General features: G+C 42.9%; 1 protein-coding gene across 1 annotated transcript; it reads right to left on the reverse strand.

Annotated features, from left to right (window-relative positions):
- Window positions 1–1,982: 1,982 nt before the first annotated feature.
- Window positions 1,983–46,945, reverse strand: LOC120020066 (protein-glutamine gamma-glutamyltransferase K-like). The gene is made up of 14 exons (XM_038963501.1): window positions 46,832–46,945; window positions 33,760–34,040; window positions 33,398–33,589; window positions 21,173–21,424; window positions 18,875–18,993; window positions 18,571–18,678; window positions 18,170–18,347; window positions 6,276–6,414; window positions 5,823–6,015; window positions 5,492–5,645; window positions 4,936–5,220; window positions 4,481–4,641; window positions 3,531–3,667; window positions 1,983–2,429 (listed from the first exon to the last, which is right to left on the reverse strand). Exons 2-14 carry the CDS (start codon window positions 34,025–34,027, stop codon window positions 2,285–2,287), a joined length of 2,331 nt encoding a protein of 776 aa, XP_038819429.1. The 5' UTR covers window positions 34,028–34,040; window positions 46,832–46,945; the 3' UTR covers window positions 1,983–2,284.
- Between the last annotated feature and the right edge of the window lie 17,396 nt (window positions 46,946–64,341).

Below are 64,341 nucleotides of genomic sequence, written 5' to 3' on the forward strand. Positions count from 1 at the left end.
AACACGTAGTTACTAAAAAAAGTGTTAAACAAATATATTTTATATTTGAGATTCTTCAAAGTAGACACCTTTTGCCTTTGCACACTCTTGGCATTCTCTCAACCAGCTTCATGAGGTAGTCACCTGAAATACTTGAAGGAGTTCCCACATATGCTGAGCACTTGTTTGCTGTTTTTCCTTCACTCTGCGGTCCGACTCATCCCAAACCATTGGTTGACTTTGGGGAATGTGGAGGCCAGGTCATCTGATTCAGCACTCCATCACTCTCCTTCTTGGTAAAATAGCCCTTAGACAGCCTGGAGGTGTGTTTTGGGTCGTTGTCCTGTTGACAAACAAATGATAGTCCCACTAAGCACAATCCAGATAGGATGGTGTATCACTGCAGAATGCTGTGGTAGCTATGCTGGTTAAGTGTACCTTGAATTCTAAATAAATCATAGATGGTGTCACCAGCAAAGCACCCCCACACCATCACACTTCCTCCATGCTTCACGGTGGGAACCACACATGCGGAGATCATCCATTCACCTACTCTGCATCACACAAAGACACAGCGGTTGGAACCAAAAATCTAAAATTTGGACTCATCAGACCAAAGGACAGATTTCCACTAGTCTAATGTCCATTGCTTGCGTTTCTTGGATTATCTTCGCATGTGGTTTCCACCGTGAAGCACAGAGGAGGAGATGTGATGTGTGGGGGTGCTTTGCTGGTGACACTGTCTGCCTTGAATTCTAAATAAATCACACACTTTACCAGCATGGCGATCACATCATTCTGCAGCGACACGCCAGTCCCACTAAGTGCAAACCATTTGTTTTTCAACAGGACAATGACCCAAAACAGACCTCCAGGCTGTGTAAGGAACAACACCGTTGTGCCCTCCACGCTCGTCACTAAGCTCAGGACCCTGGGACTGAACACCTCCCTGTGCAACTGGATCTTGGACTTCCTGATGGGCTGCTCGCAGGTGGTGAGGATAAGCAACAACACATCCGACACGGTGACCGTCAACACGGGCCCCTCGAGTGCGTGCTTAGTCCCCTCTTGTACTCCCTGTTCACCCACGACTGCGTGGCGGTGCATGACTCCAACACCATCATTAAGTTTGTTGATGACATGACGGTGGTTGGCCTGATCACCAACGATGATGAGACAGCCTATATGGAAGTCAGTGACCTGGCAGTGTGGTGCCAGGACAACAACCTCGACGTCAATGTCAGCAAGACAAAGAAGCTGATCGTGGACTACAGGAAAAGGAGGGCCGAGCACGCCCCCATCCACATCGACAGGGCTGCAGTGGACGGAGCCTAGAGCTTCAAGTTTCTGTGTCCACATCACTAAGGAATTATTATGGTCCACACACACCAACACAGTCCTGAAGAAAGCACGACAATGCCTCTTCCCCTTCAATGGCTGAAAAGATTTGTCATGGGCCCTCAGATCCTCAAAAAGTTATACAGCTGCACCATTGAGAGCATCTTGATTGGCTGCATCACCACTTGGTTTGCCAACTGTTTGGAATTTGACCGCAAGGCCCTACAGAGGGTGGTGCGTATGGCCCAGTACATCACTGGGGTCGAGCTTACCAGGCGGTGTCAGAGAAAGGCCAGCCAGCCTCCCAAATAATTGAATGTTTGTTCTGATACCACAGCAAGTGGTACCGTGGCACCAAGTCTGGGACCAACAGGACTCTGAACAACTTCTACCCCCAAGCCATAAGGTTAACTATTTAACTATGTGCATTGACCCTTTTTGCACTAACTCTTTTTATTCATCACTTACGCTACTGCTGTTTATTATCTATCCTGTTGCCTAGTCACTTTATCCCTACCTACTGTATCTACCTCAATTACCTCGTACCCCAGCACATTGACTCGGTACCCCGTGTATATAGCCAGGTTATCGTTACTCATTGTGTATTTATTCCTCAAATTATTATTTTTCTTTTTATCCTTTTTCTCTCTCTGCGTTGTTGGGAAGGGCCCGTCAGAAAGCATTTCACTGTTAGTCTACACCTGTTGTTTACGAAGCATGTGACAAATAAACTTGATTGATTTGAAAAATATGACGTGAGTATTAAAAACATTAACACTGGTAAAACAATTTAGAGTACAACTTCATCCAAAGATCAGGGTATTTCCTTAATTACATGTCAGCATGAAAAAAAAAAAATTATACTCAAATCATGGTAAAACTGAATAAAAGGCTTCCCATTTTCTTTTAGGAGACTTGAATGAAACACCAGATAAGTGGACAGGAGAGAGCAGTGGAAGGCTCCCTCTCATTGGTCCTGGACAATGATGTCAGCAACCCCGTGCACCTGTGTCAGCTGTTTACAGTCCAGAGCTGCTACCAGCTTCCTGTGTCCAGCCTGGGTGGGTATGAAGTGTTCTGTCCGAGTCACCGTAGAGTGGCTCCCAACATCACTTGAGAGAGGAGAGAGACAAGAGTTATTACTTAAAGCAGGGATGAGCAACTGATGGGGGCCCACAAAAAATCTGAACTCATCATGAGGGGCCGCAGTGGCTCAAGTGTCTGGGTAACAACATCCATACCCACACATGAAGTCAGCGCTCTAAGTGAAACATTTTAGTGGCTCGCCCTCTCGACAGCGGAGAGAGAAACATTTAGAGTTCATTTCCTGCAATTCTACACATTGTCATGGAGCGTAGAGAAAATGTTGCAGTTTTAAAGTTTGTTGCAATTCTACACATTTTGCCATGAGGCGGATAGAAGATTTAGCAATTTTATAACTAATGTTATGCAATTCTAGTCATTTTGCCTTGGGACGGAGAGAAAAATGTGCCGTTTTAAAGCTAATTTCCTGCAATTCTACACATTCTGCCATAGGATAGAGAGAAATGTTTTCAGTTTTTAATATATCTGAGTGAGAGTGACTAACAAAATCAATGGGGGGCCCCCCAGTTGTAGTAATCTTATTGTTACCATGATTACTACAAGTTTAGATAGCTGGCGTGACAGAAAATACGTATTTACCTCATTTGTTGGATATATAACAATTATTTACTTAACAAACGGTCAGGTATTTCTGTCCTACCAATGCTGTGTTAAAGAGATGGTTTCCACTCTAGCTTCCTGCAGTTAGTCTGGACGTATGGTCAAGCAAATGGGTTTTGCTAGAGATAGCTTGAGCTGACAATGACTTGGTGATTAAAAACCTAAAAACGGGCTAATTGAGTGACTGTCAGTGACTGACATAACAATAAACAAACTGCTGATGGACAAACACAAAATTGATTCTAACTCTCAACAGTAAGTTGAGTTCCCAAATATATATATTTTTAATTATTGGGGGAGGGAAATTGATCTATGTGCATGCGGCTCGTGTGCCGCCCTTTGCCCATCCCTAAGAGTAACTGGGAAAGGGACGGAGAGAAACAGAGGAGTTGATATACATACGGAGAGAGATCGAAAGGAATATCATTACTGTAATTGACAGTTATAAAGTGAAAGAGAGAGGAGAGAGCAGGGTAATAGCAAGCTAATAGAGGTGGTTAGTGTCTTACCCCACAACCACCTCTTTGAGCTCCTGCAGGCCCAGTCCCTCCACCCTGAGCACCACGCCCCTCAGTGTACGTGGCAGAGGGTTGGTGAACGTGATCTTGGCTGTCATCTTCTTACCTACCACCGCCTCCCCTACAGCCTGAGGAAACAAACACAATCATTATTTTCAGCGCTGCTGTTTATCTGTGCAGTGACATCTGTATGCAGTCTGTGCCATGGTCCTGAGTCAAGACATCAGTACTTCATTTCTGTGGCATTACATTTGTTTTGGGATACTATACTGAACAAAAATATAAAAGCAACATGGAAATGGAAAGTGTTGGTTCCATAATTTCATGAGCTGAAATAAAAGATCCCAGAAATGTTCCATATGCACAAAAAGCTTATTTCTCTCAATTGTTGTGTTTGGCAGTACGTCCAACCGGCCTCGACTGCAGGCCACGCGTAACCACGCCAGCCCAGGACCTCCACATCCGGCTTCTTCACCTGTGGGATCATCTGAGACAAGCCATCCAAACAGCTGATAAAACTGAGGAGTATTTCTGTCTGTAATAAAGACCTTTTGTGGGGAAAAACTCTCATTCTGATTAGCTGGCCTTGCCCCCCAGTGGGTGGGCCAGTTTACCAAGCGCCCCTGCCCAGTCTAATGAATTTATTTCAATTGACTGATTTCCTTATATGAACTTGAACTCTGTAAAATCGTTGAAATTGTTGCATGTTGCATTTTATATTTTTGTACAGTATATGTTAATAGAGACTGAGGGAAAAAAATATTCTGATAGAAATTAACATAACCAGCATATTGTATACCATTGATTTAAAAAAAAAAGGTCTCTACACGGTTTGAAATTCAATTTTAAACAGCTTTATTGACCATCGAATTTACAAAAGATGGAAAAGGTATATCCTGAATCCCAGTAACAGATTGTGTTAATGCTAAACTGTGTCTTACCTCGATGTTGAGGTCGGGTGTGCGTAGCCTGAAGCTGGTCTGAGTGGCCAGGACCTGTTGGGTCTCACTGACCCGTCCAGACAGAGTCAGCATTAGAGCAGCCTGGTCCACCAGCTGGTCCTGGTAGCTATGGTAGGGCAGGACCCACTCCATGGTCTTCACTGAGGAGGAACAGAGAGAGATTACTACACATTCTACAGGGACCATTTGAGAGGATGGAGGATGCACGTTGGAGACTATTTTTGATATTACGGTGACTGAGCTGAAATGGTGGCAGTGGGGCTAGCTGCTGGCTTCTGTTTGCTTGAGATTAAAGTTGCCCTTAACTCCAGATCTAGGATCAGATTACCCTACCCCAATCCTAACCTTAACCATTAGGAGTATGACAAATATCTGACCCTGTAGCAGGGGTTAAGAACACCCTCCACCTCCAGCCACTCCCTTTGCTTACTAACCTTCATTGGGCTTGAGCACCACGGGAATCTTGTCCTTCTTGACGGTGCCCTTCAGCACCCCGGTGTAGTACATGACTGCCACCTGGATGTGTAGCGTGGTCTTGCGGGTCTGGGAGCTCAAATTGGTCATCACGATGGTCAGCTGGGCGTCAGCCCCCATACGAGGTCCCTCTCCCTCCATCTTCACCTCCAAGCTCACGTCCTCCGCCATGGATGTAGAGTACACATCAGGCTTGGTGCCATAACGACTGGCCGTCTCCACGGCGATACGTTCCTCTTCTGATCCTGGTGGGGGGAGAGTGGTGAGAGAGGGAAGGGGGTGAGGAGAGAGTATTCTGCTGGAAACTTTGGTGTGTAAATATCTATCCCCGATGTCTGCACAATTAATACATTAATAGTATGTTTAATAGTATGTTTCCTCAGAGCCTCAGATGTGAACTCTGATATTACTGTCTTTGTACAGGTAACCATCCGAACCTTAGTGTTTTTCTATGTGTGTATGGTTGCCAAGCTACCCTCTGACAGTGTGTTGAAGTGTATGATGACATGACTGTACCTTCGGTGTGTTTGTACAGGTGTGTGATGTCATCGCGTTTGTCAGAGCCCACAGCCTTGGTGCTGATGCAGTGGCCCACGGCCTTCTTTTCACATTGGATCTGAGTGAAGATACCATCCAGGTTCCTCTGCCAGTAGATCTTATCACTGTTCACCTGACCAGACACACACAGAGACAGACAGGAGAAGTAGGGAAAGTGTGCAATCTTTGATCAAACCTAGGTAGTTATCCAAGGTCAGTTTTGCCATTCCCTTTCTATTTTGAGATTTGGGATGGTTAAGCTGAAAAACTGATCCTAGATCTTCGACCATCTCCTTCCCATAGTGCTCACCTCAGCAAAGATGAATGGTGTGTCGTATTTGAGGTAGACCTGGCCGGTGCGGATGGCGGTGACAGAAGCAGGGCCACAGCGGAAGGTCCCCTGGCTGGTCTCCTGCGGGGTGGCGTCTAATGCCTGCCAGCCGCCGTTACCAGGAGGAAGGTCTGGCCTGGCCATCCAACAGTCGTTCCATACATGGAAATTCCTACAGAGAGGAGGAGGGGTTGAGATTACATAGTTAGAACCAGGAGTTTGACCATAGACATCTATTTATATAAATAGAGCCTGGTGTTTTTCTTGATCCAGTCACATGGTCAGGAAAATGGCCTGGGCCTTTTTATAGAGTATGATTTGTGTGGCAAGGCAATGGGTATTTAAAGTGGCACTCTTTAAACTTGTGCCAGATTAGATGCATTTGATGTGACCAGGAAAACCAGGCCCTACTTAAAGTGGATGATAACTCACCAAACAGAGTCAGTGTTGAGTTCGTTTAACGGCTCCATATTCTCATCAAAATACATGTCTGTGGTGAGTGAGACGTCTGTGTCGTGGGCCGACTGGAAGTTTGTTACACTACGGCACGGTATACCCAAGCACCTGAGCACTGAGAAATGGAGAAATGGAGAGAAAAGGAGGGGGAGGGAGAGCGAGGAGCAGAAATGAGGCAAGGCATGAACAACATTGACACAGATATGAAAAGCAAGCAAAAGATCGTACAGAGAGCAGGGATGTAAAGTACATATATTAACCCTTGTGCAGTCTTAACATTCTGTATACTCCCCTTGTCCTACGGGTCAAAAATGACCCGCCTTCACTAAACCCCTCAAATAAAAGCAGCTTAATTGAATTTTAAACCCCAAGTCTATTTTGCATAAAGAAGCAACATGTCATTCATCACGAACTTTGTGAATATCTGGGTTTTCCCTCTGCACAATGCAGAAAGACTGCATTTAATCAGTGGACACCACTCATTTTTATTACAACATGTGCCATAATTATTTTCTTTACTAAAATAGAGGTTTATTATTATTATTATTGCTAAAGGTACTGCATAGGTGTAAACACATTTTTTTAGCTAGAGATAGCGCTTGTATAGCCTAAGAAAGTTGCAGAAATGTGTAGAAAGTAGTTTTGAATGCATTTTATTGAAGGGAAACAATAACAGTCTTGAACGTTTTTGGCAACATAGTGATATATTCTTATATACTGTACAATGAGGAATTCAACTACAAAATACTAGTCTTCTCCCATTTTTTAACCATTGCCCCCCCCCCACAAGGTGTATAAACAACAACAATATATAAGAATAAAATAAGATACTCTAATTAGCACATGTAGGATAGTATGCAAGCGTATGTGCATGGACTTTGCAGATGTATTTCTCACATGTACATCACATAGTATTTGTTTTTACAGTCCTTCTTTGGGGGGCAGAATTGGCATCTCCTCCTCTTGCCTGCCCCAACTGCAGCCTCAGGTGGATCAGGACAAGAATCAGCCCCCTGAACAGCTTTCACAAGCACTGCAGAGGCTGCAGTGCGGGGGAGGCGCTCCCTTCTTTGAATGTGTGGGGTTACAAGTCCCTTTCCCAGCTGCTCCAGGAACACACTCCTCTTGTTCCGCTTATCAGGCATCCAGGTGGGGTTGATTTTGTTCCATATCATGAAGACATTTTATGAGGACACATCAATGATGTTATGGACAACCTGGACAAGATGATGTTATGGAAGATGACCAGGGGCCAGCGGGCAGTCATCCTCCTACAGCTGTAAGTTCCAATCACCTTGTCCAGGTTGTCCACGCCTCCTTTGTTGTGGTTGTAGTCCAGGATGGCTGGCTTCCTGTCCTCACGATCACTGATCTCAGCCGTTTTGTGCAGTGTGCTTAGGAGGACCACATTCTTGTTCGTCTTTGGGAGGTAAGAAACTAGATTGGTGGTTGGGGTGAAGGCAAACTTTGATAAAGGCCTCGCTCCCCCTTGTTGCGAGGAGTGCAGGGGGGAGCTCAGGCTTGTTCTTTCTAACTGTGCCTACCATGGTGATCTTCCTCTTCAGGAGCTGCTGGCTGAGTTCAATCAGTAGCACACATAATCTCAATTTCTCATTGTGTGTGTGTGTGTGTGTGTGTGTGTGTGTGTGTGTGTGTGTGTGTGTGTGTGTGTGTGTGTGTGTGTGTGTGTGTGTGTGTGTGTGTGTGTGTGTGTGTGTGTGTCTTTGTGGTTTTTGTGGTGTGTAAATTATTTTATAACTGCCGGGTCAAAAATGACCCTAAGACAATCTTTGTACCCTGGTGGTGTACAGCTTTCATGGAAATATGAACAAAGGCGATGTTTCACTTTTTCTAATGTTGTTGAAAAAACATAATTTAGGGGGTTTTCTCTGCTGTTAAACATTTTTTACCCTTAAGACAACACAAGGGTTAAGTAAAATACTTTAAAGTACTACTTAAGTAGATTTTTGGGTATCTGTACTTTACTTAACTTTTTTGTCAACTTTTACTTTTATTTCACTACATTCCTAAAGAAAATAATGTACTTTTTACTCTACACATTTTCCCTGACACCCAAAAGTATTCGTTACATTTTGAATGCTTAGCAGGACAGGAAAATTATCAAATTCCTGCACTTATCAAGAGAACATACTAAACACAAATGCTTCATTTGTAAATATCTCTGAGTGTTGGAGCGTGCCCCTGGCTCTTCGTAAATAAATTTAAAAAAGAAAATGGTGCTGTCTGGTTTGCTTAACATAAAGAATTTGAAACTATTTATACTTTTACTTTTGATACTTAATAAAACATTTGCAATTACATTTACATTTGATACTTAAGTATATTTAAAACCAAATACTCAAGTATTATTTTACTGGGTGACTTTCACTTTTACTTGAGTCATTTTCTATTAAGGTATCTTTACTTTTACTCAAGTATGACAATTTGGTACTTTTTCCACCACTGCCAGAGAGTCAGCAGCAAATGTGCCTAACAAAGTGTTAGGAATGAAAGGAATGCTGTTGGGGTATTTTGGGTAGATATCCGTTGTGGGATCCTATCAGAGGCACTGCTATGTGCTGCTCTGGGGTCAGCTACCGAGTGAGGGCCACCCTGGCCTGCACTCAGTATGAAGGGTGTTCTGTTACAAAGAGAAACTAATTAGAAAAGCATGACAGACTAGACACATAACAGGATGTGATGGATAATGATATTGTTACTGTGTCTACCTCATTTCTACCAGCATGTCACATGTGCAACCAGAGGAAAAAGGTTCTAGACCACCTTTACTCCACACAAAAAGATGTGTACAAAGCTCTCCTTCGCCCTCCATTTGGCAAATCTGACCATAATTATAGCCTCCTGATTCCTGCTTACAAGCAAAAACTAAAGCAGGAAGTACCAGTGACTCGCTCAATACAGAAGTGGTCAGATGACAGAGATGCTAAGCTACAGGGCTGTTTTGCTAGCACAGACTGGAATATGTTCCGGGATTCATCTGATGGCATTGAGGAGTATACCACATCAGTCACCGGCTTCATCAATAAGTGCATCGATGACGTTGTTCACACATTGACCGTACGTACATATCCCAACCAGAAGCCATGGATTACAGGCAACATCATCAATGAGCTAAAGGCTAGAGCTGCTGGATTAATCCAGATGCTTATAAGAAATCCCGATATTCCCTCAGACGAACCATCAAACAGGCAAAGCGTCAGTACAGGACAAAGATTGAATCTTACTAGACCAGCTCTGACACTCGTCGGGTGTGGCAAGGCTTGCAAACTATAACAGATTACAAAGGGAAACCCAGCCACAAGGTGCCCAGTGAAGCAAGCCTACCAGATGACCTAAATGCCTTTTATGCTCGTTTCGAGGCAAGCAACACTGAAGCATGCATGAGAGCACCAGCTGTTCTGGACGACTGTCTGATCACGCTCTCCGTAGGGACCAGACGGGTTACCAGGATGTATACTCAAAGCATGTGCGGACCAAATGGAGAGTGTCTTCACTGACATTTTCAACCTTTCCCTGACCTTTCCCTGTCTGTAATACCTACATGTTTCAAGCAGACCACCATAGTCCCTGTGCCCAATAACTCCAAGGTAACCCGCTTAAATGACTACCTCCCCGTAGCACTCACGTCTGTAGCAATGAAGTGCTTTGAAAGGATGGTCATGGCTTCCATCAACACCATCAGCCCGCAAACCCTAGACTCACTCCAATTCGCATAACGCCCCAACAGATCCACAGATGACGCAATCTCAATTGCACTCCACACTACCCTTTCCCATCTGGACAAAAGGAACACACCATGTGAGAATGCTGTTTATTGACTACAGCTTAGTGTTCAACACCATAGTGCCCATAAAGCTCATCACTAAGCTAAGGACCCTGGGACTAAACACATCTGCAACTGGATCCTGGACTTCCTGACGGGCCGCCCCCAGGTGGTAAGGGTAGGCAACAACACATCTGCCACGCTGATCCGCAACATGGGGGTCCTTCAGGGGTGCATGCTTAGTCCTCTCCCGTACTCCCTGTTCACCCAAGGTGCATGGCCAAGCGTGACTCCAACACCATCATTAAGTTTGCTGACAACACAATTGTGGTAGGCCTGATCACCGACAACGAAGAGACAGCCTATAGGGAGGAAGTCAGAGACCTGGCAGTGTGGTGCCAGGACAATAACCTCTCCCTCAACGTGAGCAAGACAAAGGAGCTGATCGTGGCCCACAGGAAAAGTAGGGCCGAGAATGCCCCCATTCACATCGACGGGGCTGTACTGGAGCGGGTCGAGAGCTTCAAGTTCCTTGGTGTCCACATCACCAACAAACTATCATGGTCCGGACACAAACCACTTCCGCATTCAACAACCCGGTCGCATTCCGCTTCGCTCCACAGGTAGTATCACATTTCATTTCATTTCAGTACAACGGTTTGATTTGTTTGATCTTAGCTAGCTACATAGCCGTCTTTGTATCAAAGATAATTGTGTAGTTTAGAGCGATTTTCTAGGTTAGCTAGCCAGCTATTTTCGTCCTTTTAACGTCACGTAACGTAATCAACACTGCTAGCTAGCCAGCTAGCCACCGAATAGCAGCACTGTAGAAACTATTACATTCAACGGAACTACGGAACGACTTGATTAGTGTAGTGTTAGCTAGCTACATAGTTGTCTTTGCTGTCCTTGTATCTAAGATAACTGTGGAGTCTAGAGTAATTTTCGGTTAGCTAGCCAGCTATTTTCGTCCGCCGCGCTGCCGTTCTCCTACCTAGTCAATACTGCTAGTCAACACTGCTAACACTGCTAGCTAGCCAACTTCTACCGAATAGCAGCACTGTAGAAACTATTACATTACAACGGAACGATTTGATTAGTGTAGTGTTAGCTAGCTAGTGTTAGCTAGCTACATAGTTGTCTTTGCTGTCCTTGTATCTAAGACATTTGTGTAGTTTAGACTAATTATCTGGCCAGTTACCGAGGTTACCTAGCCAGCTATCGAGGTTACCTAGCCAGCTACACTTTCAAACAAAGTCAACAACGCAGCCACTGCTAGCCAGCCTACTTCAGCAGTACTGTATCATTTTAATCATTTTAGTCAATAAGATTTTTGCAACGTAAGCTTAACTTTCTGAACATTCGAGACGTGTAGTCCACTTGTCATTCCAATCTCCTTTGCATTAGCGTAGCCTCTTCTGTAGCCTGTCAACTATGTGTCTGTCTATCCCTGTTCTCTCCTCTCTGCACAGACCATACAAACGCTTCACACCGCGTGGCCGCGGCCACCCTAACCTGGTGGTCCCAGCGCGCACGACCCACGTGGAGTTCCAGGTCTCCGGTAGCCTCTGGAACTGCCGATCTGCGGCCAACAAGGCAGAGTTCATCTCAGCCTATGCTTCCCTCCAGTCCCTCGACTTCTTGGCACTGACGGAAACATGGATCACCACAGATAACACTGCTACTCCTACTGCTCTCTCTTCGTCTGCCCACGTGTTCTCGCACACCCCGAGAGCTTCTGGTCAGCGGGGTGGTGGCACCGGGATCCTCATCTCTCCCAAGTGGTCATTCTCTCTTTCTCCCCTTACCCATCTGTCTATCGCCTCCTTTGAATTCCATGCTGTCACAGTTACCAGCCCTTTCAAGCTTAACATCCTTATCATTTATCGCCCTCCAGGTTCCCTCGGAGAGTTCATCAATGAGCTTGATGCCTTGATAAGCTCCTTTCCTGAGGACGGCTCACCTCTCACAGTTCTGGGTGACTTTAACCTCCCCACGTCTACCTTTGACTCATTCCTCTCTGCCTCCTTCTTTCCACTCCTCTCCTCTTTTGACCTCACCCTCTCACCTTCCCCCCCTACTCACAAGGCAGGCAATACGCTTGACCTCATCTTTACTAGATGCTGTTCTTCCACTAACCTCATTGCAACTCCCCTCCAAGTCTCCGACCACTACCTTGTATCCTTTTCCCTCTCGCTCTCATCCAACACTTCCCACACTGCCCCTACTCGGATGGTATCGCGCCGTCCCAACCTCCGCTCTCTCTCCCCCGCTACTCTCTCCTCTTCCATCCTATCATCTCTTCCCTCTGCTCAAACCTTCTCCAACCTATCTCCTGATTCTGCCTCCTCAACCCTCCTCTCCTCCCTTTCTGCATCCTTTGACTCTCTATGTCCCCTATCCTCCAGGCCGGCTCGGTCCTCCCCTCCCGCTCCGTGGCTCGACGACTCATTGCGAGCTCACAGAACAGGGCTCCGGGCAGCCGAGCGGAAATGGAGGAAAACTCGCCTCCCTGCGGACCTGGCATCCTTTCACTCCCTCCTCTCTACATTTTCCTCTTCTGTCTCTGCTGCTAAAGCCACTTTCTACCACTCTAAATTCCAAGCATCTGCCTCTAACCCTAGGAAGCTCTTTGCCACCTTCTCCTCCCTCCTGAATCCTCCTCCCCCCCCCCCCCCCCCCCTCCTCCCTCTCTGCAGATGACTTCGTCAACCATTTTGAAAAGAAGGTCGACGACATCCGATCCTCGTTTGCTAAGTCAAATGACACCGCTGGTTCTGCTCACACTGCCCTACCCTGTGCTCTGACCTCTTTCTCCCCTCTCTCTCCAGATGAAATCTCGCGTCTTGTGACGGCCGGCCGCCCAACAACCTGCCCGCTTGACCCTATCCCCTCCTCTCTTCTCCAGACCATTTCCGGAGACCTTCTCCCTTACCTCACCTCGCTCATCAACTCATCCTTGACCGCTGGCTACGTCCCTTCCGTCTTCAAGAGAGCGAGAGTTGCACCCCTTCTGAAAAAACCTACACTCGATCCCTCCGATGTCAACAACTACAGACCAGTATCCCTTCTTTCTTTTCTCTCCAAAACTCTTGAACGTGCCGTCCTTGGCCAGCTCTCCTGCTATCTCTCTCAGAATGACCTTCTTGATCCAAATCAGTCAGGTTTCAAGACTAGTCATTCAACTGAGACTGCTCTTCTCTGTATCACGGAGGCGCTCCGCACTGCTAAAGCTAACTCTCTCTCCTCTGCTCTCATCCTTCTAGACCTATCGGCTGCCTTCGATACTGTGAACCATCAGATCCTCCTCTCCACCCTCTCCGAGTTGGGCATCTCCGGCGCGGCCCACGCTTGGATTGCGTCCTACCTGACAGGTCGCTCCTACCAGGTGGCGTGGCGAGAATCTGTCTCCTCACCACGTGCTCTCACCACTGGTGTCCCCCAGGGCTCTGTTCTAGGCCCTCTCCTATTCTCGCTATACACCAAGTCACTTGGCTCTGTCATAACCTCACATGGTCTCTCCTATCATTGCTATGCAGACGACACACAATTAATCTTCTCCTTTCCCCCTTCTGATGACCAGGTGGCGAATCGCATCTCTGCATGTCTGGCAGACATATCAGTGTGGATGACGGATCACCACCTCAAGCTGAACCTCGGCAAGACGGAGCTGCTCTTCCTCCCGGGGAAGGACTGCCCGTTCCATGATCTTGCCATCACGGTTGACAACTCCATTGTGTCCTCCTCCCAGAGCGCTAAGAACCTTGGCGTGATCCTGGACAACACCCTGTCGTTCTCAACTAACATCAAGGCGGTGGCCCGTTCCTGTAGGTTCATGCTCTACAACATCCGCAGAGTACGACCCTGCCTCACACAGGAAGCGGCGCAGGTCCTAATCCAGGCACTTGTCATCTCCCGTCTGGATTACTGCAACTCGCTGTTGGCTGGGCTCCCTGCCTGTGCCATTAAACCCCTACAACTCATCCAGAACGCCGCAGCCCGTCTGGTGTTCAACCTTCCCAAGTTCTCTCACGTCACCCCGCTCCTCCGCTCTCTCCACTGGCTTCCAGTTGAAGCTCGCATCCGCTACAAGACCATGGTGCTTGCCTACGGAGCTGTGAGGGGAACGGCACCTCAGTACCTTCAGGCTCTGATCAGGCCCTACACCCAAACAAGGGCACTGCGTTCATCCACCTCTGGCCTGCTCGCCTCCCTACCACTGAGGAAGTACAGTTCCCGCTCAGCCCAGTCAAAACTGTTCGCTGCTCTGGCACCCCAATGGTGGAACAAACTCCCTCACGACGCCAGGACAGCGGAGTCAATCACCACCTTCCGGAGACACCTGAAACCCCACCTCTTTAAGGAATACCTAGGATAGGATAAAGCAATCCTTCTGACCCCCCCCCCCCTTAAAAGATTTAGATGCACTATTGTAAAGTGGCTGTTCCACTGGATGTCATAAGGTGAATGCACCAATTTGTAAGTCGCTCTGGATAAGAGCGTCTGCTAAATGACTTAAATGTAAATGTAAATGTCCGAATACACCAAGACAGTCATGAAGAGGGCATGTTAACACCTATCGCCCCTCAGGAGACTGAAAATATTTGGCATGGGTCCCTAGATCCTCAAACAATTATATAGGTGCATCATTGAGAGCATCCTGACAGGTTGCATCACCGCCTGGTATGGCAACTGCTCTGCATCCGACTGCAAGGCGCTACAGAGGGTAGTGCATACGGCCCAGTACATCACTGGAGAATACTCCAGCCACCCAAGTTATAGACTGTTCTCTGCTACCGCACGGCAAGCGGCCCAGGAGACCCAAGTCTAGGTCCTAAAGGCTCCTTAAAAGCTTCTACCCCCAAGCCATAAGACATCTGAACAATTAATAAAATGGCTACCCGGACTATTTGCATTTCTTTACACTGCTGCTACTCGCTGTTTATTATCTATGCATATTCACTTTATCCCTACCTACATGTTCATATTGCCTTATTTACCTTGACTAACTTATGCCAACACACATTTACTCGGTACCAGTACCCCCTGTATATAGCCTCATTATTGTTATTCTATTGTGTTACCTTTTTTACTTTAGTTTATTTTGGGCTAGGGGCCAGCATTTTCACGTTTGGATGAAAAGCGTGCCCAGAGTAAACTGCCTGCTACTCAGTCCCAGTTGCTAATATATGCATATTATTAGTATATTTGGATAGAAAACACTCTGAAGTTTCTAAAACTGTTTGAATGATGTCTGTGAGTATAACAGAACTCATATGGCACACGAAAACCTGAGAAAAATCCAACCAGGAAGTGGGAAATCTGAGGTTTGTAGTTTTTCAACTCTTGGCCTATCAAATACAGTGTCTATGGGGTCATATTGCACTTCCCAAGGCTTCCACTAGATGTCAACAGTCTTTAGAACCTTGTTTGCTGCTTCTACTGTGAAGTGGGGGTGAATGAGAGGGGATTGAGTAAGGTCCCTCCCAGAGTGCCACGAGCTGACCATGCGCGTTCACGTGATAGTTAGCTTACGTTCCATTGCATTTCTGAAGACAAAGGAATTCTCCGGTTGGAACATTATTGAAGATTTATGTTAAAAACATCCTAAGATTGATTCTATACTTCGTTTGACATGTTTCTACGGACTGTAACTGAACTTTTTGACTTTTCGTCTGCTCCTAGTGATCGCACGTCATGAATTTGGAATACTGGGCTAAACGCGCTAACAAAAAGGAGGTATTTGGACATAAATGATGAACTTTATTGAACAAATCAAACATTTATTGTGGAACTGGGATTCCTGGGAGTGCATTCTGATGAAGATCATCAAAGGTAAGTGAATATTTATAATGCTATTTCTAACTTCTGTTGACTCCAACATGGTGGATATCTGTTTGGGTTGTGTTGGTCTCTGAGCGTCGAACTCAGATTATTGCATGGTGTGCTTTTTCCGTAAAGTTTTTTTGAAAACTGACACAGCGGTGGCATTAACTTCTTATGGCTGTAGGGGCAGTATTGAGTAGCTTGGATGAAAGGTGCACAGAGGTGCCCATAGTAAACTGCCTGCTCCTCAGTCCCAGTTGCTAATATATGCATATTATTATTCGTATTGGATAGAAAACACTCTGAAGTTTCTAAAACTGTTTGAATGATGTCTGTGAGTATAACAGAACTCATATGGCAGGCAAAAACCTGAGAAAAAATCCAAACAGGAAGTGGGAATTCTGAGGCTGGTCAATTGTCAACCAAGATCCTATTGAATTCAAAGCGAGATATGGATGAGTTTGCACTTCCTACGGCTTCCACTAGATGTCAACAGTCTGTAGAACCTTGTCGGATGCCTCTACTGTGAAGGGGGGCCGAATGAGAGGGGAATTAGTCAGGTCTGCCATGACCTGACCATGCTCTGACCATGCGCGTTCACATGAGAGGGAGCTCCGTTCCATCGCTCATCTGAAGTCAATGTAATTCTCCGGTTGGAATGTTATTCTACATTTATGTTAAAAACATTCTAAAGATTGATTCAATAAATCGTTTGACATGTTTCTACTGACTGTTACGGAACTTTTGGACATTTCGTCTGCTTTTAGTGAACGCGCTTCCTGACGTTGGATTTATTTAAAAAAAATAGCTATTTGGACATAAATGATGGATATTACCGAACAAAACAAGCATTTCTTGTGGAAGTGCACTCCCAAGTGCATTCCGACGAAGATCAGCAAAGGTAAGTGAGGATTTATAATGCTTTTTATGAGTTTTCTTGACTGCACAATTTGGCGGGTAACTGTATGGCTTGCTTTTGTGGCTGAACGCTGTTCCCAGATTATTGAATATTGTGCTTTTGGCGTAAAGCTTTTGAAATCTGACACAGCGGTTGCATTAAGAACAAGTGTATCTTTAATTCTATGTAAAACATGTATCTTTCATCAAAGTTTATGATGAGTATTTATGTTATTTGACGTGGCTCTGCAATTTCTCCTGATATTTTGGAGTCATTTCTGAACATGGCACCAATTGAGGTTTTTGGATATAAATATTAACTTTATCGAACAAAACATATATGTATTGTGTAACATGAAGTCCTATGAGTGTCATCTGATGAAGATCATCAAAGGTTAGTGATAAATTTTATCTCTATTTCTCTATTTATCTCTATTTCTTGTGACTCCTGTCTTTGGCTGGAAAAATGACTGTGTTTGTCTGTGATTTTGCGGTGACCTAACATAATCGTTTGTGGTGCTTTTGCTGAAAAGCCTATTTGAAATCGGACACTTTGGTGGGATTAACAACAAGATTACCTTCAAAATGGTATAAGATACATGTATGTTTGAGGAATTTTAATTTTGAGATTTCTGTTGTTTGAATTTGGAGCCCTGCACTTTCACTGGCTGTTGTCATATCATCCCGTTAACGGGATTGCAGCCATAAGAAGTTAAGGAGAAGTATATCTTTAATTCTGTGAATAACACTTGTATCTTTTATCAATGTTTATTATGAGTATTTCTGTAAATTGATGTGGCTCTGTGCAAATTCACGGGATGTTTTGGAGGCAAAGCCAAATGTAAACTGAGGTTTTTGGATATAAATATGAACTTGATCGAACAAAACATACATGTATTGTGTAACATGTTGTCCCGGGAGTGTCATCTGATGAAGATCATCAAAGGTTAGTGATTCATTTTATTTCTATTTCTGCTTTTTGTGACTCCTCTCTTTGGTTGGAAAATCGCTGTATGCTTTCTGTGACTAGTTGCTGACCTAACATAATGATATGTTCTGCTTTCGCCGAAAAGCCTTTTTGAAATCGGACACTGTGGTTGGAATAACAAGAATTGTATCTTTAAAATGGTGTCTAATACTTGTATGTTTGAGAAATTTGAATGAGATTTCTGTTGGTTGAATTTGGTGCCCTGCAATTTCATTGGCTGTCCGCTAGCGGAACACCAGTCCTAGACAATAATAATAATATTATATTTTCTTAAAACTGCATTGTTGGTTAAGGGCTTGTAAGTAAGCCTTTCACGGTAAGGTCTACACCTTATTGGCGCATGTGACAAATAAAATTTGATTTGATTTGACACACCTGTGGTGGTGACCCCAGAGAAGACCCAGCACTGTCCGTATTTGACAGGCAGGCCTCCATCCTTTTGGTATTTCTTCAGGATCTCCACACTGCCATTCCAGGCTGTGGGGGAAACTCCTCCTACATAGTTCCCTGACCAATTCCCTGCCAGGACCCCATTGTCATCTTGGGCGTTGATCTGGATCGCAACAAAGGGAGAGACAGTTTTGTCTTCAATAAGATAAAATACAGCAGCATGTGGTTGTTTTTATTTAACCAGGTAGGTCACTGAGTAATGGTCATGACATGAACATCAACATACCTCAACATAATTCAGATAAATAAACGGGAAAGTATGTGGAGTATGAGAAATAGGTTGTATGTTCACTACTGGAGGTCATATAAGTTGACAGGTAACTCACCATGGCAGATATGACTCTGACCACGTTGACAGGGTCCCCTCTACCAGGCGGAGGGATCTCACTCTTCTCCAGCACATAGAGACAGGCCTCCAGCATCCCCTCAAGGAACTGAACAGAACAGAGAGTGGGAAACAGACAGACAGGGAGAGATGGAAGACATGATAGGGGTCAACCAATGAATACATGACTTGTATTCTGTGGTTCATAAATGACTTAAATGACTGTGGTTTTCAGAATGACTGGAATTCGCCGAAAGACTTCATCGCGACCAGACTTGACTTTGAATTCCCTCCCTGTCTCGTACTTGTCCGTAGTTCCATGTGCGATCTCCAATTTGTTTCTCTGTGCCGTAGTAGAGTCTTCCTGTGTCATTCAGCACATACTCCTTCTTCTCCTCCTCATCATCCATGTACACTGTGTCATCTTAGGTGGAGTGGGAAGAGGGACAAAGATTAGGTATACATTTATCAGTTATGCATTGCAAAAATTATTTCTGTTTTTCTTAACATTTCTGAAATGTAATCTGGTGTAAAGTCCACAACACAGTCATATCTGCCACAAATAACTATTTTGATAAACACCGGGGGGAATCAGACAGAGGCAAGGATAGGGTTCACTGTTATTTGCTGAATATCTGGACCATACAAAGCAGGGAGAGTGAGTGTGGCCAGGAGAGGGTTAATCACTACTAGCAAAATGTCTGGACTTCACAAAGCAGGGAGAAGGTTTACTAGTACTAGAGGCCAGAATAGGTTTAAATGTTGCTCACTGAGGGGCCTTGCTCATTTAGAGGAAAAGGGCTGGATTGTGTGAAATCATCCTAAATGGATAATACAGGATGGAGTAAGGGCCCTTTGGGAATATCTGGTTCTCTCTTTTCCTTCCGTTTGTTGTCTTTACTGACCACATGGATGTGATTATCTGTGTGAGACACTGTGAAACAGGAGAAAGCTGTTGGGAGGAGGGATAAGAAGAAAGGGAGGCAGAGGAAAAAAGCGGGGGGGGGGGGGCGGAGGGAGTGAGAACTAGCAGAAGGGGCAGAGTGGTTAAACGAAATGTTTGGGAGCAGTGGTCAAGATGGGATGTGGGAAGGAAGAGGTACAAAAAGGCTACACAAACTAATGGCGGGAGAGGACGCTATAAAGAGGGAGTGGTAGAATCGCAAGGAGGGAGGGAGGAAGGGCAGAGATTGTGTAGAGGTTTTATGGGAGGAGGTACAGTATAGATTTGAGCTGTTGACAGGATCTAGCAGCTGAGATTTGGCTGGTTTTACTCCTTAATAAACATCTACAGCACGTAGAGAGAGAGAGAGAGAGAGAGAGCAAGGGAGGGAGAGAGCAAGGGAGGGAGAGCAGATTGCCTCCAGCAGCTGTATTACTGTCATATACTCCTACGGCGCAAGGCAGTTTGTACAGGAATTGCGCAGAAGTTCTCTTGTTTTAACTCCAGAAACCTCAAAATACAGGGTTGATTGAAAAGACAATATAGCAACATAAGGGAAAACAGGCCAAGCAGGCCAACATGTGAATTGGCAAAGACCAGAGCCCCAAGCAAATGTACGTGTGGTCTTGACGTGCAACCAGAGAATGAAACAAACTTTCTGGGTCACACTGGGTCAAGCTGTAACTTTATGATGGATAGCAGCACATTATTGGGCAGTGAGCTGAGTTTCCCGCCTATGTGCAAATTAGCGCTTCTCTGAGAGACCAAGAGGCTAAATAGAGCACAGTCCTAGAGCCAGCCTCTGTTAGACACTGAGGGTACAAAACATTAGGAACACCTGGTCTTTCCATGACATAGAAGGTGAATCCAGGTGAAAGCTATGATCCCTTATTAATGTCACCTGTTTAATCCACTTCAATCAGTGTAGATGAAGGGGAGGAGACAGGTTATAGAAGGATTTTTAAGCCTTGAGACAATTGAGACATGGATTGTGTGTGTGGCATTCAGAGGGTGAATGGGCAAGAAAAAATATGTAAGTGCCTTTGGTATGGCAGTAGGTGCCAGGCGCACCGGTTTGTGTCCAGAACTGCAACGCATCTGGGTTTTTCACACTCAACAGTTTCCCGTGAGTAACAAGAATGGTCCACCACCCAAAGGACATCCAGCCAACTTGACATAACCGTGGGAAGCATTAGAGTTAACATGGGCCAGCATCCCGATGGAACTCTTTCGACACCTTGTACTCCATGCCCTGACTTATTGAGGCTGTTCTCAGGGCAAAAGGGGGTGCAAGTCAATATTTGGAAGCTGTCCCTAATGTTTTGTACACTCAGTGTATAAACCCTAGCTCTTTTGAACTCTACGTCTACTATGTGATCTGTCACTTGGTCCTGGTGTTTAGATTGGGCCATAGGTCTGTTCCTATAGCGATGGAATAACAACATTGAAACATTAGACTTATATACAGCATTGAAGCTGAACTGTGATACAATGGAATACCTTTGTTTGACCCACTGTGTCAACTTTAGGTGAGCACGGGGGGTGGGGTTGGCACTTCAGTGGCAATGGTATGGTCCTTAACGTGCAGACCTTGCCCAATATTTATTTTTCTCCCCCTCTTCTCTCATTCCTTCCTCCCTCATTTCCCAACAGTCTTTACCTTCACACCAGGGGTTGAACAGCATGACAATGTCTCTCCTGGGGTCGTGTGTGGTTGCAGACTCGCCCTTTGGAGACTCCACCGTCACGGTGAGCTTGTACTGGCCAATCACAGCTTTGGCGTGTGAGTTGACGGACAGCTTGATCCTGTTGCCGTTCCGCTCCACTATCTTGGCCTCCCAGCGGTCGTCCTCCAGCTCTTCCACCAATTGAATGATGACGTGCGTGTTCTTTGACACCATGGGGAGGGGTCCTGTCAGACACATTAGTAAACGGTTTGTCAGGTTATCATTTATGGTCATCATAAGCTTGTGCCAAATGGCGCCCTTATATAGTGTAGTGCACTATAGGGAATAGAGGAGCCATTTCAGGTAAAGCTTCAGGGAGATTGAAGAAGTGTAATATTGGTGGAATATCATTGTAATAACAGTGTAGTGGTGCCTGAAACCCATCTCAACAAACTATGCAGTGTTCAGGACCATTGTGTTACTCCAAAAGATCGGCGTAAAGATTGATTGTTCTCTTATCTCTGATGGAAACCGTACCAACCCACATCGAATTCCTACTGCACCTTTCTTGGACTTAAGCTCTCACTCTTCACACAGAAAAAGTCCACAATACACACGCAATAATTGAAACCTGCTTTCAGTAAAATACACCATACGCACACACTAGTGTATGCACACACGCACACACATGGCTAACAGCTGCACTTGACTGGCACACACATTCTATTGCAGAGGCAGGAATCACATTCACCACATAACCAGAGGGATGGAAATTCCAATACCGTCACACTCCACTTGGCAAATGCCAATGCTGACTATTTATACAGAGTGAATGTGTGTGTAATTGCATGTGTGAAACAGCAAGAGAAAGCTCTGCAAACTATACCAGTTAAACACTGTCTTGAATTGAATTGACCTTAAAAGAGTTGAAATAAAGGTAAGATAGTGGAATGACAACGAGCGGCCTTTAAAGGTAAAGTGTAGTCTGCTGTGCAGGAACGTGAGAAAACCACAGTATCCACACCACTGTAACTCAGAGCCTGTTGTGCCAGAGAGTGACAGTGCCAAAACCAAATGTAAACCACAAGTGTGTCACTGTTATGCAGTTCAGTTCAGCTTAGGTAAACAGAGCTTAGTACTGTGAAAACTCCACTGAGAGCAAATACACAGAACGTCTTCACACATACAGTGGAGTCTGAAGTTATTGACACCCTTGATAAAGATGAGCCAAAATTTACCGTATCACATAAATAATTGAAATACTGAGCTATGTTGTATGCTCAAAACATATGGGAGAATATATCATTTTATACTAATACAACTGCTCAGAGAGAGATTTTGTTTATCAAGTACTCATTTTGATATTCTTCGTCTGTGGTCACCGACTGCCCTCTTCAATTCAAACCACAGGTTTTCAATGCGATTCAAGAGATGGCAATTGCAAAATGTTGATTTTGTGGTCAACCATTTCTTTGTGGATTTCGATGTGTGCTTGGTGTTATGGTCTTGCTGGAAGATCCACTTGCGGCCAAGTTTCCTGGCAGAGGCAAAGTTCACGATGCTGTTGACCTTAACAAGGGCCCCAGGACCAGTGGAAGCAAAATAGACCCATAACATCCAGTGGTGTGTATTCATGGTTGCCAAGGGAAGCCAGACTTCCCCAAAAAAATGTACCAAGAAATTAAAAAATTATTTTGTCTCTCTGTGTTTCATAATTCTCCAATTCGCAAGAGGCTGAATGTATCTCACCAGAAAAAGCATCTGAGTGAGCAAAACAGCGTCCCTCTGTATCTGTATGTGTAGCCCATCTATCTGATGCTGTCTGGTCAAAAAGAGTATGGCATTGTTGCCGCCTGTAGCATTGAATGCAGGTAAAGTCAGCGAGCATTTGGCCTCCCTTTATAAAATAAAAGCCAATCAGCGTTGAGCTAAACTGAGCTCAACTGAATGGTTCTGGCGCACCAAAAAAAGGGTCAAGGGCCCATATCTTACCAATCACATCAAAAGCCATATGTCATTGACCAAATTTGTAAAAATTATTGCAACTCGCTGTGTTGTTGTCCTTTGATGGCTAGCTAGCTAAAATTGGCCCTTTCCTAAATTAGCCATGGATGGAGATAGAGATTTGGACTTGTGGTTTTACTTAATTCTCTGTTCAGGCCAATGATTATGACGGTGATTCTGATCCAACCATAAATTCATACATTGTGACTCTGGCTTGAGAGGATGGAAGTTCAATATGTAGCTATATGTAGTAGGCTAATGTTTATATTTGGATGTAGTCTATCACAGTGCCATCCGTTTTGTCACCAACGCCCCATATACTATCCACCACTGCGACCTGTATGCTCTAGTTGGCTGGCCCTCACTACATATTCGTCACCAAACCCACTGGCTCCAGGTCATCTATAAGTCCTTGCTAGGTAAAGCCCCACCTTATCTCAGCTCACTGGTCACCATAGCAACACCCACCCATAGCACGTGCTCCAGCAGGTATATTTCACTGGTCATGACCAAAGCCAACACTTACTTTGGCCGCCTTTCCTTCCAGTTCTCTGCTGCCAATGACTGGAACGAATGTCAAAAATCACAGAATCCCTCTCTAACTTTAAGCATCATCTGTCAGAGCAGCTAACCGATCACTGTACATGTACACAGCCAATCTGTAAATAGCCCACCCTACTACCTCATCCCCATATTGTTACTTGTCCTCTTGCTATTTTGCACCCCAGTATCTCTACTTGCACATCATCATCTGCACATCTATCACTCCAGTGTTAATGCTAAATTGTAATTATTTTGCCTCTATGGCCTCTATGGCCTATTTATTGCCTCTTCTACATTTGCACACATATATTTTTCTATTGTGTTATTGTTTGTTTATGTGTAACTCTGTGTTGTTGTTTTTGTCACACTTTATCTTTGCCAGGTCGCAGTTGTAAATGAGAACTTGTTCAATAAATAAATAACAATTATTTATTTTTGCAATATTCAATTGGTAGTTAAGGTCTTGTTGGACTCGGGAGAGGCAAAGGTGCTGTGTGTCCTCTGAAACACAACCCAGCCAAGCTGCACTGCTTCTTGACACAATGCTCATTTAACCAGGAAGCCAGCCACACCAATGTGTCGGAGAAAACACCATACACCTGGCGACCGTGTCAGCGTGCATTGCGCCCGGCCCACCACAGGAGTGGCTAGAGCACAATGAGACAAGGACAACCCAGCCAGCCAGCCAAACCCTCCTCTAACCCAGACAATGCTGGCCAATTGTGTGCTGCCTCACAGCCAGCTGCAACACAGCCTGGGATCGAACCAGGATCGGAAGTGATGCAGTGCCTTAGACCGCTGCGCCACTCGGGAGGCCATAGTAGGCTAATGTTAACTAGCTGGCCCATCATTGCCAATGAAAGGAAGTTAGGCTAGCGAGCAAACATGAACTTGATTGACCATGCTTTGGGTCATGTAACTGTTTGTTAAATGCAATATGCTTTGTGGACTCCACCGGACAGATGTTGCTCTCCGGTTTTGTGATGAAAAAGGTGTGGTTGAATTTATTCTGCAGCTGTCTTCTTATTGTCTCGGCCTTAGGCTTATATATCACGGTGGCAAGGCATATGAACTAACAGGTTATAGAGTGGCGCAGTGGTCTAAGACAAGAGGTGTCACTGCAGTACCTGGTACGAATCCAGGCTGCATCACATCCAGCTGTGATTGGGAGTCCCGTAGGGCGGTGCACAATTGGCCGAGTGTAGTCCGGGTTTGGCTGTTATTGTAAATTAGAATGTGTTCTTTACTGACTTGCCTAGTTAAATAAAGAATAGGTTAAAAAAAAATTGCGAACTATGCAATTATCACAACACATAGGTTGTAATATATATATTTTTTCCTGGCTTGGCTTCCTCAGTGATTTTACCCACTCAAAGCTACTGGTAACATCAAAGATCCACCACCATATTTTACAGTAGGTATGGGGTTATTTTCTTCTTATGCATCCTGATTTCGACGTTAAACCCACCACTGGTGTGTGTGGCCAAAGAGCTCTATTTTCATGTAATCTGACCATAGCTGTCACGCCCTGACCGTAGAGATCTTTTTATGTCTCTATGTTTGGTCAGGGTGTAATTTGGGTGGGCATTCTATGTTCATTTTCTATGTTTTGTATTTCTTTGGTTTTGGCCGGGTGTGGTTCTCAATCAGAGGCAGCTGTCTATCGTTGTCTCTGATTGAGAACCATACTTAGGTAGCTTTTCCCCACCAATGCTTTGTGGGTAGTTGTTTTCTGTTTTTTTGTCTTCACCAGACAGAACTGTTTCGTGTTGTTACATTTTGTTATTTTGTCTCAGTGTTCAGTTTTTTTATAAGTAATCATGAACACTTCCCACGCTGCGCTTTGGTCCACACCTTCTTCATACGACGGCCGTTACAATAGCACCCGTTTCAACCCAAGTGCCAATGCCGTATAGCAAACTCCAGGTGTTTACATTTGTTGGATGACATGAAAATAGAGCTCTTTGGCCACGCACACCAGTGGTGGGTTTGGCGTTGAAATGAGAATGCATAAGAGTCTTTCTATAAGTAAAGGGACCAATGTGTGACATCAGGGTCAACATTTCAAAATGGTTTGATATACATTTAAATATGATTTTCTTGTAGCTTCACATGTGTAGTTACAGGAATAAGAGTCTAGATTTAGGCACAATGATACCATGACTCCTAGCAACAACAAATCATCTACATGTCATTCAAAATGTTCTTTGTCATGCCTCGTAGTCAGGGCTGTTTGTGCTTTAGTCAACTTCTCTATCAATTATAGACATGCTAAACCTATTTAAAAAAAAATATATATATATATATAAAAACAACAGCATTTCTATATTTGTAATAGTTGATATAATAATTTAATACAATAATATAATACAATGGGTTCTGTCAACAAAATTATTCGACAATAATAACCAATAATGAAATCATTATAATCAGTCAACTCTTCAAGTAGTGTTTGTGTGTGAAAACTAGACATCATGCCCTTGCTTCCTCTGTCCTTGTTTCCTCCACTCCTTGCCTTTCCTTGAAAGTGCATTGGAGCCCAATGTGGTTTGAGAGGGAGGTGAGCAATGGAGGAAACAAAGGGAGAATCTCAATTGCATTTCATTCATTCCTTAAGTCCTCTCTCCTCGCCTCCTTCTCAAGACCCATCGGATAAGAAGGTGAGAGGGGCGGGACCTCTGACCTTTTCATCCAATGGGTTTTGAGAAAGAGACAAGGAGAGAGAATGCAACGAATCAAGGAAATGCAATTGAGGACAGAGGAAGCAAGTACTTGACAGCTATTACATATTTTTGGACAGGGTCAGACTGACTGACTGACTGAGCTACCATAATACCTATGGCCTGTCCAGAAACAACCCCTAACCCCTACTGCCCAGTCTAGACACTTCTGGAGATCTGAGAGGGATTGATAGGTGGTGACATGGTGAGAGCACCACCTTACCCTCTGACAGGCTTGGTGGAATTTTGGCGGTATTGCTTACACCTGTCCAATTCTCTCAGATCTCCACAAGTGTCTAGGGGTAGGGGCTAGGGGTTGTTTCTGGACAGGATCGCACAACCCTTTCGTGTGTGTGGTGGACCTACATCCCAACACTTGAGGAATTGCTTGGCTGTTTAATTCCATTGATATACATACAGATTTGCACAGGTGTAAGCTGGACACACCCACAGCACCCTATCAGACTGATCAGACAGGTCTGGGTGGCTGGAGACCTGCTGTAAACAGTGAACGGATATACAGTACCAGTCAAACGTTTGGACACACCTACTCATTCAAGGGTTTTTCTTTATTTTTTACTATTTTCTACATTGTAAAATAATAGTGAAGACATCAAAACTATGAAATAACACATATGGAATCATGTAGTAACCAAGAAAGTGTTAAACAAATCCAAATATTTTTTATATTTGAGATTCTTCAAGGTAGCCACCCTTTGCCTTGATGACAGCTTAGCACACTGTTGGCATGCTCTCAACCAGCTTCATGAGGTAGTCACCTGGAAGATATTTCAATTAACAGGTGTGCCTGTTTTGGTAAAAGCTGAGGGATGGGGCTAGAGAAATGTAACCACTCTCAGATGAATACACAGAGCAAGGACTGACCATCCATGATTTCAACATTATTGTTTTAACCATGCTATGAAGCAGTGTTGTTTACGTTTACAAAGTCTAAAAACATAGGAGAAAAACAAGCTTATATTTTGGGTTCTCAAGGAGTGATAGTTGAACTAAACTCATGAGGCATTTATAAGTTATATTCTTCAAGAATCAATGGATATATATTATTCCAAGTCCAAAAATGGATGTAGCAACTACATTTAAGTCTATCAAAAGTGTGCAAGTTTGAGCATGTGTCCATTAGGCATAAGGATTTTCTTTTTTTTATCAGCATGATTTAGATTGAGCAATAAAAGCCACACTTTTATTCTATAGGCTGGGATCCGCACTATGCAGCTGTTGCAAGAGTGCATTTTTCACTGGCTGTCCACTGGTTTCAAAAACAATGATTGATAGGCAGCTTAAACTTGTTGAATTCAACCATTATTGACTTCAAATACACATTTAGATTTGTGAACAGCCATCCACAACAACCACAATCCATAAGGCGCAAATAGCTAAATGAGAGAGCAGCAGTGCGATTCACATCAATGCCCTATGTAAATATCATTAATAAGTGAAATCCGTATCGCCATAGTCTACACCACTGCTGTCATCCTTACCTCCAAGCGTTTATTCAACAGCAGTCGCACCATTGGAAGACATGGCTTGGACTGTATCCTACAAAAGCCTATTCCTGCTCTTTCCCCGCGATCCATCAAACCCATTTGGTGTGTCATCATAGCGTGACTTGTGGTCAGACTCCCTTTTTTCAATGCTGATTTGTAATGTTATTGAGAAAACAGAGAAGTGTCAAAGATTTTTTTCCGCAATCATCTTTTCCGAATATAAAAGTGATTTTCTAAGTAATCATCTAGTTTTTCGAAAGTATCTGTTAACTCATAAAAAATATTTTTGCTGGTAATTTAACGAATTACAGTTACCGTTTTTTTTTAGTAATCCCCAACCATGGCCCTAGCTATAGTTAGTCAGTGGTTAGTCACATCTAACTAGTCAGTGGTTGCACATCTAACTAGCTGGAATGAAGAAAAGGTGTGACATGCAAATACAGTACCAGTCAAAAGTTTGGACACACCTACTCATTCAAGGGTTTTTCTTTATTTTCACTATTTTCTGCTTTGTAGAAGGCCTATGAAATAACACATATGGAATCATGTAGTAACCAAAAAAGTTAAGGTTAACGTTTTTCGTCATGAATCTGGAGGCAGCTCTGCAGAGTGGTCACTAGCTGGCACTGCCACAAAGTCATAAAATATGATTTTAAACATAACCCTGACCTTAACCCTAACTTTAACCACACTGCTAACCTTAATGCCTAACCTTAACCTTAAAAGGGATAATCCACCCCCAGAAAAAATAACAATTTCCCCCATAATTAAGTGGTCTGTCTGGAAATCTTGTCATACGCGTCATAGCTACATGGTTCTCGTCACTGTGGATAACACACTATCACATTTCATAACGCTTTTTAAATAATTACCTGCACTCCAGATCGCCAAATAAGCCTATATCAGTGGTGGTCGGTGCCATTTAAAATGAGGGAGGACGATTTTGTTTTTCTATTATGACTGTCATTCATATTATATTCACCCAGTTCAATGTACATTGAGAGGTTTAGGCTACTACATGATACTCATTTTCCCTATACCCATAATGAGGTTGCTACAACCTAACATATAAATGACGGTTTACAACGTAGATGCACACAGGTCGAGAGAAAAATGTGAGGTGACACATTCAATACCGCCTTGCACACTCTTGCCTGCATCTAGCTGATCTAGGGTGTAATTATTAGTCCAACAGTTACAAACGAGAGTTTCTATTGGACAAATTCCAGTATGTTTATCACCGTTCCATTTGCTTCCATTTAATAAACGTTTTTCAACAGAATCACATATAAACGCAGTACACTTTCATAGCAGCCACGTTGTATTCCTTCTCGCATCTACAGGCGCTCCTCCTCTCACCTTTTCCCTTCCCTTGTGTACTTCAATGCACAACACATAAGCTGTGTGTGACCAACCAAGCTAAAAAAACTTCCCAAGCCAAACCATATCATAACAATCATGCAGTACAGTATACAGTCAGTAAGCAGTTTAGCAGTTACACCGGCAGGCACTGGTGGCAGTACATTTATAAAACATTTTCCACACCTGGTAGTTTGGTGGATGGGACCAACAGCTCTCTTTAACCTAGAGGGAAACCAGTGGTTCCATCTCCTTTATACCATGTTTATTGTAGGATGACAATGTCTGTATTTTCAATTTCTTTGATGAAGTCTGGGTTCCTGCTCTTTAGGCCAAAGGATGACCTCAGACCTTGTATATTCCAGGATGAGATTGTAAAAGCTTTGTGTTCCATAGTGTCCAGTGTTGATTTTGTGAGGTTTAGGTCCAGACCATTACAGTAGGTGTGAGCAGAGCATGTTGAGCATGTGATACATACCTCTTAGGTCGCAGGATGGGGCTTGGGCAGGTGTAATATTGGGGGTTGGGCCTGTTGCTCTGCTCACGGCCTGGACATATGTCCTGCTGTCATGTTGAGATCCTTGCCGCAGGGGTGGGGGGCATGGGTTGGGCAGAAGGAGTGTAACCGATGTGAAATGGCTAGCTAGTTAGCGGTGGTGCGCGCTAATAGCATTTCAATCGGTGACGTCAATCGCTTTGAGACCTTGAAGCCGGGTCACGGCACCAATGTAACAGTTTAACTTTAGTCCGTCCCCTCGCCCCGACCTGGGCGCGAACCAGGGACCCTCTGCACACATCAACAACAGTCACCCACAAAGCATCGTTACCCATCGCTCCACAAAATCCGCGGCAAGGGGAATCACTACTTCAAGGTCTCAGAGCAAGTGACGTCACCGATTGAAAGGCTATTAGCGCGCGCCATCGCTAACTAGCTAGCCATTTCACATCCGTTACAGGAGCATAGGTCTGATATGGGGGGGGGGCTATATAGAGTGTGGCCAGGGTTTGCTTGGGGTGGTCTTAGCTGGTTGGGGTATGGCTGGTGATGCAGTGGTCTGGGTGTAGGTCCTCTTGACGTGGGTTCTCTCGATGCAGGTCCTTTAGGAGGGGGTCTTGCAAGTCTGGGAGGGTGTCTTGCTGGTCTGGGCGGGGTGTCCGTTGCTCTCTTGTTCCTGTGAGGTGCTGGGGCTATGGTTGAGGTTGACGTCCTTCAGGGTCCTGGCAAAAGTTGGGATTGCTGCCTTGTAAAGGCGAACCTGGTCGTAAAGGCTGTTCAAGTCCAGGGTGGAGTGGTGGGCCAGGTAGACATTAGGTTTTGAGGCAAAGTCTTGCTGGTCTGTTTTGTGGGTTTGTTCTGTCTGTATTGTGTGGACTAGCTCTCTCACCTATTTGAGCAGCTAACCAATCGCTGCAGCTGTACATAGCCCATCTGAAAATAGCCCATCCAATCTACCTACCTCATCCCCATATTGTTTTTTTATTTACTTTTCTGCTCTTTTGCACACCAGTATTTCTACTTGCACATCATCATCTGCACATCTATCCCTCCAGTGTTAACTTGCTAAATTGTAATTACTTCGCTACTATGGCCTATTTATTGCCTTACCTTCTCACGCCATTTGCACACACTGTATATAGACTATAGACTATTTATATATATATATTTTGTAAATTAGCGCAGCCATGTCCTGCACCATTACTGTCCCAGACTTGCAGACGTTGACAGAGGTTGTTTGAATTTCCTCAAAGTCTAGTATTCTGAGTTTCCACCCTGGGCCAATACCCTCTCTCTTGACATAGGTGTAGTGTGCTCTTATAGCACTTTGCCGTTACAGGGGATGGTCTGTGTGGAAAATGAAGTTGCTAAAGGTTCCCCTCTTCGTAGCAGTCAGTAGCTAGTGTCTCTGGATTGTCTTTGAAGAGCTTTTTTTTGTACTTATTCTGTCCGCGTATTGTTATTTTCAATATCCATGGGGGTACTGTATTGTAATAACTACTGGACAGGGATATGCCATGGGGGCTTCAAAGTCCTCTACATTTGGTTGGGGGGGGGGGGGGGGGGTGGGCTGTGAAACTCTCCTGCCATTATTAGACTCAATAGTTTTCACACCTCTCGCTTCACACTTCAGTGCTAATTGATCAGGTCAGTTTCTTTAATAGCAGCTTGGTAGCTTTGTTTTATTTTTTATTTTTTTATTTATTTCACCTTTATTTAACCAGGTAGGCTAGTTGAGAACAAAATCTAATTTCAACTGCGACCTGGCCAAGATAAAGCAAAGCAGTTCGACACATACAACAACACAGAGTTACACATGGAATAAACAAACATACATTCAATAATACAGTAGAAAAAAAGTCTATATACATTGTGTGCAAATGAGGTAAGACAAGGGAGGTACTGCAATAAATAGGCCATGGTGGCGAAGTAATTACAATAAAGCAATTAAACACTGGAATGGTAGATGTACAGAAGATGAATGTGCAAGTAGAGATACTGGGGTGCAAAGGAGCAATAAATAGGATAAATAAATAAATAAATACAGTATTGGGATGAGGTAGTTGGATGGCCTTTTTACAGATGGGCTATGAACAGGTGCAGTGATTTGCTTTGGGGGGAAATTGGCTTTGGGGGTGACCAGTGAGATATACCTGCTGGAGCGCGTGCTACGGGTGGGTGCTGCTATGGTGACCAGTGAGCTGAGATAAGGCGGGGCTTTACCTAGCAAAGACTTGTAGATGACCTGGAGCCAGTGGGTTTGGCGACGAGTATGAAGCGAGAGCGTACAGGTCGCAGTGGTGGGTAGTATCTGGGGCTTTGGTGACAAAACGGATGGCACTGTGATAGACTGCATCCAATTTGTTGAGTAGAGTGTTGGAGGTTATTTTGTAAATGACATCGCCGAAGTCGAGGATCAGTAGGATGGTCAGTTTTACGCGGGTATGTTTGGCAGTATGAGTGAAGGATGCTTTGTTGTGAAATAGGAAGCCGATTCTAGATTACATTTTGGATTAGAGATGTTTAATGTGAGTCTGGAAGGAGAGTTTACAGTCTAACCAGACACCTAGGTATTTATAGTTGTCCACATATTCTAAGTCAGAACCGTCCAGAGTAGTGATGCTGGACGGGTGGGCAGGTGCGGGCAGCGATTGGTTGAAGAGCATGCATTTAGTTTTACTTGCATTTAAGAGCAGTTGGAGGCCACGGAAGGAGAGTTGTATGGCATTGAAGCTCGTCTGGAGGTTAGTTAACACAGTGGCCAAAGAAGGGCCAGAAGTAATAAATAGTAGCCTTATTTATTAAGCTTTATATAACAAAATTACCTAGAGAATATTGTATTTTACTTTTTGGCTTCAGAAGTAGCTTCAGACTGAATATTACTCACTCAGTTTTGCGTTGGATGGTTTTTCCACAGTCTGCTGTGTTTCTTCAGCAGGTTTTGGTTTGTTAGAAGTTTTTTCTTGATAGTCCTTGGTAGTAATAGTCCATTCAGGTAATTTTGTCCAAAATCAAGGTTTTAGGTATGGAATTGTGATTTGGATTGAAGGTTTTGATGTTGAGGTTAGTATCCTGCATAAGTCCTAGTGAAAAAAAATCACGTTTATCTACATTTATCCAACTCTAATTCTATATTTTTGCAGAAGAACTCAGGAGCCCATGTTCTCTAGTGTCTCTGTTAGTGTCCTCTTGTCTGGACCTCATTACTACAGAGGTTTAGAGTGTGAAGACCACAGTCACAGCCTCTCACTAATCAAACACAGCACTGAACACATTTCCATCAACTGTGTGTCTTGGGTGAGGGGTTGTGCATGTTGGGTGGGGGCTTTTGTGTATGTGCATGTGTGCGTGCCCGTGTGTGCGTGCGTGTTTGTGCGTCTGTGTGTAAGCAATGTGAATAATGTGAACAATTCTCATGTGTCACAGCTGCTTCAGCCTGTGTTCCCTCCCTGTTTCCGGGGAGCCTGGGAAACTGCTGGACACGTATGTCCTACTACTCCATACTGTATGATATGATGCAAAAAACATACTGTACCAAGGAATATAACACAATAGCCTTTTTGTGACAGACATCAAGGTCAGACTTACCTGTCTTGAGGTCCAGGTGGAGTTTGTCTGTGTTGGAGTTGAAAGGTCGCGACAGGTCCAGTTCTATCTGGAAGGTCTGGCCACGTCGGATGATGAGCGCGTTGCCATGGTAATGGTCGGTGTGATGCTCCATGCGGTTCTGACCCGTTTTAGAGCTCAGTAGATCCACCGAGTGCACTGACAACATCAACTCTGAGAGAGAGAGAGAGAGAGAGAGAGAGAGAGAGAGAGAGAGAGGAGAGAATGAGAATGAGAAATTGAAAAAGTTAATGCAATGGTCATTGCTTATAGGTAGGGCCAGGATTTTTTCCCATCTACATGGGCTTAGCATTATGAACTAATTAACTTGACTGAGACTTTACCTTCCAGCTCATTGTCTCCAGTGTGGGGCTGAGGGGGCTCAGGAAGCGGGGCCGGTTTCACCACTTCGTCCTTGACAACTGTATCTGTGATGTCGTACAAGCTGCTCTGGCGTGGCCAGCAGCAGCATATCTTCTGAAAACCCTGGAGACAGCCCCCCTGCTCCTTAGACTCCGCCTCCTCCTGGTTGGTTGCCTCTACTATGGTCAGGGCATTGCCATGGAAACGGCCCCGATCAGAACCGCTCGCCGTCAATCGTTCTCCTGGCATTCTGAAAGGGGTGCTACAAAAGATAAAGTTAGAGATGAGATAGTAAGATTGAGATTGTAAGAAACCGTAAGATTGGTCATGCAGACAGTCATAAATAAATAATAATGATGCATAATGAGGAGTGCCCAGTTCAATCTATGAAATAACATCAAATGAAGATGCAAAAGCATGTCAACAATTCAATGTGAGAGAGGTTAAGTGCACACATATCAGCCGGACAACACAGCGCACAATTGTCTACTGAGAAAGACTGTTAACATTACTACTCCTATAGTTCAGCCTGTATTTCCCCAATGTAAACCTCTCTTCTGCATGTTCTCTCTGCTTACATATCTTCTCCACCTCTTTTCCTCCCTCCATTCCTGAAACCAGCTTGTTTTCTTCTTAAACTTTTCCAACAATTACACCATTCTTGACTCACACTCTTTACAACAGCCTGCTGTTCCCAAATTCCCCAAACACCCCAACATTCCTCTTGACTGATACCTGACCCTATAGCCCCACCCAGCCACAGATGTGTGTGTAATCTCTAGATATGATGGGGACCATTTATCATATTGTCATGACAATGCAAAATGCTTCATTATTCAGTTAGTCTAGTTCATCTGTTTATACCACCATTCATCGAACTGCAAGGTTAAAAGAACCATGAGACTATGAAACTCTGGATCCAGGCTACAAATCTAAACATAATGGGGGTTCAAAGGTCAAATGTCAAAGGTCAGGAGAGGTAAAAACAAGAGCATGAGGCATGTTTACAAGAAGACCAAGATAAGTTTCCAACCATGGTCTCCATCTGTACTGTTTCTTCCGGCTGTGTCTAAACAAAAAAGCCACTTTGGCTCAGGCCTGGGTTATCTCCCAGGACCCAAACAATTTACATTTACATTTTAGTCATTTAGCAGACACTCTTATCCAGAGCGACTTACAGTAGAGTGCATACATTTTATTACATTTTTTACATACTGAGACAAGGATATCCCTACCGGCCAAACCCTCCCTAACCCGGACGACGCTATGCCAATTGTGCGTCGCCCCACGGACCTCCCGGTTGCGGCCGGCTGCGACAGAGCCTGGGCGCGAACCCAGCCCAGCCTGGGCGCGAACCCAGAGACTCTGGTGGCGCAGCTAGCACTGCGATGCAGTGCCCTAGACCACTGCGCCACCCGGGAGGGCGCCACTCCACAGGGACAATGAAGTCCCTGTGGAGCCAGTTTGGTCTGATGAATCCCTTTTGTAAAACACTCACTGCCCTAATGAGCCATAAGCCCTGCACATAGTTAGGAGAAATAAAAGCGGAGTTGTAAACAATTATGTTTACTTTTATGATTTGCATTGGCAAGACAGAACAGCTGCCTCCGGTAAGACAAGTGGTGGCGGTCTGTGTCTATTTGTCAATAACAGCTGGTGCGCAAAATCAAATATTAGTCTTGAGGTTTTGCTCACCTGAGGTAGAGTATCTCATGATAACCTGTAGACCACACTATTTACCAAGAGAGTTTTCTTCTAAGACCGCACTCAACGAGCTGTATAAAGCCATAAGCAAACAAGAAAATGCTCATCCAGAGGCGGTGCTCCTAGTGGCCGGGGACTTTAATGCAGGGAAACTTAAATCCGTTTTACCTCATTTCCACTATCATGTCACATGTGCAACCAGAGGGGGAAAAAAACTCTAGACCACCTTTATTCCACACACAGACACGCATACAAAGCCCTCCCTCACCCTCCATTTGGCAAATCTGACCATAATTATATCCTCCTGATTCCTGCTTACAAGCAACAACTAAAGCAGGAAGTACCAGTGACTCACTCAATATGGAAGTGGTCAGATGACGCAGATGCTAAGCTACAGGACTGTTTGGCTAGCACAGACTGGAATATGTTCTGGGAGTCATTCGATGGCATTGAGGAGTACACCACATCAGTCACCGGCTTCATTAATAAGTGCATCGATGACGTTGTCCCCCACAGTGACCGTACGTACATACCCAAACCAGAAGCCATGTGTAGGAGCCGTTTTGGCCTGTTTATGTGATGTGCATATGTTGTCTGTCAAGGGTTATTTTGTAATTGTATTGTATACTAGAGGGCATTAAATGTTGGGGTCATGGGTCACTGGTCACATGTGTATATAGGTAGCACAGGTGACCAGGAAGAGTTAGCACAGGTGAGAGGAGAGGGCATACAGTTCTTACCGTATCACAGATATAGCTTATAGAATGCATCTCTCTGTACCTTTTTGTATAGGAATATGTGTTTTGGAGCTATTCATATTTTATATGTGCAATACAGGGGTACTTCACACCAAAAGAGTAACGTTTGGAAAGTTGTTATGGACAGCTCTCTCCTGTGCCAGTGGCTTTTCGTAGGGAATCGCCACCACCATGGATTACAGGCAACATCCACACTGAGTTAAAGGCTAGAGCTGATGCTTTCAGGGCGCGGGACTCTAACCCGGATGCTTATAAGAAATCCCGCTAGGCCCTCAGACGAACCATCAAACCAAATACTGGACTAAGATTGAATCCTACTGCACCGGCTCTGACGCTCGTCGGATGTTGCAGAGCTTGCAAACTATTACGGACTATAAAGGGAAGCCCAGCCGCGAGCTGCCCAGTGAAGCAAGCCTACCAGACGAGCTAAATGACTTCTATGCGCGCTTTGAGACAAGCAACACTGAAGCACGGATGACCGCACCAGCTGTTCCGAATGACTGTGTGATCATGCCACCGTAGCTGATGTGAGTAAGACCTTTAACCAGGCCAACCTTCACAAGGCCACAGGGCCAGACGGATTACCAGGATGTGTACTTCGAGCATGCGCTGACCAACTGGCAAGTGTCTTCAATGACATTTTCAACATGTCCCTGGCCAAGTCTGTAATATCTACATGTTTCAAGCAGACCAACATAGTCCCTGTGCCCAAGAACACCAAGGTAACCTGCCTAAATGGGGCTACCGAGTGGCGCAGTGGTCTAAGGCACTGCATCTCAGTGCTAGAGGCGTCACTACAGACACACTGGTTCGAATCCAGGCTGTATCACAACCGGCCATGATTGGGAGATCCATAGGGTGGTGCACAATTGGCCCACCGTCGTCCGGGTTTGGCCGGTGTAGACTGTCATTGTAAATAAGAATTTGTTCTTAAGTGACTTGCCAAGTTAAATAAAGGTTAAATTCACATCTGTAGCCATGAAGTGCTCACATGAACACCATCATCACAGAAACCCTAGACCCACTCCAATTTGCATACCGCCCCAACAGATCCACAGATGACGGAGTCTCTATTACACTCAACACTGCCCTTTCCCACTTGGACAAAAGGAACCTACGTGAGAATGCTGGTCATTGACTACAGCTCAGCGTTCAACACCATAGGGCCCACAAGGCTCATCACTAAGCTAAGGACCATTGGACTAAACACCTGCACCTGGATCCTGGACTGCCTGATGGGCCGCCCCCAGGTGGTAAGGGTAGGCAACAACACATCTGCCACGCTGATCCTCAACACAGGGGCCCCTCAGGGGTGCATGCTTAGTCCCCTCCTGTAATCCCTGTTCACCCATGACTGCATTGCCAAGCACGACTCCAACACCATCAATCCGTTTTCCGATGACATAACGGTGGTAGGCCTGATCACCGACGACCGCCTATAGGGAGGAGGTCAGAGACGTTGCAGTGTGGTGCTAGGACCTCAACCTCTCCCTCAACATGATCAAAACAAAGGAGATGATTGTGGACTACAGAAAAAGGAGGACCGAGCATGCCCCCATTCTCATTGATGGGGCTGTAGTGGAGCAGGTTGAGAGCTTCTCAACAAACTATCATGGTCCAAAAACACCAAGACAGTTGTGAAGACGGCAACGCCTATTCCCCCTCAGGAGACTGAAAAGATTTGGCATGTGTCCTCAGATCCTCAAAAAGTTCTACAGCTGCACCATCGAGAGCATCCTGACTGGTTGCATCATCGCCTGGTATAGCAACAGCTCGGCCTCCGACCACAAGGCACTACAGAGGGTAGTGAGTACGGCCCAGTACATCACTGGGGCCAAGCTTCCTGCCATTCAGCGCCTATATACCAGGCGGTGTCAGACGAAGACTCCAGCCACCCTAGTCATAGACTACTCTCTCTGCTAACGCATGGCAAGAATGCCAAGTCTAGGTCCAGAGGCTTCTTAATCTCCCCCCAAGCCATAAGACTACTGAACAGCTAATCAAATGGCTACCCGGACTATTTGCATTGACCCCCACTTTTTTTACACGGCTGCTACTCGCTGTTTTTTATCTATGCATAGTCACTTTACCCCTACATACATGTACAGTACCAGTCAAAAGTTTGAACACACCTACTAATTGTTCTTTATTTTTACTATTTTCTACATTGTAGAATGATAGTGAAGACATGACAACTATGAAATAACACATATTGAATCATGTAGTAACCAAAAAAGTGGTAAACAAGTCTAAACATATTTTACATTTGAGATTCTTCAAAGTAGTCAACCTTTGACTTGATGACAGCTTTGCACACTCTTGGCATTCTCTCGACTAACCTGTACCCCCACACATCAACTCATTACTGGTACCCCCTGTATATAGTCTCGTTATTGTTATTATATTGTTGCTCTTTTATTTTCTACTTTAGTTTATTTAGTAAATATTTTTCTTAACTGCATTGTTGGTTAAGGGCTTGTAAGTAAACATTTCACGGCAAGGTCTACTCCTGTTGTATTCGGCACATGAAACAAATAACATTTGATTTGACGATTTTATTGGCATATTTACAACCAAGCTGTTCAATGTAATTTCAGCTAAGTCATGCCTTCTATGAATTCCTTCTGCTTTTAACTTCTTATGGCTGCAGGGGCAGTATTGAGTAGCTTGGATGAAAGGTGCACAGAGGTGCCCAGAGTAAACGGCCTGCTCCTCAGTCATAGTTGCTAATATATGCATATTATTATTAGTATTGGATAGGAAACACTCTGAAGTTTCTAAAACTGTTTGAATTATGTCTGTGAGTATAACAGAACTCATATGGCAGGCAAAAACCTGAGAAAAAATCCAAACAGGAAGTGGAAATTCTGAGGCTGGTCGATTTTCAGCCAAGATCCTATTGAAATCACAGCGAGATATGGATGAGTTTGCACTTCCCACGGCTTCCACTAGATGTCAACAGTCTGTAGAACCTTGTCTGATGCCTCTACTGTGAAGGGGGGCCGAATGAGAGGGGAATTAGTCAGGTCTGCCATGACCTGACCATGCTTTCACCATGCGCGTTCACATGAGAGGGAGCTCTGTTCCATCGCTCATCTGAAGTCAATGTAATTCTCCGGTTGGAACGTTATTCAAGATTTATGTTAAAAACATTCTAAAGATTGATTCAATACATTGTTTGACATGTTTCTACGGACTGTTACGGAACTTTAGGACATTTCGTCAGCTTTTAGTGAACGCGCTTCCTGACATTGGATTTGTTTACCAAACACGCTAACGAAAATAGCTATTTGGACATAAATGATGGACATTACCGAACCAAACAAACATTTCTTGTGGAAGTGGAAGTCCTGGGAGTGCATTCCGACGAAGATCAGCAAAGATAAGTGAAGATTTATAATGCTTTTTATGAGTTTTGTTGACTGCACAATTTGACGGGTAACTGTATGGCTTGCTTTTGTGGCTGAACGCTGTTTTCAGATGATTGAGTATTGTGTTTTGCCGTAAAGCTTTTTGAAATCTGACACAGCGGTTGCATTAAGAACAAGTGTATCTTTAATTCTATGTAAAACATGTATCTTTCATCAAAGTTTATGATGAGTATTTCTGTTATTTGACGTGGCTCTCTGTAATTTCTCCGGATATTTTGGAGGCATTTCTGAACATGGCGCCAATGTAAACTGAGGTTTTTGGATATAAATATGAACTTAATCGAACAAGACATATATGTATTGTGTAACATGAAGTCCTATGAGTGTCATCTGATGAAGATCATCAAAGGTTAGTGATTCATTTTATCTCTATTTGTGCTTTTTGTGACTCCTCTCTTTGGTTGGAAAAATGGCAGAATTTTTCTGTGAGTTGGTGGTGACCTAACATAATCGTTTGTGGTGCTTTCGCTGAAAAGCCTATTTGAAATCGGACACTTTGGTGGGATTAACAACAAGATTACCTTTAACCTCTTGACGCTAGGGGTCAGATTTTTTTAATTTTTCTTTTTAAATAACGTTCCCAAGGTAAACGGACTATTTCTCAGGTCCAGATCGTAGAATATGCATATAATTTACAGATTAGGATAGAAAACACTCCAAGGTTTCCAAAACTGTCAAAATATTGTCTGTGAGTATAACAAAACTGATTCTGCAGGCGAAAACCTGAGAAAATCTAACTTGGAAGTGATTTTTTTTTTATCTGTGTTTCCTGGCCCGTCTTTCTTCCATTTAAAGGGGTATCAACCAGATTCCTGTTCCAATGGCTTCCTCAGGCTGTGACCAGGCTTTAGACATAGTTTCAGGCTTTTATTTTGAAAAATGAGTGAGATTTTTCAAAAGTAGTCAGGTGTCCTCTGAATAGTTCCTGCGCGCGAGAGGGTAGCTCTCCATTTTCTTTTTCTCTCTTATTGAATAGGTTATGGTCCGGTTGAAATATTATCGATTATGTTTGTTAAAAACAACTTGAGGATTGATTATAAAAAACATTTGACATGTTTCTACGACCATTACGGATACCTTTTGGAATTTTCGTCGAACGGAACGAGGCTTTGGTTTTCTGAACATAACGCGCAACCCAAATGGCGTTTTTTTGTTATAAAAGTAATATTTATCGAACAAAAATAACATTTGTTGTGTAACTGGGAGTCTCGTGAGTGCAAACATCCGAAGATTATCAAAGGTAAGCAATTAATTTGATTGCTTTTCTGACTTTCGTGACCAAGCTAACCAAGCTAATATAAGGCTAACTGTTCTGGCATTGATTGATACACTCACAAAAGCTTAGATTGCTTTCGTTGCAAAGCATATTTTCAAAATCTGACACGATAGGTGGATTAACAACAAGCTAAGCTGTGTTTTGGTATAATTCACTTGTGATTGCATGATTATAAATATTTTTAGTAATATTTTGCGCCCTGCAATTCAGCGGTTGTTTAGGAAAATGATCCCGTAAAAGGGATCCGTAGCGCAGAGAAGTTAAAATGGTATAAGATACATGTATGTTTGAGGAATTTTAATTATGAGATTTCTGTTGTTTGAATTTGGCGCCCTGCACTTTCACTGGCTGTTGTCATATCATCCCGTTAGCGGGATTGCAGCCATATGACCAGGTCTTTCACACAATGAAACAAAAAAGAAATAGGTAAAGGAGAGGATTCTACTTGAGGCTATTGAGATGCATCATCTCTATCACTCTAACCCGGATGCTTATAAGAGAAGATGTATGTAGAGGCCAGGGTTGGGCTCAATTCTCTATCACTCTAACCCGGATGCTTATAAGAGAAGATGTATGTAGAGGCAAGAGTTGGGCTCAATTTGAATAAAACAAAAATGACAATTCAATAATTAAAAAAGGGCATTTATTTTCAATGAGTAAAATCTATTTATTTCAAAAGTTTTACCATTTCTGAATGTTAAGTTCAAATCACTTCCTGAATATACTGACTTCAATTCAAATTGAGCCCAAGTCTGGTAGAGGCTAGTTAAAAGGTTTCACAAACCTTTTGATAATAACAACTGGTAAGATAGTTCTGTGACAGCTCAGAGGGAGGAAAGAGAACAGCTGGGTGAAGAAGAGGGGTGTTTTGTACATGGTGGGTTTAGCAACTACAGCACTGTGTGTGTGTGTGTGTGTGTGTGTGTGTGTGTGTGTGCGTGCGTGCGTGCGTGTGTGTGTGTGTGTGATTTAGAAACTTGTCAGTCCATATGCTGGTCCAATGATGATAAACCTGTGTGCCTCTCCTGGTTTCTCTCTCAAGTCAGCTTGTTTTGGCAGGTAGCACCATGCAAGCACCGTTGGAATGCACATGGGCCACTGAGATAAGAGCCTTTAATTCAATGCAGTTTCCCAACAACAACACCCACACTTTAAATGCAATGGGTTGAAGGCTGCTTCACCAACACACATATAAAAAGTCACTCAAATTGATGCCAGATGTAGAAAACACCCACTATCAGCATTTGTTTGCAAATTAAATGGCATACAACATGCAACCTATAGTACGGCTGGGCAATATATAGAATAAATTTGATTCATTCGAATTCATGTTTTTGCGCGATATTCCAAATGCCTGTATCACAAGAATCAACGTTTTGTTATTTTTCGTTTTTATGAGCGTTTATGTCCGCTTGTTCTCGTTGTATTTTTGGTCTCGTCTCCTTCGCTCCTCTGTGCTGTGTGCACCTTTCCATTTACACCAGAGATCTGTCTCCGTCCTAATAATGGGAGTCGTTGTCCCAAAGGCAGGAAGGCAGGCGACAAGCTTAGGCCCAAGATATTCCCATTGAAACGCATTGGCCTTTTTTTTTGACAGATTTGAGCAAGAGTGAAACCTCTCACCTTGCCTCTTTCTATGTGGTTTACACACAAACCAAGCCCTTTCTTGTCAACAAAGTTGAGAGATCACATCTTCCTCTCTGACAAGCGGTTTGAACTCGTCAAACAGAATTGGCCATATGGTCACCAAAACACATTGAGACATTATTTTACTGTAATTTTTATGTCTCAACTACTCAAATTGAGCACAGTGCAGACACTAGTAAAACAAGAGTATCAATGAACATCGATTCTGGAAAATCAATGCTCAGTTTGTTGTGCGCGACATTGTGATACCACGTTCCGCTAGCAGTATTTCAGCATAAAGACTGTAATACTAGCTGTCTAGTCTTTTTTTAGTTGTGTTTTATAAATGTGCAATAAGCATAAAACACAATTATATAAGGAGTTGGCAACTCGTTCTCATTCTGAGAAATAAGGTAGGCCACTTGATTTCAAGAAGTGGACAGGCTAACATGCTTTCAAACAGTTGGAGGCAGACTGAAGGGTGTGTTCATTGCAATTCCACTGTTCAACCTTGTTAGCTAGCACATAGATCCAAGTTGGCTAAACTTAAAATATAAAGATTAGCTTGGCTAATCACTAGCACGTGGGCTTGAGAGATTGTTGAGACCTGTGTTCATTTTCTATAGCCTAATACCTGCTCCAAGAAGTTTGTCATTATTAGTGAATGTGCATTATGCAAGGTTCTAGTTAAATTTGTTTAAAAAAAGGGAATTTTCATAGACAGACTTGAAGGTCAGATCAGTGATTATTGCACAAAAAAAGCAGGTTAAACTATTTTGATAAACTCATTCAATTAGTAGTGGATCGTATGGTTGTGGAAGGCTTATATTTAGCCTAGGTATAACTTCACAAGCCCTGAGTTCATTAGATTATTGCTGACTGTTTGATTGTGGAAGGCTTATATTTAGCCTAGGTATAACTTCACAAGCCCTAAATGCATTAGATTAGTATTTTACCTTTAATTATACAAAAATCGAGATATATATTGTGAATCGCCCAGAATATTGAAAAAAATCGAGATAGGGCTGGGTGATATGGCCTAAAAAAGTAGCTTATCCCCTCTTATTTGATAGAAAAGGTCCTTAGACCACATTACCTTTATTTAACTAGGCAAGTCAGTTAAGAACAAATTCTTATTTACAATGACGGCCTACCAAAAGGCAAAAGGCCTCCTGCGGGGACGGGGATTAAAAAGAAAAAAGAAATACAATATAAATATAGGACAAAACACACATCACAACAAGAGAAACAACACAACACTACATAAAGAGAGACCTAAGACAACAACACAGCAAGGCAGCAACACATGACAACACAGCATGGTAGCAACACAACATCACAACAACATGGTAGCAACGCAACATGGTAGCAGCACAAAACATGGTACAAACATTATTGGGCACAGTCAACAGCACAAAGGTCAAGAAGGTAGAGACAACAATACATCACACAAAGCAGTCACAACTGTCAGTAAGAGTGTCCATGATTGAGTCTTTGAATTAAGAGATTGAGACGAAACTGTCCAGTTTGAGTGTTTGTTGCAGCTCGTTCCAGTTGCTAGCTGCAGCGAACTGAAAAGAGGAGCAACCCAGGGATGTGTGTGCTTTGGGGGTACAAATGTGTGTGTCATAGGTGAAAGGGTACAACATTAAATATATAACTTGCCTATTCATTTATTTTTTGGTGCTAATTTTGATCTTGCCCTTTATTCAACTATTCAACTCACCTACAAGTCTCTGAATGGAGTTAGGTGTGTGGGAGTGAGGGTGGGGGTGTGTGCCTCTTTGGGTCTCCGGGACCAGGATTGAGAAGCACTGCCTTTGAACAATGTACACTGAAATTGTAAATAATGAAATGTCTAATAATAACTTGAAAAATGAATTATGTGGAGGCCAGGTCATCTGATGCAGCACTCCATCACTCTCCTTCTTGGTCAAATAGCCCTTACACAGCCTGGAGGTGTGTTGGGTCATTGTCCTGTTGAAAAACAAACGATAGTCCCACTAAGCGCTAACCAGATGGGATGGTGTATCGCTGCAGAATGCTGTGGTAGCCATGATCGTTAAGTGGTCTTGAACTCTACATAAATCAATCAATCAAATGTATTTATAAAGTCCTTTTTACATCAGCCGATGTCACAAAGTGCTACACAGAAACCCAGCCTAAAACCCCAAACAGCAAGCAATGCAGATGTCGAAGCACGGTGGCTAGGAAAAACTCCCTAGAAAGGCAGGAACCTGGGAAGAAACATAGAGAGGAACCAGCCTGAGGGGTGGCCAGTCCTCTTCTGGCTGTGCCTGGGTGGAGATTATAACAGTACATGCGCAAGATGTTCAAACGTTCATAGATGACCAGCGGGGTCAAATAATAATAATCACAGTGGTTGTCGAGGGTGCAACAGGTCAGCACCTCAGGATTAAATGTCAGTTGGCTTTTCATAGTTGAGCATTCAGAGTTAGAGACAGCAGGTGCGGTAGAGAGAGAGAGAGAGAGTTGAAAACAGCAGGTCCGGGACAAGGTAGCACGTCCGGTGAACAGGTCAGGGTTCCATAGCCGCAGGCAGAACAGTTGAAACTGAATCAGGCCTCCAGTGTCACCAGTAAAGCGCCATCACACCTCCTCCTCCATGCTTCACGGTGGGAAACACATATGCGGAGATCATCTGTTCACCTACTTCGCATCTCACAAAAACACGGCGGTTGGAACCAATAATTTCAAATTTGGACTCATCAGACCAAAGGACAGATTTCCACCGGTCTAATGTCCATTGCTCATGTTTCTTGGCCCAAGCAAGTATCTTCTTCTTATTGGTGTCCTTTAGTATTGGTTTCTTTGCAGCAATTTGACCATGAAGGCCTAATTCACGCAATCTCCTCTGAACAGTTGATGTTGATGTGTCTGTTACTTGAACTCTGTGAAGCATTTATTTGGGCTGAAATTTCGGAGGTGTAGTTAACTCTAATGAGCTAATCCTCTGCAGCAGAGGTAACTCTGGGTCTTTCCTTTCCTGTGGTGGTCCTCATGAGAGCCATTTTCATTGATGGTTTTTGCAACTGCACTTGAAAAACTTTTAAAGTACTTGAAATTTTCCGGATTGACTGACCTTCATGTCTTAAGGTAATGAGACATGTTTCTCTTTGCTTATTTGACTTTTCTTGACAGAATATGGACTTCGTCTCTTACCAAATAGGGCTATCTTCTGTGTACCACTCCTACCTTGTCACAACACAGCTGATTGCCTCAAACGCATTATGAAGGAAAGAAATTATACAAATTAACTTTTAACAAGGCATACCTGTTAATTGAAATGCATTCCAGGTGACTACCTCATGAAGCTGGTTGAGAGAAAGCCAAGAATGGGCAAAGCTGTCACCAAGGCAAAGGGTGGCTACTTTGAAGAATCTCAAATATAAAATAAATATTTTGATTTGTTTAACACTTTTTTGGTTACTACATGATTCCATATGTGTTATTTCATAGTTTTGATGTCTTCACTATTATTCTAAAATGTAGAAAATAGTTTAAAAAATAAAGAGAAACCCTTGAATGAGTAGGTGTCTCCAAACATTTGACTGGTACTGTATGTGTGTATATGTAAGAAAGGCAAAAAATGCCTCATATTTCCATTGGTTGTCGCACAACATTATGCACAACATTATGTGAGGGAACAGGAAAACCTTTCTGGAGGGAGAGAAAATGTGCTCCATGTTTTTATCAGCATGGTGTCTAAAATATTTATGTGGAAAGGTGTTTGCAATTGAGAATCTCTCACTTTATGAGCAGAGCCTGGTACCACTGGAGCCAATAACACCCATCACCCTGTGTGTGTGTGTGTGTGTGTGTGTGTGTGTGTGTGTGTGTGTGTGTGTGTGTGTGTGTGTGTGTGTGTGTGTGTGTGTGTGTGTGTGTGTGTGTGTGTGTGTGTGTGTGTGAGAGAGAGAGAGAGAGAGCAATTCAGTGTTCAGTAATTCAATGGCCAAATGAAACGTTATATTGCTCAGTCAGCTGAGCTAATAACTATCTACCATTTAAAAGTGCCTGGTATTTTGATTTATCCATTGGCTACATAAGCACTTTCCTCTGCCTGCCTCTCATGCCAAGTTTATAAGCTACATGTGGTGGATGCAGGCTTCTAGTTGCAAGCTTTCAGCCTATAGGCTACCCACTTGCGAAATTTGCGAAAGTTCTTTACTTGAGTAGCCTACCACAGTGTAACTAATTGTCAAGAGTTGTAAGAATGAAATGAACAATTCCTTACTTTGTGTTGAGTGATGGCTTCTTTATTCAACAAAAAAGTTTAAGTGACTTTTTAAAGTTTCTAATATATATCCGTTCGTGTATTATCAGCTTTAAAAGTTTCAGCTCATGCCAGTTCTTCTCTCTAACAGACGCTTCTTGGATAAGGTTTAGCCTATGCTCCTCTTGAGGAACGCAAACGGGACTTGACTTGACACACCCTCTGCCTCAGACAGTTCCACCCTGCCCCCCTCACCATTATGGTATCAAATAAACCATAGCCCCCTATCGAGGACATCCTGTGTGGAGAGTCAAGGCACTGCAGCAGACAGCATACATAGCAAACCCGCAATAACAGGCGCGTTAGTTTCTGATACAGAAAGGCAGTGGAAACCAAGCAGGCACATTTTTTGGTGGCAACCCTCTTGATGGCAGAGAGAAAAGTGTACATTTTAAAGTTAATTTGCAATTTTAGAAATTTTGCCATGCAGCAGAGAGAAAATGTAGCAATTTTATAACAATTTTCATGCAATTCTACTAATTTTACCATGGGGTGGAGAGAAATTAAAGGGCAATTCCGCCACTTTTCAGCTTCATATTCATCATCTTCAGCACCAAACCAAGGTCTACATATGTGAAAACAGTGCGTTTCTCTGTCTGTGGTTAAACAATTAAGGTCCTAAAAAAAATGCTTCTCTGTGACATCACATGGTAGGATCCATGTTTTTTTTCTTGGCAAACATTTCAGTGGTCATACCTTCCTGTGTGCTGTCCCGTATACAAAATCAAATCAATCTAATTTCATTTATCACATGCGACGAGTACAACTGGTCTAGACTTTACAGTGAAATGCTTGCTTAAGAACCTTTCCCAACGATGCAAAGTTTAAAAAAGAATGATACAAATGTTAAAGTAACTAACACGAGGAATAAAATACACAAGAATGGAGCTATATACAGTGAGTACCAGTACAATGTGCAGAGGTACGAGGTACTTGAGGTAGATATGTACATGAAGGCAGAGTAAAGTGACTTCGCATCCGAATAGAAAAATAATATGAGTAAAATAAAGAACAGAGAAGCAGCAGCAAATTAAAAGTGTGTGTGTGAGTGTGCGCGTGTGTATGTATGTAGGTTTGTTTGTGTTGTGTCGGTGTGTGTGCGTATGTATGTACTGTTTGAATGTGTGAGATTTGTGTGAGAGTGACAGTGTAGTGTGTGTGTGAGTGAGTGTGTATATCAATTCTAGTGAGTGTTCATTGGGTCAGTGCAAGATAGAGTCAGTGCAGATAGTTTGAGTACCATTAGTTGACTATTTAGCTGTCTTATGGCTTTGGGGTAGCAGCTGTTTCGGAGCCTGTTGGTTCGAGAGCCGATGTTCCTGTACCGTTTGCTGGACGGGACCAGAGTAACAGTCTATGGCTTGGGTGGCTGGAGTCTTTGACAATTTTTCGGGACATTCTCTGACACTGCCTGATGTATAGTTTCCTGATAAACCAGGTTTCTACCTCCCCATATTGACTGACACCATTCAATCAATAATAAAAAAAGACAATACAAGAACAATTTGTGTCTATTAAAAGAAATGATGCCGAGTGCCTGGTCTCTCAATTTAGAGACATCAGTATCAAGCCTGTCTGTACGTCTGGACTTCATCACATCATCTTGCAAGTCTCCATGCGCTGGCTCCATATATTTCTGTGAAAACATACACAGTCACTGTTCTATAGGATCGTTTTCAATAACACGTCACAATACATTTGATTTGGCTGCTGGGGGGCAAGGAGACCCCTAGTTCCATTAAAACCATTGCCATCTACAGTGCCTTCACATTTAATTGTGTTACAGCCTGCATTTTAAAAGGATTACATTGAGATTTTGTTTCACTGGCCTACACATAATACCCCATAATGTGAAAATGGAATTATGTTTTTAGACATTTTCACAAATTAATAAAAAATGGAAAGATGAAATGTCTTGAGTCAATACGTATTCAACCCCTTTGTTATCGTAAGCCTAAATAAGCTCAGGAGTAACATTTTGCTTAAAAACTTCTTAGAGCTAGGGTCTATTTTCCTGAATTTCCGCCTGACTGACGTGCCCAAAGTAAACTGCCTGTTACTCAGGCCCAGAAGCCAGATTATGCATATAATTGGTAATATTGGATAGAACACACTTTGAAGTTTCTAGAAATGTTCAAACAATGTCTGAGACTATAACACAATTGATATAGCAGGCAAAATTCCAAAGAAAAACCAACCAGAATTGTTTTTCTTCTGAGCTCCCAGGCTATTACGGTTGAAGTCGGAAGTTTACATACACTCAGTTTTTCACAATTCCTGACATTTAATCTCAGTAAAAATTCCCTGTCTTAGGTCAGTTAGGATCACCACTTTATTTTAAGAATGTGAAATGTCAGAATAATAGTAGAGATAATGATTTATTTCAGCTTTTATTTCTTTCATCACATTCCCAGTGGGTCAGAAGTTTACATAAACTCAATTAGTATATGGTAGCATTGCCTTTAAATTGTTTAACTTGGGTCAAACCTTTCGAGTAGACTTTGACAAGCTTCCCACAAAAAGTTGGGTGAATTTTGGCCCATTCCTTCTGACAGAGCTGGTGTAACTAAGTCAGGTTTGTAGGCCTCCTTGCTCGCACATGCTTTTTCAGTTCTGCCCACAAATTCTCTATAGGATTAAGGTCAGGGCTTTGTGATGACCACTCCAATAACCTTTCAGTGATACCCATCCCGGATCCGGGATCCTCCTCATCAAAAAAGCTGACTAGCATAGCCTAGCCTAACGCGACAGGGATATCATATAATATAATTTTCATGAAATCACAAGTCCAATACAGCAAATGAAAGATAAACATCTTGTGAATCCAGCCATCATTTCCGATTTTTAAAATGTTTTACAGCGAAAACACAATATGTATTTCTATTAGCTAACCACAATAGCCAAAAACTCAACCGCATATTTTCACCATGTTTCTACCGCATAGGTAGCTATCACAAAACCGACCAAATAGAGATATAATTAGTCACTAACCAAGAAACAACTTCATCAGATGACAGTCTTATAACATGTTATACAATACATTTATGTTTTGTTCAAAAAATTTGCATATTTGAGGTATAAATCATAGTTTTACATTGCAGCTACAATCACAAATAGCACCAAAGCAGCCAGAATAATTACAGAGAGCAACGTGAAATACATAAATACTCATCATAAAACATTTATGAAAAATACATGGTGTACAGCAAATGAAAGATAAACATCTTGTGAATCCAGCCAATATTTCCGATTTTTTAAGTGTTTTACAGCGAAAACACAATATAGAATTATATTAGCTTACCACAATAGCCAAACACACAAATGCATTTATTCACCGCAAAAGGTAGCTATCGCAAAAACCAGCAAAAGATATAAAATTAATCACTAACCTTGAACAACTTCATCAGATGACAGTCTTATAACATCAGGTTATACAATACACTTATGTTTTGTTCGAAAATGTGCATATTTAGAGCTGCAAACCGTGGTTATACATTGTGAATATGTAGCAACATTTCCCCAGAATGTCCGGAGCTATTTTGGACACTCACCTAATCTGACCAAAGAACTCATCATAAACTTTACATAAAAATACTTGTTGTATGGCAAATGAAAGATACACTGGTTCTTAATGCAACCGCCGTGTTAGATTTTTTAAAATAACTTTACCATAACGTACAGCTTGCGTTATTGTGAGACAGCACTCACCAAAACGGCGGAGAATAGGACTCAACAATTTACACAGAAATACGAAATAACATCATAAATGTTTTCTTACTTTTGTTGAGCTTCCATCAGAATGTTGTACAAGGAGTCCTTGGTCCAGAATAAATCGTTGTTTGGTTTTAGAATGTCAATTTCTTCTGTCGAATTAGCAACCTTAGCTAGCCATGTGGCGCGAACATGCCCATCTTCTCTTGGCGCAAAGAACGGAAAATTCCAAAAGTCCCAATAAACGTTGAATAAACTGATAAAACTCGGTTGAAAAAACCTACTTTATGATGTTATTATCACATGTATCAAATAAAATCAGAGCCGGAGATATCCGCCGTGTATACCGAACGCTTATCAGAAGACAATGTCGAGGTACTTCGCGCGCCAGAGAAGACAAAGACATTTCCAGACCTGTCACTCTAAAAGCTCTTGTTCGGCCTCAGATCAAGCTAGACACCCCATTCCACCTTCCACTGCCTGTTGACATCTAGTGGAAGGCGTATGAAGTGCATGCATATCGATAAATATAAGGCAATTGAATAGGCAGGCCCTGAAACAGAGCCTCGTTTTCAGATTTTTCACTTCCTACATGGAAGTTTGCTGCAAAATGAGTTCTGTTTTACTCACAGACATAATTCAAACAGTTTTAGAAACTTGAGAGTGTTTTCTATCCAATAGTAATAATAATATGCATATTGTATGATCTAGAATAGAGTACGAGGCAGTTTAATTTGGGCACGATTTTTTCCAAAGTGAAAACAGCGCCCCCCTATTGACAAGAAGATAACTTGACTTTGTTGTCCTTAAGTCATTTTGCCACAACTTTGGAAGTATGCTTGGGGTCATTGTCCATTTGGAAAACCCATTTTGCGACTAAGCTTCAACTTCCTGACTGATGTCTTGAGATGTTGCTTGAATATATCCACATAATTGTTCTTCCTCATGATGCCATCTATTTTGTGAAGTGCACCAGTCCCTCCTGCAGCAAAGCACCCCCACAACATGATGCTGCCACCCCCGTGCTTCACTGTTGGGATGGTGTTCTTCGGCTTGCAAGCCTCCCCCTTTTCCTCCAAACATAACGATGGTCATTATGGCCAAACAGTTCTATTTTTGTTTCATCAGACCAGAGGACCTTTCTCCAAAAAGTATGATCTTTGTCCCCCTGTGCAGTTGCAAACCGTAGTCTGGCTTTTTTATGGCGGTTTTGGAGCAGTGGCGTCTTCCTTGCTGAGTGGCCTTTCAGGTTATGTCAATATAGGACTCATGTTACTGTGGACATAGATACTTTTGTACCTGTTTCCTCCAGCATCTTCACAAGGTCCTTTGCTGTTGTTCTGGGATTGATTTGCACTTTTCGCACCAAAGTACATTCATCTCTAGGAGACAGAACGCGTCTCCTTCCTAAGCGGTATGACGGCTGCGTGGTCCCATGGTGTTTATACTTGCGTACTATTGTTTGTACAGATTAATGTGGTACCTTCATGCATTTGTAAATTGCTCCCAAGGATGAACCAGACTTGTGGAGGTCTATCATTTCTTTCCTGAGGTCTTGGCTGATTTCTTTTGATTTTCCCATGATGTCAAGAAAAGAGGCACTGAGTTTGAAGGTAGGCTTTGAAATACATCCACAGGTACACCTCCAATTGACTCAAATTATGTCAATTAGCCTATCAGAAGCTTCTAAAGCCATGACATAATTTTCTGGAATTTTCCAAGCTGTTTAAAGGCACAGTCAACTGTGTGGAGTGGCTGAAAAACGAGCTTTAATGACTCCAACCTAAGTGTATGTAAACTTCCGACTTCAACTGTATAATGGAAAGCTATGGGTTCTATGTCATTCCAGCTTGCAATTCCTATGGCTTCCACTAGATGTCAACAGTCGTTGTTCATTGTTTCAGACTTGTTTCTTCAAAAACAAGTTTTTGTACATTGACTCCCAGTTCAAAATCAGTCTGTTGGCACGCGGTGAAGAGGACGCGCGCTGGTGGAGAGAAGGCGGCATTTACCAACGATGGCTACCAGAACTGGAAGAAGGCGACAAGTTCGTTAAAGACACACAATGCTAGTGTGGAGCATAAATATGCAATGACAGCGTGGAATGAGTGGACTATTCAGAAAGAGTCTGGCTCAACAATATGCAATGCTCTAAGTGATGGACATTCGAAAACAGTCAGACAGAACAGAGAGTATATGAGAGCAGTTGTGGAGTCATTGCGTTACACTGCATACCAGGGACTTTCACAGAGAGGAGACATAGAAAACAACATGGCTGTCAACCAGGGAAAATTCCTTGAACTTTTACAGGTCATAAATTCGACAAAACAGTTGCACAGAAAATCTCAGATAATCCTAGAAATGCTAAGTACACACATCATGATATACAGAATGAAATACTAGACATTATGGCAAATATGATTAGTGATCAGATAAGTGGTGAAATGCAAGATACTGAGCTATTTGCATTGATGGTAGATGAGAGTAAGGACCTCAGTAAAACGGAACAAGTGTCTGTGGCCTCCAACTGCTCTTAAACGCTAGTAAAACCAAATGCATGCTTTTCAACCGTTCGCTGCCCCGCACCCGCCCGCCCGACTAGCATCACTACTCTGGACGGTTCTGACCTAGAATATGTGGACAACTACAAATACCTAGGTGTCTGGCTAGACTGTAAACTCTCCTTCCAGACTCATAATAAACATCTCCAATCCAAAATGAAATCTAGATTCGGCTTCCTATTTCGCAACAAAGCATCCTTCACTCACGCCGCCAAATTTACCCTAGTAAAAGTGATTATCCTACTGATCCTCGACTTCGGCGATGTCATCTACAAAATAGCTTCCAATACTCTACTCAGCAAACTGGATGCAGTCTATCACAGTGCCATCCGTTTTGTTACCAAAGCCCCTTATACCACCCACCACTGCGACCTGTATGCTCTAGTGGGCTGGCCCTCACTACATATTCGTCGCCAGACCCAAAGCCATTACCACCTTTGGCTTTCTTTTTTTCTATTGTGTTATTGACTGTACGCTTGTTAATTCCATGTGTAACTGTGTTGTTGTTTGTGTCGCACTGCTTTGCTTTATCTTGGCCAGGTCGCAGTTATAAATGAGAACTTGTTCTCAACTAGCTAACCTGGTTAAATAAAGGTGAATTAAAAAATTAAATAAAAAACCCTTTGGTTCCAGTTAGAACTACAATAATATAAGTTTGTAAAGCAAACCCCTGGGTCCTGATTCAACAGACACCTCCCTTGGTGAGTCATGTAAAGTTTCTCCCATTTCTCTCTTGCTCATTCTCCCTGTCGCTCACTCTAACTCACATGTGCACAATTACAAAGAAGAGGAAGAGATTAGCCAGTTACACCCATTTCTAACAATGTTTGTTGCAGGACTGACATGACAGATAATGATATGACAGATTGAAGTGTCATGAAAAGCCAGAAACTCCGGATGTTGGTTTGTTGCTGGCCCTCTGGAAAGTCCTATAATATTTCCCTGACCCCCGTGGGGGAGGACACAAAGTGTGCATATGAGTAAGCTGCTCCTTACTGAAGACATCTCTAACCTATAACTGCCACAGAATTCTTCATGTAGTACCATGGAAATACCTTTAGCCAGCTAAGTCCACAAAGTTTCTTCAAGAATGTCCTTTTCTAGTTTGCGTATATATCTAAAATTGATCAGTCGGAATGCGCTGATTCTCTTCAATGCAGATCTGACCAATCACACAACTCTTCAAGAGGGCCACAACGCTCCAGATCGCCTTCTGTGCTCAGAGGTCCTTGATGAGGATCTATGCCATCACACCACTCTTATTAATCATTAATCAAATACAACAATGGGCCTTTATATACTCCCAGTATTTCTATGCATGTAATGTCTGGGTGAATTATGAAACAATTACTGTATGCAGATGTGCCATAAATTGTGATGTAGATTTGTTTTGGCCATTGCTTGATCTATTTTAAATGTAAGAATATGTTGAAGAATAACTTTAATTGGTGACTATGGAAACAAATAGAAATGTAATGAACAATGATTTCAATATCCAACTTTATCCTCTGCAATACTTTTTACAGTACACTTTTAGAAAAAAAGGTGGTATCTAGAACCTAAAAGGGTTATTTGGCTGTCCCCATAGGAGAACCCTTTGAAGAACCCTTTTTGGTACCAGGTATAACCCTTTTGGGTTCTATGTAGGACCCTTTCCACAGAATATTGTAGTTCTACATGGAACCAAAAAGGCTTCTCCCTGGAACCAAAAAGGGTTGTCCTATGGGGACAGCCGAAGTGTCCTTTGGAATCGTTTTTTCTAAGAGTGTGGGTAATAAGCTGTAGTCAGGTGGTCATTACCAGGTTATGATGAGGTCTTAACCATGACCAGTAGGCGACATAATATAGCACATAATGTAGTGGTCAGAATTATGACTAGCTGGTCAGATAGAGGTCACAATTATGATCAACTGGTCATATGGTCGTCAGAAAAAGACGTTAAAAAATATACTTTTCAACCAGTTGGCGACCAGAATAAGACGTTATAAAAATACATCATACTAACCACGTTTCCATCCACAGTTTTTATGCAAGTTAAGTCATACCATATAATACAAAATCACGACAGCGGTGATGGAAACAGGACGTTTCACTACAATTGTATTAATGACGACACAACATTTAATCGTTCGCCATGAGGGATCTTTTTGTGTCCCTCATGGCATCTTCATGCTTGTGACACTTTTGAATGTGGGTCAAAAGGGAAATAAAAGTATTATATTTGTTATTTTGCCCCAGCCTCCCGGAGTCCTCCTTGCTAGCTAGCTACACCAGTAAGCAGTGTCCAGCTCTGCAGTTCAGCTCTGCTCTACTTTATGCAAATGGAACGCGGTCACCACTCCTGTTAACCAATCAGGTGATGAGCAGATGTTTGCTAGAAAATCTTCTGTTAGATTGGCCTGCTCCGGTTGTAATAAGTTTGTAGCCTACGTTGTGTGTGATTTTTAACTGTATTGTTGTATAGAACATTTGCTAACATAAGTACACATACGACCCATGGCATACAAGGATGTGCCAGTAGTCTCTTGGGACATTCACTGGGACCTCTTCATCTGCAGACAGGCTTTCGCAGCTCTCCATATCTGAGGATAGACAACATCACAAAGAAACGGGCTTCATTATTACAATTAGACAGCTCTGACTATTATCTCTCTGTCTTCATAGTCTTCCTATCTAGGACTAGAATTGGAGAATATTTTCAGAATATCATCCCACAACCTGCCATATCTAACTAGCTAGTATACCTACTCCCTTTTCTGACAGCTGGAGCAGAATATCCTTTCACCCTCTTCCATTTCTGTTATCTACAAACGCATTTGGAGTATACGTATTTAATTTACAATGATTAATAGGCCTATATCAAAATAACAAGTGTCATGACTGTCCTGTGAGAATCTGAATGGGTCTGCTCAACTTGGCAGTGGATGACAGTAACCAGACCCTCTCTCACCCACAGAGGGGGGAGGAGGGAGCTGGTGGGGGGTTGACACCTCACGCCCTGTTGTAAATCAAGGAGAAAGAACCTGTCACGACTTCCGCCGAAGTCGGTCCCTCTTCTTGTTCGGGCGGCTTTCGGCGGTCGACGTCACTGGCCTTCTAGCCATCGCCGATCCACTTTTCATTTTCCATTTGTTTTGTCTTTGTTTTACACACCTGGTTTCAATTCCCCAATTGCATGTTCATTATTTAACCCTCTGTTTTCCCCATGGTTTTTGTGCGTGATTGGTTTTTGTAAGTTCGGTCCGATGTTTGTGGGCTTGGTATGACTTCATGTATTTGGATATTTTGGGTAAAGTTCCTTTTGTTACTCATCTCTGCTGTCCTGCACCTGACTCCTCTGCACCAGCTACACCCAGATCCTTACAGAACCTCCCTCTCCAAATTTCACAGAGGAAAGTGCTTTGTCTACACAGAGGTTTCCCGCCGAAACTCATTCTAAAGCGAATACTAGAAAAATAATCCTAACAGAGAACGTGGGAAATGGTCAGTGGTGAGCTATAGAAAATTTATGTCATATTGGTTTTTATTTTGTGATGTCATTAAAAGTGTTATGAAGGAAATACTGTAACTTGAAAAGTATATATACTACATGTACGAAGTCTCAATCCTTAACTTTTCTTATGAAATATGAATAATTATGAAATGCACAGTAAGTAGCCACGCCCCGAGTGAGGTCAGAGAGCGTGTCAGCCTGATGGAACCATCCCTGTCGACCAGAGTGCATAAAAGGATTGGTATAGAAATTAACATGGAGTCCTAAGTCAAATATCTAGAAAAGCTAATTTAAGTGGGACCATTCTACTACTCTTCAAACCATCCTATTCTTCTCAAATCACCGTATTCTACGACTCTCATCACCAATGGGAACCGTCGACACGGCTGGCTAGCCTATCTTCCAAGGAGCATCTTCCAGAGTGAACAACAGTAGAAGACGGGAAAGGGAGGACCCTTTTTGGACAATCAGAGCCTTACAAGCATGCCGCTGAAATCAAATCAAATCAAATGTATTTATATAGCCCTTCATATAGCCCTTCATATCAGCTGATATCTCAAAGTGCTGTACAGAAACCCAGCCTAACACCCCAAACAGCAAGCAATGCAGGTGTAGAAGCACGGTGGCTAGGAAAAACTCCCTGGAAAGGCCAAAACCTAGGAAGAAACCTAGAGAGGAACCAGGCTATGAGAGGTGGCCAGTCCTCTTCTGACTGTGCTGGGTGGAGATTACAACAGAACATGGCCAAGATGTTCAAATGTTCATAAATGACCAGCATGGTCAAATAATAATAATCACAGTAATTGTCGAGGGTGCAACAGGTGAGCACCTCAGGAGTAAATGTCAGTTGGCTTTTCATAGCCGATGATTGAGAGTACCTCTACGGCTCCTGCTGTCTCTAGAGAGTTGAAAACAGCAGGTCTGGGACAGGTAGCACATCCGGTGAACAGGTCAGGGTTCCATAGCCGCAGGCAGAACAGTTGAAACTGGAGCAGCAGCATGGCCAGGTGGACTGGGGACAGCAAGGAGTCATCATGCCAGGTAGTCCTGAGGCATGGTCCTAGGGCTCAGGTCCTCCGAGAGAGAGAAAGAAAGAAAGAGAGAATTAGAGAGAGCATACTTAAATTCACACAGGACACCGGATAAGACAGGAGAAATACTACAGATATAACAGACTAACCCTAGCCCCCTGACACATAAACTACTGCAGCATAAATACTGGAGGCTGAGACAGGAGGGGTCAGGAGACACTGTGGCCCCATCCAACGATACCCCCGGACAGGGCCAAACAGGCAGTATATAACCCCACCCACTTTGCCAAAGCACAACCCCCACATCCTTCCTAAGAAGGAAAAGAAGTTCCGACAGAGATGAATGTCGAACGAAGGCATTCACGTAAGTACATTCATGATTTCTTACTCCAAACGAGCGGCGGTATGTGTGCAAAGTATATGATTACTGTGAGAATAGTTTCTAAAATGTTTCAACGATAAGTGTCTCTTTCTCTCTTTCTCTGTCTCTCCCTCGTTGTGTAAAAAGTCATCATATTGTGTCAGTCCTCTATTGACCTTTTCCTAATGTATTAAGTGTGTATGTTTATTCTGTGTCATTATTTAGTTAGCTAGTAAATAAATAATTACACCAATTTGTGTAGTACTGAATCATAAGTAAGGCTGGGGTTTTTGCAGATACAGGAGGTAATGACTGTTCAGAATGATGATATGATACGAGGTTATGATTAATGAGTTGACTGTTTATGGATGTAATAGGTAAAGACCTTTACAGTTTAATTCGGGAGATGGTAACTCTTTAAACATCCGCTCTCGTGGTGACCCAAATTCTTAATGAGTTAATTGTTACATGATTAATTTAATCGGGTAACAATTAAGCATAGTTAGTTGATTCGATAAATAACAGTCATCAGATTAATGAAAGTAAAGTCCCGACACAAGATAATATGAAGTTAGCTAGCTGATGATATTTCACCTAGATAGCAGCTAATTAGAATACACACAGTGGCCTACTGTAGCTTATCTAGTTAATAAAACATTGTTTTTTAAAAACATTTTCAAAATGTATTTAGTCTCAGTTTTTAATGTCACATGGACAAGCACAGTGAAATGCCTTTATTGCAAGCTCTAACCCCAACAATGCAGTAATCAATAACAATTTAATGCTAAAAATAAGATAGAAAAAAAACACACAAGATATAAAAATAAGAAGAACAAGATAAAGTAAATAAGCATGCTACTGTATATCCAGGGTCAGTTCCAGTACCATTATTTACAATGTGCAGGGATACTGGATCAATAGAGGTAGATTTGTATATGGGTACGGTGACTAGGCATCAGGATGTATGATAAACAGAGTAGGAGCAGCGTATATGATGATTGTATGTGATTGTATGTGAGTGTGTGTGTGTGTCGCGTCAGTAAAAATGTATGTTCAAATCAAATGTAGAGTTAGAGTTATGAAAATATTTACTAAATAAACTAAAGTTGAAAAAAATGTATCACACAATAAAATTACAATAACAATAATGAGGCTACATACAGGGGGTAACGGTACTGAGTCAATGTACGGGGGTACAGGTTAGTCAAGGTAATTTGTACATGTAGGTAAGGGTAAAGTGACTATGCATAAATAATAAACAGAATAGCAGCACTGTAAAAACAAAGGGGGGGGGGGGTGTCAATGCAAATAGTCTGGGTGGTCATTTGATCAATTGTTCAGCAGTCTTATGGATTGGGGTAGAAGCTGTTAAGGAGTCTTTTGGACATAGACTTGGCGCTCCAGTATCGCTTGCCGTGCGGTACCAGAGAGAACAGTCTATGACTTGGGTGACTGGAGTCTTTGACCATTTTTTGGGCCTTCCTCTGACACCACCTAGTAAATAGGTCCTGGATGGCAGGAAGCCTGTCCCCAGTGATGTTTTGGGCTGTACGCACTACCATCTGTAGCGCCTTACGGTCAGATGCCGAGCAGTTGCCATGCCAGGCAGTGATGCAACCGGTCAGGATGCTCTTGTTGGTGCAGCTATAGACTTTTTGAGGATCTGGGGACCCATGCCAAATATTTCCAGTCTCTCCTGAGGGGTAAAAAGCCTTGTCGTGCCCTCTTCACAACTTTCTTGGTGTGTTTGGACCATGATAGTTTGTTGGTGATGTGGAAACCAAGGAACTTGAAACTGTTGCCTAACCTTACCACCTGGGAGTGGCCCGTCAGGATGTCCAGGATCCAGTTGCAGAGGGAGGTGTTTAGTCCCAGGATCCTTAGCTTATTGATGAGCTTTGTGGGCACTATGGTGTTGTACACTGAGCTGTAGTCAATGAAAAACATCTCACATAGGTGGTCCTTTTGTCCAGGTGGGAAAGGGAAGTGTGTAGTTCGATTGAGATTGCGTCATCTGTGGATCTGTTGGGGCGGTATGCGAATTGGAGTGGGTCTAGGGTTTCCGGGATGATGGTGTTGATGTGAGCCATGACCAGCCTTTCAAAGCACTTCATGGCTACTGACATGAGTGCTACAGGGAGGTAGTCATTTAGGCAGGTTACCTTCACTTTCTTGGGGACAGGGACTATGGTGGTCTGCTTGAAACATGTAGGTATTACAGACTCGGTCAGGGAGAGGTTGAAAATGTCAGTGAAGACACTTGCCAGTTGGTCCGCCCATGCTCTGAGTACACGTCCTGGTAATCCGTCTGGCCCCGCGGCCTTGTGAATATTGACCTGTTTAAAGGTCTTGCTCACATCAGCTACGGAGACCGTGATCACTCAGTTGTCCGGGAACAGCTGGTGCTCTCATGTGTGCTTCAGTGTTGCTTGCCTCGAAGCGAGCATAAAAGGCATTTAGCATGTCTGGTAGGCTCATGTCACTGGGCAGCTCGTGTCTGGGTTTCCCTTTGTAGTCCGCATAATATGTGTGTGTGAGCAAATGATGGAGTGTTTGTATGTGTGTCGTATGTGTGTTTGTATGTGTGTTGGAGTATCAGTGTGCGTAGTGTGTAGGGCCCTTTGAGTGTGCATAGAGACAGTGGGAAAAAAAGGAATGAACTATAAAGGTAAACTCAGATAGTCCATTTTGCCATTTAGCAGTATTATTTCATTGGGATAGAAGCTGTTCAGGAGCCTGTTGGTGTCAGACTTGATGCACTGGTACCGCTTGCTGTGCCCAGATGGAAGAGTGCCCAGATGGAAGCCACTCCTCAGGAAAAGGCACATGACAGACAGATTGGAGTTTGCCAAAAGGCAGCTAAAGGACTCAGATCATGAGAAACAAGATTCTCTGGTCTGATGAAACCAAGATTGAACTCTTTGGCCTGAATGACAAGTGTCACGTCTGGAGGAAACCTGGCACCAACCCTACGGTGAAGCATGGTGGTGGCAGTATCATGCTGTGGGGATGCTTTTAAACTGCCGGGACTGGGAGACTAGTCAGGATCGAGGGAAAGATGAACGGAGCAAAGTACAGAGAGATTCTTGATGAAAACCTGCTCCAGAGTGCTCAGGATCTCAGACTGGGTTAAAGGTTCACCTGCCAACAGGACAACGACCCTAAGCACACAGCCAAGATAACGCAGGACTGGCTTCGGGACAAGTCTCTGAATGTCCTTGAGTGGTCCAGCCAGAGCCCGGACTTGAACCCGATCGAACATCTCTGGAGAGACCTGAAAATAGCTATGCAGTGACGCTCCCCATCCAACCTGACAGAGCTGAGAGGATCTGAAGAGAAGAATGGGAGAAACTCCCCAAATATAGGTGTGCCAAGATTGTAGCGTCATACCCAAGAAGACTTGAGGCTGTAATCGCTGCCATAGGTGCTTCAACAAAGTACTGAGTAAAGGGTCGGAATACTTATGTAAATGTTATATTTAAGTTTATTTTCTTTTTCTAAAATACTGTTTTTTCTATGTCATTATGGGGTATTGTGTGTAGATTGATGAGGGAAAAAACGATTTAATCAGTTTTAAAATAAGGCTGTAACGTAACAAAATGTGGAAAAAGTCAAGCGGGCTGAATGCTTCTGAATACACTGTATAGAGTGTTCGCCTCTATTTATTTATATAAATAATACCTTTAACCATGATGATGTGATTAAATGTAATGACGAAGATAGAAATCTGGATGCACTGAATAGAGTCCCAATACGATCCATTATTATGATTAGAGGAGAATACTGGTAAAGGAAAATACAAAAAGTTTGTCCTACAAAAGCTCACAAAGCAACTCATTCTTCAAATTGCATATGTATACTGCGTCAATTGCGTCTCGTCCTATTACAGTACAGCGAACACAGTCTAGAAATACAGAGAGTTCTTGTGATTGAGGCTGAGGGTCAAGAGTCAGGATTGGTATGTGCCTTAGTAACACCTCTTTGTTAAACAATAACTGAGTTATTCAGACCTCTCCCATTCCTGTTGAGGGGTTTACTACTTCAACTATAGGTGTAAGGAAAGTGAAGTGACTTTTTTGGTGGGCAGCGGCAGGTATTTTTGGTATTGATTCCATATAATCACTGGATTTTCATTATGTTTTTCTGACAGGATATGGGTTTAGTCAGGGCCGATTTTTAAAACATTGACCACAACCCATTACTTATATTTATTTAAAAAATTTGTACAATCTGAATGAGATTATATAGTCACATAATTCCCCAATATTTCAATAGAGCATATTGAAGAGCGTGGGTATTTTAGCCATATGTTCCCGAGGCCTGAAATGAAATGGGCAAACAATGTTTAATATAGTGACTTATTGTATGTTGGGCTGGCTTTTAAGAAAGCAAAGCATCACAATTGAGAACATTCAGTAGGAAGTCTTTTGACTGACAGGAAACGAGAAAACGAGAGCGATAATAATGTTGACAGGCAGCTAAGTGGACATCGGAAAGTGTATGGAATAAAAATATATATTGAAGATAGCCCAGAGAGCCTATAGATGAGTAGAGCAACATTAATGTGGACAGGAAGGGAGTGAGGGCATTATGAAGAAAACAGATCATCTGTGTGCATGTTTTGCAAAGACATGTTTTACTGTGTCATGTCTTTCCTGTGTCTGAGGGTTTGAGTGCATTTAAGAGTTCTAGATAATGATCTGGTGACATCATGAGGGCATTGTCCTCACTGTGTGCTTTACACAGTGGTGGGAAAAGTACCCAATTTTCATACTTGAGTAAAATATAAATCTGACTTCATAGAAAACAACTCAAGTAAAAGTGAAAGTCACCCAGTAAATGACTTGAGTAAAAGTTTTAAAAAGCATTTAGTTTGATATACACATACACTACCGGTCAAAAGTTTTAGAACACCTACTCATTCAAGGATTTTTCTTTATTTTTAAAACTATTTTCTACATTGTAGAATAATGATGAAACATCAAAACTATGAAATAACACATATGGAATCATGCAGTAACCAAAAAAGTGTTAAACAAATCAAAATTTTTATTTTATATTTGAGATTCTTCAAAGTAGCCACCCTTTGCCTTGATGACAGCTTAGCACACTGTTGGCATGCTCTCAACCAACTTCATGAGCTAGTCACCTGGAATGCATTTCAATTAACAGGTGTGCCTTGTTAAAAGTTAATTTGTGGAATTTCTTTCCTTCTCAATGTGTTTGAGCTAATCAGTTGTGTTGTGACAAGGTAGGGGTGGTATACAGAATATAGCCCTATTTGGTAAAAGACCATGTCCATATTATAGCAAGAACAGGTCAAATAAGCAAAGAAAAACGACAGTCCATCACTACTTTAAGACATGAAGGTCAGTCAAAACCATCAAGCGCTATGATGAAACTGGCTCTCATGAGGACTGCCTCAGGAAAGGAAGACCCAGAGTTACCTCTGCTGCAGATGATAAGTTCATTAGAGTTTCCAGCCTCAGAAATTGCAGCCCAAATAAATTCTTCACAGAGTTCAAGTAACAGACACATCTCAACATCCACTGTTCAGAGGAGACTGTGTTAATCAGGCCTTCATCGTCGAATTGCTGGACATTAGACCGGTGGAAATTTGTCCTTTGGTCTGGGGTCCAAATTGGAGATTTTTGGTTCCAAACGCCATGTCTTTGTGAGACGCGGTGTGGGTGAACGGATGATCTCTGCATGTGCATTTCCCACCGTAAAGCATGGAGGAGGAGAGGTTATGGTGTGGGGGTGATTTGCTGGTGACACTGTCTGTGATTTATTTAGAATTCAAGGCACACTTAACCAGCATGGCTACCACAGCAGTTTGCAGCGATACGCCATCCCATCTGGTTTGGGCTTAATGGGACTATCATTTGTTTTTCAACAGAACTATGACCCAACACACCTCCAGGCTGTGTAAGGGCTATTTTACCCAGAAGGAGAGTGATGGAGTGCTGCATCAGATGACCTGGCCTCCGCAATTCCCCAGCCTCAACTCAATTGAGATGGTTTGGGATGAGTCAAACCGCAGAGTGAAGGAAAAGCAGCCAACAAGTGCTCAGCATACTGTATGTGAGAACTCCTTCAAGACTGTTGGAAAATATTTCCAGGTGAAGCTGGTTGAGAGAATGCCAAGAGTGTGCCAAGCTGTCATCAAAGCGAAGAGTGGCTATTTGAAGAATATCAAATGCAAAATATATTTTGATTTGTTTGAGTTTTTTGGTTACTACATGATTCCATATGTGTTATTTAATAGTTTGATGTCTTCACTATTATTTTACAATGTAGATAATAGTAAAAAT

The sequence above is a fragment of the Salvelinus namaycush genome, chromosome 25, assembly GCF_016432855.1.
Source record: "Salvelinus namaycush isolate Seneca chromosome 25, SaNama_1.0, whole genome shotgun sequence".
In the NCBI taxonomy this organism is placed as follows: domain Eukaryota; kingdom Metazoa; phylum Chordata; class Actinopteri; order Salmoniformes; family Salmonidae; genus Salvelinus; species Salvelinus namaycush.

Coding starts and splice junctions, on each gene's coding strand:
- LOC120020066 (XM_038963501.1), bottom strand. CDS start 34,027: ATGCCAGGAGAACGATTGACGGCGAGCGGTTCTGATCGGGGCCGTTTC. Junction 33,590..33,759: donor TGGAGACAATGAGCTGGAAG/GTAAAGTCTCAG, acceptor TCTCTCTCTCAG/AGTTGATGTTGTCAGTGCAC. Junction 18,994..21,172: donor GTTCAACCCCTGGTGTGAAG/GTAAAGACTGTT, acceptor ACTCCACCTAAG/ATGACACAGTGTACATGGAT.